General features: G+C 40.2%; 2 protein-coding genes and 1 long non-coding RNA gene across 4 annotated transcripts; all 3 read right to left on the bottom strand.

Moving 5' to 3' along the window:
• Nucleotides 1-21,827: 21,827 nt before the first annotated feature.
• On the bottom strand, nucleotides 21,828-22,433 carry LOC146329210 (uncharacterized). Its single transcript, XR_014769955.1, has 2 exons — nucleotides 22,401-22,433; nucleotides 21,828-22,283 (listed from the first exon to the last, which is right to left on the bottom strand). It is a non-coding gene; the product is annotated as an uncharacterized LOC146329210 (long non-coding RNA).
• A 1,166-nt stretch (nucleotides 22,434-23,599) lies between these two features.
• LOC146329209 (uncharacterized) lies at nucleotides 23,600-24,609 on the bottom strand. Its single transcript, XM_084716743.1, has one exon. It carries the CDS (start codon nucleotides 24,607-24,609, stop codon nucleotides 23,866-23,868), a length of 744 nt encoding a protein of 247 aa, XP_084572869.1. The 3' UTR covers nucleotides 23,600-23,865.
• Nucleotides 24,610-36,156: 11,547 nt separating this feature from the next.
• On the bottom strand, nucleotides 36,157-68,667 carry LOC146329208 (HHIP-like protein 1). Of its 2 annotated transcripts, none has more exons than XM_084718138.1 (14): nucleotides 67,883-68,667; nucleotides 55,376-55,640; nucleotides 53,449-53,728; nucleotides 53,225-53,350; nucleotides 51,650-51,793; nucleotides 45,743-45,855; nucleotides 44,807-44,947; nucleotides 44,270-44,344; nucleotides 43,663-43,789; nucleotides 43,262-43,407; nucleotides 42,023-42,104; nucleotides 40,380-40,462; nucleotides 39,562-40,113; nucleotides 36,157-37,141 (listed from the first exon to the last, which is right to left on the bottom strand). In XM_084718138.1, the coding sequence occupies exons 1-14, from the start codon at nucleotides 68,159-68,161 to the stop codon at nucleotides 36,465-36,467; spliced, it is 3,090 nt and encodes a 1,029-aa protein (XP_084574264.1). In that variant the 5' UTR covers nucleotides 68,162-68,667; the 3' UTR covers nucleotides 36,157-36,464. The 2 variants fall into 2 exon arrangements, with proteins under 2 accessions (XP_084574264.1, XP_084574265.1); XM_084718139.1 differs by having other exon boundaries at nucleotides 39,721-40,113.
• Nucleotides 68,668-72,089: the final 3,422 nt, after the last annotated feature.

Here is a 72,089-nt window from a genome sequence, read left to right as displayed (position 1 = left end):
GGAGACACGAGTTGGCGCTGACGAAGACAACATTAATGAGTATTGCAGCCGCATGGAGAAAATGGAAAAACAACTGGCTGTCCTGAAAGAAAAAGCCGATGACCTCGAAAACCGTAGCAGAAGATCCAACGTGAGGATTATCAACATACCGGAAAAGACGGAAGGACGGGACGCGGCGGGGTTCCTGGAGCAGCTCATACCGAAACTCCTTGGCGGAGACAACTTTCCATCCCCCGTTGTGGTCGAAAGAGCTCACCGCGTTGGGAAAGTTTCAGACAGGCCACGACCCATCATTGCAAAGTTCCTTAACTTCAGCCATAAGGAAAAGGTCCTCCGTCTTGCACGGGAAAAGGGTGATATTTTTCTTGACAACAAGAGGATATCCTTTTACCCGGACTACAGCGCCGAGTTGCAGCGCAAAAGAGAAGATTTCAGCACAGTGAAAAAGAAACTCCGGGAGAAAAACATTGACTATGCCCTGTTTTACCCGGCTAAACTAAGGATCCGGCACCAAGGATCTGTTAGATTTTTCTCTTCGCCAGCCGACGTCCAACACAATACTATTCCACTAGATCCAAAAATTTGGATCCTTGGAGATTTGAATCAAATTAAACTATACAACTCTGTCAAGCGCTACATTTTATTCGCTAGTACTGCTGGGAAAAAAATGTATTTTAGTAAACTGGAAATCTAACTTCCCTCAATCACAAAGACACTGGATCAATGAATTAACATCATACTGTAATCCGGAGAAGATTCTCTATAATGTCAGAAAAAGGCCCACAACGTTTAGAAAGATATGGGGAGCCTTCATAGATGCTTTACCTCAGTTTTACTTGCAACTGGACTTAAAAAAGTTTTTTTTCTTTTCTTTGTGTGTGTATGTATGTGTGTGTATACATATATGTATGTATATGTATATATATATATATATATATATATGTGTGTGTGTGTATGGACATGTATGTATATATATGTGCGAGTGTGTGTGTGTGCGTATGTGTATACACAAACACAGTTTTCATATTTACATTATTAATATGGCAGTGTTTATAGATTAACACTAGTCTGAGAGCAGAGAATCATTAAATACAGGTTTTTTGGGGGGGGGGGTGGGGGGTTGTTTTGTTTTGTTTTTTTCATGTTGTTATTGTAAGGGAAGAAAAAGTGCACGGTACACTTCTTTTCTTGTAAATCCTTGTTTTTCCCCTTTGTCTTCTCTTCATTGTTGTTTGGTTCTTTCTTTCCTTTTTCTTTATTTTTCTTCTATTTGTATTGTTGAAAAATGTTAAATTGCAGTTGTATGCTACTTGAAGCCTCAACATTACTAATAAATAAACCATTTAAAAAAGAAAAAAAGAAAAAAAGAAATCCTAAATGTCATCATTAACTGAGACTGTAATGAGACCCCTAGTGAGGGACTTTATTATATTACAGCTAAACAGTCACTAAAATATGTTTCTGAAAACTTTTTAGTAGAGAAATCGTGATGCAGTAACAGAATATCGAGCCATTTCTCTACTTAGTTTGACAGTTTGACCCGAGTTTCAGGGGTCTCTGTTGGAAACATCAAGAACGGAAACCTAGATTTGTGTGCGTTGTGTGTCTGTTGTGCACACTGTACGGACTAATTATGTGATCTACTGCAACAATGCTTTTTGTAAGATCTGGGTAGATTGAGGGACAGAAAACACCTGGTTAGGGAAAGATCATAGTGTGGGTTAAAATTATCACTTGCAACATCATTCACAGGTTCTGGGTTTCCCTCTACAAATGAGAGCCAAAATCGCAGCCGCCTGGTTATGATCCTTAGTGTTTTACAACTAAACAGTCACTAGAATATGTTTCTGAAGACATTTTAAGTGAGAAATTGGCAATGTAGTCATATAATCTTGACCCATATTTGATCTGCACTTCCTAGTTTGACAGACTGATTAGAATTTTGTGAACAGTATTTGTTTTGTTCTGAGCCTCTAGGCTAAATGTTGTATACAGCACCTTTAATGTCTTCACCCTGAAAAAAGCAATGGATTTTTTTTCTTTTTTATTTCCTTTTTAGACGATAAAAGTTCATATTTAGAAAAATATTTAAGCATTTACATTATGAACATTAAATGTATCATATTAACAACAATGAATGATAAGAGGGTTTTAATCTCATAAAAAATGCAAATTTGAATTACATTAGGTTGGCTTGACCACCCTTACCATAAAATGACAAACAAAATGTTTGTAGAGCATGCTTTTAGAAGATTATTTAACCCTTATTAAACTTTTGTCGTTTCAAGTTACACAATTCTATTCAGTTGGCCCTCAGAAAATGCTTAAAGGGACAGCTCACCCCAGAATCAAAAATTCATGTTTTCCCCCCGGCCTGTAGTGCTATGTCTTCCCCTAGATACTTTTGGTATGAGTTGCAGAGTTTTAGAGATATCAGCCTTGGAGAGGTCTGCCTTCTCTTCAGCATAATGCAACTAACAGGAACCAGTGTCAGTTTCATGGAGAAAAGTAGTTCCAGTAGATTCTACTGCAGAAAGTAGTTCCTACATGAGACTGTTCACGAAAAGGTCTGTGGATCTTTGAGCACTGCAGGATTATTATATTATTATCTCCAAAACTCTAGAATCTAAAATATAGATGTATACAGGTCAGGGGAAAAAATGTCTTTTTGGTTTTTGGATGAACTGCCTCTGTAAAATGACCAGAATGACTGAACAGAAAGAAGAGAAGGTATATGGATGGTTGGATATGTATATATGTTATGTGAGATGACAACATCCGTCAAATACTGTATGTGCCTTGAGGGAGAGATCACATGGAACATTAATGAGCTTCAGTACATAACAAGACAGATAGAGGACAAGCAGAAAGACACACGGTTAAACACTGTACAAAAAAGACAGACAGGCCGAGTAAAAGGCAGCCAGACAAATGCAGACATACAGTGCAAATGTGATGAGTTAGGAGTAGACCTCGCCCCAGCTCAAGTTAGCATCCAAACCATCAGCTTTAAAATGCAGTTAATCTCTACATCCTCACGCTGTTGCACTCTGTCTTAGTTCATCTCATTAACAAGAGTGAATATACAGTATAAATACGACGCATACACTTGTGTGAACTGGAGTTCAGCCACTGCTTCAGTGTGAGCAGAGAAGATTCAGCACTGAATGTCCTCTAAGCTTTAACTTGAACTGACTGGCACTGACTCCAATGTTGTTAATGAGCAACTGAGACTGCATTAAGAATTTTGTCTTCATTCACATTGGATACTAATGATTCACAGATCATTAGTTTTACTCTAAAGTCACAAAATAGCCTGTAGTCTGTGTCTGTGTGCCCACAGACCAAAGCTCAGAAATGTGCCCTACAGTGCTATTTAATCCAGAATATTTTTATTATTGTGGATGGTTTAACATAGAATAAAAATCAGCCCCTTCAAAACATGGTCGATTGAATCTAAATTACATTGTTACGTCTGGATGTGAAAAGACTGAGTCACATCTGATCAACTCAGTGTTTTATCTACACGGCAATCATAGCCAGCGGGGCTGATAGTAGTTCTGATAACAGGAAATTTCATTTCGTTTCCCCTCAAGAGGATGTTTGGATAGCGATGAATTTCATTTTGTTTCCCCCACAGCCACCAGCACATCACCTGTGCCCGGCAGCTGTTAGCCACCACCAGGCCAGCGAAAAGAGAACGTTTGAATGAATGTTTTATTGCTCATTCTCTTCCCAACATGGCCTGTTAGTTACTGTAATCTCTCAATAAGCAGTATTTCAACACCTCTGTCTCTTGTGTCTCCATGCATGTTAAGTTAGGGTAAAGAAAAACATCATATCCATAACATGGCCTCAAAAATATATGAATAAATATCTATATATTTATCATTGCTAAAAGATGTGGCCTATATCTTTCCATAAGTATAAATGCCATCTACTATTCAATTTCCTCACTTCTTCACTGATCACCAGGCAAATGAATGAACAAAGTTCAAAACAAAGAAAATATGTACAGATTCTGTATATAGAAAATATTGTTTTTAGCAATTTGTTTAAAAGGAATGAATGTGAGGGCAATAGACAATGAATTAAAATATAATAGATTTGTGTTCATTTCTCGCTTTCTCTCCCAATTGTTTTAATAATTAGATTTGTCACTGGTTGCTTTTTAGAAATAAGACACTTTGTTTTGTATCTATTATTAAAACAGATGCTTTGTCACAATACAAAATCTCATACAGCTCGAGCTGCACTGTTATACCAGAAATGCAAGCAGCTTATTACTTATTATAATTGTTATGTCTGTTTATTATTAGGTGGTGCCCCTGTTGAACATAGTAAGAATGGCAGGAGAAGTATAAGGGGCAAGAAAGTTCACATTTGGAGTAGGTGGAATGAAACTAAACAAAGAGTTATTTAAAGTTTTGAGTTACCTCATTTCGTCTGCCGTGTCGCTTCCGTTCACTTCATGACAAAACGTAGTTGTTTTAACCCTGACCACAATCTTCTCGTGACCCAACCTACCCAAATATTTTTATTGCCTAAACCTAACCAAGTAGTTTCTGTGCGTAAACCTAACCAAACTGTGACCATGTGTATTGTTGTGTGAGTTCACATGATCTGTATAACGTAGTTAAGGTCCGGTAAGCCTGTCACTGCCGGTACTCTCCATCTCTAATATATGTCGTTTTGGGAGTAATTGACAGTTGACCTATTCTGATGTTTGGGTATGAGGATGTGTTGCCTATACACATGTAACACATGCCTTATTCTCAACAGTAATAAAACAATCGCACCCTCCCAATGTGGCGTTCTATTTAAACTGCAAAAATCTCCCATCTCTCCTTCTGTCTGTCAACACTGTGCCTGTTTTTTCAGGCCCAGCATTACCTCAGGGGACGTAAGGCATGTGCTCATCACTCACCAATATCTCTATTTAATCATAGGCCTAGATGCCAACTCTAACTATGTTCTGCTTAGGGCTGGCTATTGTAAAAAAAAAAAATATCCGATACCAGTACCAGTACACTCAAAATGATACCAATACAAATGCAGTCCTTCATGTGATACTTTTTTGGTGGCATCCTGGCACACTTAACTGCCAGCTTCATCAGATACACCACACTCAACTCCACAACACAGATTGTATGGGTTGTAGCTGCTGCATTTAATGGACTACTCATACACCGTTGTATTTTAGATCTGGGTAGTAAATGCAGGTATCATTTGGCTGGAGGAGTTTCAGTGCTACTTGGTACTGGCTCATTTCAGTCAATACCTTAAAGGTATTGAGTAACGACACCCAGCCCTAGTTCTACTGCTTTAATAAACATGAGTTGTCTGACTGAACAAATATTGACTGGACACTTATGAACAACAACAGTCATATTTTCTTTTTTTTTGATCCAAATTGTTGCCAGGGACAATTCAGTACTCTTTGGATATGGTTCGGGGGATACTGTTCCTTCCAAACTCTACACCCTCATCCTTCACTCATATATTGTTTGAGTTCTTGATAAATGGCTGCATTTATTTCACACTTTAAAAATTTGCTTTTCATTCACACACACTTATGCACCGATGGCAGCGAGCTACAACACAAGGTGCTGTCTGACCATCAGGAACAATCTGGGATTCGGTGTCTTATCCAAGGACTCTTGGACATGTGGACAGCGTCTGTGACTCTCTTCGTAACTTCTATCTGTTTTGGCCTGTTTGTCTTGATAACAACAGCCTCAGAGACCTTCTTCAACACTGGGCTTTTCTCCAAACTCAGCTGTTTCTCTGTCTGCAGAATTCCCTACAGGCTCATATCTTCCTAGTCTGCCATTCATTACAACATAATCTGTCTTGGGAGTGTACGGGGGGTTTAACATGCAAACCACGTAATCGCTGTATTCCAGGTTGGAGTCCAGCTGGAGACCTCTGTTGCGTCTCATCCCCCACCTCTGTCCCCTCGTTTTCCTGTCAGATTACTTTCTAATAAGAGCAAAAGAGGCCTCCAAATAAAGGTAATCTTTCTCACATCTCAATCTGTCTCATCCTTATTATCCATAATATTATTTATTCAGGCAAATAATCACCAGCTGCTGTAGAGACTCTTGACACATTTAAGTGAGCAAAAAGAGTGAACTGTAGATACTGTGAAGCTTAAACCTGGTTTCTCTGATTCTAATGGCATCTATATACTCTGACCTCCTTAACCCTAATCATGCTCCAAGGTGTTTCATTATTGGTAAGCAAGACAAAATACTTATAATGTCAAATACAATATAAATAAATTGAGTTGTGTGTGGCGCAGTGTACTGAGTCTATCAGGTAGTGATCAGGCAGAGGAGGAATAGCAGGTATAGATTGGAGTCATTGATCAGTGGTGATATTGACTCCACAGAAAGTCTCAATCAATGATCTTTACAGCTTTTGTGTTTGCTACAATCCAGACTCTGTTCAGTCTTTACAGAGATCGATAGTATACACACAAACACACACATAAAGAGGGCTTGTGTGGGCGCCAATTGAGTTGCAAAGACCAGCTGTTTGTTGCCAAAAGATATCTCTTCACACGGCCTGCAAAGTGATGTAAAAACGCACGCAGTTTACATGCATTCACAAATTTTCCTTCTCTCATGCAATCACACTGAGCTAATGCACAGCATGATGGTGTGGGAACCAGATCCGTATGACACTAGAACGTTCCACAGCCTCATTACGAGCTCGGCCGGCCAGCGCTGCTAGAATACGAGGCCGGCGGCCATGAAGCGACTGTCACTTCTCCTCATCTGTAGCCCTGCCTCCTCCACGTTGGTGCATGTGTGTTTTTATAATGTGTGTGTGTGTGTGTGTGTGTGTGTGTGCATGTGTGTGAGGGCGAACTGGAAAGGCACAGAGAGAATGAGTGTGCTTCATTGTAAGACAGAGCAACTCCATATATGTGCTGGATCGACAGCAAGAGGAGAGAGAAAGACCAAAGTGTGTCCTATAGATGCGTTCAATAAGATATTCAGCATAATAGAGATGATTACATATTACTTAGGTGTGAACTCAGTAAACTAGATCTGTGTTTGAAGCTGTGGGATGTTCTCAGCTGGAAAACTCTTGCAAGACAACAAGACAAACAAATGCATTGCCCTGCAGCATGTGATGCATCCACTGCTATGATATCAACTACATTTCTCTCACACAGACAAACACCAAGCACACTTTGACTCACAACAAATTCACAGCAAGTAAAAGCCGTCCTCCCCATCATCCAGAGGGATGAAAGGCGTCTATCGTTATTTAACCTTCAGACTTTATATCTTGTGGAATCATGAGTGTTTTCTAGGTCTTGGAGACAGACAGAGGTGGGCAAACCACTAATGTGCAAAGTCACAAGCAAGACTCAAGTCTTAACCTTCAAGTCTAAAGCAAGCCTCAAGATACTGTGGTGAGAACTGAACAAGTCATTGTTCAGGTCAAGCAAGTCCCAAGTCAAGTCATACGAAATCCTGATGATCCCCTTTCCATTTCCAAAGTAAAATCAGGTAATGATCTTCTAAAGAAACAATAAATGTTCTCCACTTTTTCAGTGACAAACACCATGAAGACCTGACAACAACCTCAAACACAGACGCTCCATCTGGCAGCTTTACTGGACATGTCCAGACATGTTTGAGCCACCAGAGCCAGAGGACGGTGACAGGATGTTTTCCTCTGTGTTGGGTTGTTGGAACTGAAGTGAGCTGAAGTGAACTGCTGGGCTGATTTGGTCTGAGAAAGTCGCTGAGGGGTATGTTCATAACTAACCATTAGGGAGGGGAGGAGTGGGGTGGCGGTCATTCATGTGCGTTCATGGGGCTTAAACAGTTTTCGAGGCAATCACCGAACCATGTTTCGGGTCTGCCCAAAAAATCCTCTCAATATCCTCTCTAATAAATGCAAATAAGTCCTTTTGAGTCTTCTGTCTCAGGTCTAAGTCAAGTCTCAAGGCACAAATACCTAGTCTAGTCTTATCAGTGTTTGTTAAGCAAGTCTCAAATTAACTGTGACTTGAGTCAAGCCACGTGACTCAAATTCTCCACCTCTATGCGCCAACAAGCCATAAGAGTTAGTTTATTAGTAGAGGTGTGGATGCTGGTCATTAAATCCTCAGATGTGATAGATGACCACAAAGAATGTTGTACCTGCATATGAGAGCAGCCATACCAAGAAATACATAGTCGATTACTGCATGCAGAACTGAAATATTTTACGTTAATATGTGCACAGACAGGGGAGCTGGAAATGGGTTGGTGGAAAATGTGTAGAACAGCTGTTTGATCGTTTCTATATTTTTGGTCGTGCTGGCAGGAGGTAATAAGGGACTCTTGGTATGTCACACACTTGGCACACTAGGTGTGAGGTCTCTTGTATATTGTTAAGGCAAAGATTAGGTCAACTGTGGTTGGTCAATAGTGACGAGATGACCCACCATGAGCCAATGAGAGCGTGCATCACGCACATAACACTCTGCGTGGCCCAGGATGTACGGCATGGTTTTAAGTGAGTCCTGAAGTAATACCAGCGATACAGAACATTATTGGTGATGGATTTGACTGTTCTTTCTCTACTATCTATTTGGGCAGTATTGTAGCATATTGGTGAACATATCTATTAAAGATATTAATAGCATCCAGCAAGGAAGCTGTAGCACAAAACTGGTTGCAGAACGAACTTCTAATAAAGCCTGACTGGTTTCAAAATTTGGAGAGAATGTGGAGAGTGACTTTTTTGCTAAATGTACAGGTTATGTTCTTGCATTTCTGGGAAAAACTGATTGTGTTTGTGACCTCACAAGACGATAATCTGTTGCTCTATGTTCTACTAGTTTTGTTGTAGTTTTATGTTTAAGTAAAAGAAACATCCTCAGACAATTTTTACTTTAAGCATCCTGTAGTCACACCTGCCTTTGTTTATGGGGTTGGTTAAGTTCACATTCAGGTGTCAAGCTGGATGTCATGTGACCCACTGGGCACTGTATCATGTGACCTACATTAAACTGTGAGAATGGAAACATAATGTGACCCAATGGACCTCCAGATCACGTGACCTGCATCAAATAACGTGAACTGTCTTAACACCCCTCAACCTTTGACCTTGGTCAACCTCCTGAGGGAATATGTTGCCCATTGGTGGATATCTAGTGAACACACACACACAAACACACACACATACACAGACGCACATGTAGAGACGTGTACTCACCACACATTGCACCAGGGGGGCAGCCAAAAGCTCCTGTCTTTCTTCTCTTTATCCGAGCATGTTGTCAGTTTTTTCTTCTCCTCCGTCCTGCTGCTTTCTTTCACCTCCCGTTCCCCCTCCTCCTCCTCCTCCTCCTCCGCCCCCTCCCTGTCCCCCCTCTCACCACTGCTGTTCAGGTCCAGCTCTGTCGCTGGTGGGGAGAATCCAGGCGACACACACACGCTCACACACTAACTCTCACACACACACACACACACACACATACAGCTCCGGGCGATGCTTTGAAAATACACTCAGACACAGCTGGGTTCAAAGCTCGACGCAAACGCACACACCTCTACACCCACACCCGCACGAGCATCCGCGCAAACACAGCCGCCGCCGAGCTCCTCGACAGTCCAACGCAGACACACACGCACATAAACACGCAGCTGGTCTATCCGCAGCTGAGTGGAGACCGTGGCGTTGTGTCTTGCTGCGTTTTTGTCAAGATGTTTTGAGGAAACTGCGGTTCAGAGTCTTTTCTTGATGGCATCAAGTTGGAGAATCACCCATCGTGGCTTTTTCAGCCAAAAAACAAAGTACACATCCTGCTTCGTGTTCATGCACATCAAAGCATCTCCACACTTATATCTCCTCAAGACATCACAGCAATCCTCCACTGGCCAAATCTCTGTAATGAGGCCATTTTCAGAAACAGTCCAGGACAAAAATAAAAATTTATGAATGCTTCAGTAGTGTTTGGCTTCTCTCATCTGGCAGCAATGTGCCCCAGAGCTCCTGTCAGAGCAGGTGTAGCATGTCAATCCAAAATAGAAATGTGTATTCATCAGCCAAGGAAGCTGTTCTACTCCTGATGTGGTCTCTCAAATGTTAATTCCCTCCTTCCTTTGCCGTTCCCACACAAGATAAAGGTCTTCGCTCCACTCTCCCCAAGAAACTGCACAGCTGGCCGAAAAAACCTCCAGGAAGCGGGCTAATTTGTGCGTCTTGTCTTAATTTGTAGCAACATCTCAAGTTAACCGCAACGGGCTGTCATCTGACGCACTTAACAGCTTGTCTGTTCCTGTGTAAAAAATCCCTCAGAATAAAAAATCAGCTGTGTTTCCTCCTTCTGTTTTTTCCCCTCCCTTGCTCTGCGGTGCAAGGAGCGAGCTCTTTCCAGAGTGGCCTGTCAGCATCAATATTTAACAGGAACTTCTTGCTGTGTTGCTGTCACAGTTAAAGTTTTCCATGTCGCTGTCGTTGCGCGTTGGTTGACACGTCCTCTGTGCCCTCGTGCTGTCCTTTTTAGCTCAGATGTTCATTTTTTGCTCTGACCTGGCCTGATTTCTTCTGTTTTGGGCTCTCTTTCAGCACCTCTCTTGACCTCCACCTTCTGTCTTTTCTACAGCCAACCTTCTTGCTTGTCCTCCCGTGTGCAAACCTCAGTCATGCTACCGCCCCGTGGCGAGACACAGTCACTCGGGACTTTCTCCCCTGTAGCTGCTCGGGCAGTTTTTCATTAAGCCTGCCCTTCCACCCTGCAGCAAACCTTCACTCAACCTTCCCTCAACCGCGTCTCAGTCATACCAAACCTTCCACTTTCTAAACCTCTTCTCGCCTTCCTCTCCCTCCAGCAAAGCTGATTCACTTGGCCTATTTCTCACTCACCGCCTGCCAATGTGGCTGTCCTCATCCTGTCCTTCCTCTTTGTCTGTCTAATGACTGCTCAATTCTGCTCAACTCCTCTCTATATCGCTCTTATTGTCCCTCTATCTCCCTCCACCTCTCCTCTTGCATGCAGAATACACAGTATTCGAGCTGCTGTGCTCTGACTCATGCTGCTCTCTCCTCCCTTTTCCTTCCAGAAGCTTGCAAATGTTCCTCTGTTTTTCTTTTTTTCCTCTCTAACCACACGTCAGAATCCGTTCAGCATTTCTCTTCCATGTCCAGGGCAACGAGATGACGCTCCTGCATCCAGATGGAGGGACAGCCTGTGGATAGACAGTCAAGCAGAGAGAGACAAAAAGGGGAAAAGACACACCTTCCCCCAAACAGAGACAACCTTTAAATTCTTGTCTGTGTGCAATAGTCTCTATTACAGGTGGTTTCTTCTGACAGGAGTCTGCTCACTTGCTGTGGTCAGTGATGCAAGTTTCCATCTTTTTTCCTCCTTTTTCTGCTGCTTCTTCAAGTACACAGTCTGGAAAAACAAAGAAAAGACAAAGAGAGGCTAAAGAATGAGTAAATGTTCCCTGAAAACACACAAGCACAGCAGAGAGAGGAGGAAGCCTCTCTGAGAAGGATATGATGTGGAGATGAATAAAAAAAAAGAGATGCCCTCAGGATCTGTAGAAGTGACAGCAGAGGAGATATGGAGAGGAGAGGGAGGAGGAGGATGGGGAGGTTGTGGAGTGTGTGGGTGGAATGGAGAGATGATTGTAAGATGGATATGGAGAGAAGTGAGAGGAGGAGCTCGGAGGAAAGGATGGATGGATGGAAGAAGAGAAAGATGGACATATGCATGGATTTATGGATGGATGGGTGAATGGTTTGACAGGTTGGCTGCTCTTCTGTGACATCCAGGAAATCTTTGGCACAGCTGTCATGGAAGAAACGGCCTCTTGGCCAAAACTATTCAAAATACACCAGTTATAAATATTCTGTATTAGCTCATGTTTGGTATTTTACCTGCATGGGAATCCTGCCGCCTCCTCTCTCTTAATTTCTACCTCTCTCATCGATTCTCTCCATCCCTCTGTCTGCTCTTGCAGCCAGTCTGTGCTATCACTAAAATGCAGCATCCCTCATCCCTCATCCCTCCTCCTCCTCCTCCTCCTCCTCTGTGTCTCTCCCACAGTGTTTCCCTCATTTTCCTCCCTCCCTCCCTCCGCTCCCCACTTCTCTCTATATTTGTCCTCCTCTGCCTGTCTCCCACTCTCTCCCTCCATCTTTACACCCCACCTCACCCTCTTGTCTCTGCACCCCCCCCCCTCCATATTCTATCACCACCACCACCCCCTCCACCCCCTCCACCACCACCAGCACCACCCCCAACTCTCTTTCGCTGTCCTTTCGCTCGCTTTTTCACCCTTACCTCACCGAGAGAAGCTTCGAGAGCACACGGCTAGTGGACGGGAAAGCTCTCAGGACACCATGTGAACACCATTCATAACCCTGCCACATGAATAATACACACACAATACATTCATATTTGCTGTTATGCATGCACATGTGGGAAAACATGCACACACACTGTCTCCCTATTTCTCCATCTGGCTGACAAAAACAACAACACACTCCTGCTGAAAAATGAGAGGCTTTTGGTATGTATGCATACCTGAGACAAACGCTCAGAAACGCAACACACTGAAGGCATTGATATTGAAAGAGTGTATTTCTGCAGTGTGAGACCACGGCTGCAAATCAATGAATGATTGAACAGAGAATATATGTAGTGCATGTTCATCTGGCTACAGCCATGCACAATCATACACACACACACACACACACACACACACACACACACACACACACGTATAGTGCACATGGCGGGTAAGGAACGCTCTCATTTGAAATGGAAATTCGGTTTGACAAACAGCGGACGAGTCATTGAACGAATAAATGAAACATCAGCTCCATTAGGTCTGTGTGAGAGCAGGGACAGAAAGAAACAGACTGTGTGTGTGTGTGTGTGTGTGTGTGTGTGTGTGTGTGTGTGTGTGTGTGTGTGTTTGTGTGTGTGTGTGTGTGTGTGCTTCAGTGTCTGTTGTATGTCTGGACTTGTCTGCTGCCACATATTGAACATTTGTGCATACATGTGTTAACTAGGACATGTATGTCTATCACATTGTACACTGTGCGTGTGTGTGTGTGTGTGTGTGTGTGTGTGTGTGTGTGTGTGTGTAGCTGGTTGGAGCTGTCCTTTTGGCCTCTAGCATCACCCAGTGCCACCATCTGTGCTTCCAGCCAGATGGGAAGGGTGTGTGTCTGCGCAAATGTGTGTATGCATGTGTATGATTGTGAGAATTTTTGGAAGGAGATATTTATTTGGGTGAAGTTATTCAAGATAAACACTGGTTACGCTAGACATTCACACGCTAGACAATGTTTCTGCAATTCTTACATTTGAATGTGTATTAAGATTTAAAGGAGCTATATGTAGTAATTGTACATGCAAAAGTGCTTTGTACTGCAGTACAAATAGTGAGTTAGAGCCATAGACTGTATAGGAAATAGGATGAAATCCATTTTAATATACCGTCTATGGTTGGAGTGACTTGTTTCCCTACACATACAACATCATAAACTAATAATAACAAGTGAAAAAGAGCCCTCCTTAAGTTGATCAGTTGTTGATAATTGTCAGTTGCCTGTCAATGCAAAGCTAAAAAGCCCACTGCTCTGAAAATATATAATCTGGACTTTGAGTTAAGCGGCTGCCTGACTCACTGCCTGCCAGACCCCAATAGCATATTGCTCAATTTATCTTTTACAAACATCTTTGCATTTTACACAATTATTAATGACTTCTCATGAGTCATAAAAAGACACTTACCAATTCTGTAAACATTTGGCAACAACTAGATTGAGTTATTGATTTTTATTTAGTGTCCTGCGCCATATGGTGCCTAACCCATATAGACTTACAAGACACTAAGCAGCAATAACTGCCAGGATGGCCACATGATAAATCAATAATAACTATTCCACAAATTCAAAAAAGAGAAAATATCAAAGCATTTAATTTCCATGACTTTATGTTACATTATATTATGTCAGACACAATGGTCTCTGTCCTTGTCCTTGATCTCTGATGACATATCATGGTCATTTTATGCTTTTTTTTTTTTTTTTTTTACAGTAAATATATTACATATCTCTCCTTTAACCAGGTCGAAGGGTAAACCTTAGAGTCTGGAATTAGTCATAATTTCCAAACAGCCCATATGTAATGTCAACTAAGAAAATATATAATATTAAAAATTTTCTAATTAATTTTTTCATTTTTATTTCACATTTTGGCTCCCATGTGCTATTAACCTGATAACCTCGCTGCTAATTAAGTCAAAATTTACAAGAGTCAGCAAAGGAGCATGCAGATGAATCGGGTCATGTCATTTAGGAGGCAGCTTTTAAAATCCACATACAATATAGGATTAATAGTGATGACCACTGGTTTAAAGCCATAGGTCATTTTCAAAGAGAAACGCACATTATTTATAGTAGCTGCAGTAGTGACATGAGTCACAATATAAAACAGCTCAATGGGCTTATCATGTCTTATGTATTGAGTGAACAGTTTTAACATGTGTACAGTTGTGCTGGGGACACTTGCGTCATGGGTTGCTGATCATTTGACTGTGATAAAGTTGGCAGTGGAGCCATAAACAGAAATTGGAGCATATCTCAGCAATGCTTTCTCCAATCATTCAAACATGCTCCGTGTTTGGACAAGTCCTCATTTTGCTTCACCCCTGGAATTGTTGCTTGCAGTACATATACATACATATATATATGTATGTATTTACACACCAACATCCTGTGAAGAGAGAAGAGTGAGAGAGGCAGCTGTTGATTCTGTGTAACATGTCAGTTGACTGTCAGAAAGATTAGTGTAAACAGATAAATAAACTGTCATGGCAATGCCCACTCAATCTCGCTCTCACGTCCCTTACAGTGAAACCTCCGTCTCTCTAGTCTCTGTTGCAACATTCATCCATTTAGGGGCTGAATGCCAAATGCATTTCAGTGCCAAAGACATCAAGTCAACATGACTGCACTTTTCATTTCGAAGTCTCCTCCAAATGCGACAGAGGAATACATCTTACATTACTAGCTATCTGTACTTTGCTCTCTCACTTGTTATCTGAGGCTGAAATTCTGCTTGACTGCTGATTCCACTCTGCTTTTTCTAATCCCGCCTTGTCATTATCCACTGTAGGCCTGACTGACTACCCAGGAGATTGCGTTTTAACTCCACCTGTCTTGTCTTTCTAAGAGTCTTCATTTGTATCCCGGACTTGCCTCAGTGCGTTACAGTGAGCATTAATTCAAGCAACCACTCACTAAAGAGCACCTGAATTTCTGGTCAACATATTCTTTAAACCTTGTAACAGCCTCTGGAAACTAGAAAACCTAATTCCAAAAACAGCTACTTTTGCTGTTTAGACTCTGGACTGTGGTAAAAATATTTTCGGTAATGAAAAGTAATTTAAAAACATACAATACTATCAAAATATTACAAAATTTCGAATGACAACAGTGAACCAAGTACAAGTGCAAGTGGCTACTTAAAGGGATGGTTCACCCCCGCATAAAAATATATTCCAGAGTTTTGGAGCAACCCAGTATCATGCCAAAGCATGTAATACACCTGGAGATATTAGCCATCAAGATGTCGGCCTTCTTTTCAGTTTAATGGGACCAAGTCACAAGTCCTATGTTGCTCAAAGCACCAAAAAGTACATTTGAAAAATTCAAAACCAGTGTTTTTTTTTTGTTTTTTTTTCTCAATAGTCATGACCCGGTTACTCAAGATAACACACAGACCTTGTTATGAGCAGTTTCATGAAGAAACTAGGAAATAGTTACAGTTGATTCTACTGCAGAAAGAAAGTAGTTCCTCCTTGACACTGCTTTCTCTCTCTGCCTGATGTTAGATGCTGGGCAGAATACAACTATTTATCATGTTTGATAAATGCCAAAAGGTGTTTATAATCTGCAGCGTCATATGCGCATGCACAAAATGAAACTCGCAACGCTTTCCATACTGCTCGTCTGGTATAATCCAAGTCTCCTAATGTCAGGACTTTAGGAGACTTGGATTATGCCAGATGAACAGTATGGAGGCATTAGATGTGTTTTTTTTCCCAGTTGTTTTTTATGTTTGAAAACTGGTCACCATTCAATTACATCGTTTAGGAGATTCTGCAAAGCTGTTTTCTTGTGAAACTCCAAGAGTGTTTTGTGGACTCACAAGATAATCCTGACCCTCAATTGGCATAAGGGTGGGTAGATAAAGTCTGAACTTTCATTTTTGAATGAACTATCCCTTTACGTTCATTATTCACTCTTCTTTATCTCTGTTTTTGGTCTGTACCAACTCCTGAGGGAAATATCAGGGTTTAGCTGCTAAACGCTTCATGTTTTCCAGCTAGTTGTCAACTGTGTGTATCTGCTGTTTGGGGCTTTTAGATCTTCTTCACTGAGAACAGCTGCCTGCTGTGGCTGAAAATGGCACTATTAGAGTGGTGTGAGTGAAACAAAACAGTAGAGTTGCGGACTGGCCAGCTAAAGAATGAGCTGAACTCCATAAAGCCGAGGGGAGCTTCAGAGTCAGGTGATGACTCTTTGCAGAAAGCAAAGCAGAAAGTGAGGGCATGGAGATTGTGGCACATCTGGCCGAGTTTGTATTTTATTAATGAATGCCTGCCATTTCATTAATCTTAAGGAGAAACTCAACACCACCAAATTAAGCTTGCCTTATTCTGTCTGTGTTGGCTTACTTGGGAAAAGTTTGGTGCACTAAAGCATACAGAGCAGAACAGAGGAAGAATCTCCACTTTAGGGCTGCAAGTAATAATTATTTCCATTGTTGATTAATTGGTCGATCATTAATCAATTTTGTCATGATCTTATCAGTTGAAAAATAGGGCCAAACATGTTTAGATCTGTTTCAAGTTGTTTCTGAAGCAATTATTTTCATGATCAATCAATTCGTTGACATTTTCTAATTAATTAATTGGGATGGCTGAAAACATTTTGTGTGTTAAGTAAAAGCTCATAAAATCATATTACCTCTGAGTGCAACCCGCTTTTGTTATTTTCTCACTCATTGAATTAGTTGCTTGGTCAATAAAATGGTGAAAACCCAAAGATATTTGCTTTACTGTCAGAGACAAATAAAGAAAAAAAAAACAGGAATTATTCACATTTAAGAAGCTGGAATCAGAGAATTTTGACTTTTTAAAAAATTACTCAGATTGATCAATAGATTATCAAAATAGTTGGTGATTTCTTCAATGACTGATAAATGATTGATTCATCAATTAAAAATTGCAGCTCTACTCTGCGTCACACAAACTTCTTCTCACTCTCAACAGTTCAATGCTACATATTTTGAAGGTGTTCTTCTTGTTAGCTTCACCACGAGTTAAGCAAGTGAAATTGTTAGAGAGGAGCATCAAGTCAAGGTTCTTTCATTTCACTGGTTTGGATTCAAACTGACGGCTGCTGGGTGAAAACATCATCGGTACAGTAAGTTGCTTATGAATTATTATTTGTGATGCCAGGGTTGAAAGGCTCAAAAGGGTGTTGTTTGTTTCTGCTTGTGTTGTAGCCTGCCGTGTCTGTTCTCGGTTAACGGAATAACAGCAGGCCACACACTGCCTGCACACATGTAGTTTGTTGTCATGTGTGGGTTGATTATGTGTTGTTTCATTGTGTAGGCTGATGTTATGGCCGTTTGGCTGTGTGGGAAGCCAACATCACTAAGTGTCTTATGTTTCTATTTTTTTATCTAACTGATTGAGCACATCATTAGTAAAATCTGTGGTTTTAAAACAGCCTGTCAGCAGTTGTGCTGCATAAATCCTGTCTGTGGTGCTGGAATAACACACATCTCTGTAATCCTCATTTGTCTCTGCTTCACCCTTCCGTCTCCGTGATCTTGGATCTGTCTCGCATCTCTATGCATCTCTGACCACAAATGGTCTGAGCTCTCACTTTACTGCAGTGATGAATTGGTGTACTTTAGTGCTCCGTTACATCATTGCTGGTACAACAGGTGCAACACCGAACCACATCTGCTGCTGGGTGTGATCTGGGGTGAAACAAGCTTGAAATGGTCAACCAGAGAGGGCAGTGGAAAAACGGACTGGTGTTAAGTTTACCACAGTCTAATCAGGTTTTTGGTGTCTAACTGACTTTAACCATATTGTAGTTGTCATATGCAGAGAAAGTGAAAAATTTACAACAGTAAAACAAGGTTGGTATTGAATATAATTGATCCTTCGCTAAGCCCCGCCCTCCTTAGTTACTGTTGCTACACCTGCCAAACTTTCCAGTCTTGTGCTGCAGGTATGCAGTTAATGATAACGGTGGCAGTTATTGTTGAAACACAAGGTCTATGATCATTTTAGAGATGTAAACAAAAACAGCTTCTTCTTTCTAGCTGACCAAAGCTAAAATAGTGAGTCACAAGCAGATTTCATAAGTGCAGCTGACTGATGTAAGCTAATGCTAACTCGACTTGAGTCAGCTGAGAAGTCTCCAGCTAATATTAGTGTTTATTAGTGTTTCTATCTGACCTGTTTTAAAAGAACCCTGTGAAAGTGCGAATGTAAAGTTACCTAATGATATAACATTAATGTTAAAAGACTGAGGCCAGAAACTAGCTTACATCTCAGCAAACATTGACCGGATGGTGAAATATAGCAGGTATATCTACATGATAGATGACAGAAATTCACTCATTAAAATGGGAAAAAGAAGTACAGGGACTCAGTTATTGCAGCAGACCTTGAGACGGGTCACCCTGCCAGATTAGCCAAACCACAATCGCGGAAGACAGCTGGAATAAGAGCTAAGCTAACCTAGAGTGAGATGCATCGTCGTCAACCTACTTTGATTCTGCGTCAGCCCACATCCTCCTCCTCAAACCCCCACAGAACAAATACAGATGCAGTGGTGTCTAACAAGTTTAGCTGGATGCAAAGTTACTGCAGCTAGTAAGCTAGCATTAGTTAGCCAGGCATGCTAACGTTCACAGTTCATGTTAGAGCAGATGAAGACAGAGTTTAATCTATTCCCCATATGTGTGCTCGTGTTTCACGTTTTTGAGAAAACATAAAAGACGCCACAATCCAGATTCATAAAACGCCAAGTATCGGTCTTCTCAGAGCCTCCTGCACACCTTCAGCATGAAGACAAATGGAAAGCTTGATAGCACAGTTGCTAACCTGTGATTGGACAGTTGCTGTTTGGAGGCGGGTTTTAGTGAAGGGTCAATTGGGGGTTTTGCCAAAATTTCAAGAGGCGGCGCTCTTGTCTATTTATCTTCACCTGGAGGGGATCATGTGATTGCTTACATGTGTGCATGGGTACATGCATGAACAACAGACATGAAGCTTGTCCATCGCTAATCTCAGGTACTACTAGATCGATCAGTTTAATTTTTTTGTGCACGTTCATGACTGTATGCTGGAGGACCTCTTTGTTTCACAATTTTTGAAAAACACTGATGCACACTGTAGCCTGTAGCCACAGGCATTATGTTTTCAGGTCATCCCACACTTGCAAACAAGATATCTCAGGAACAACTTGAGGTAATTTATTCAGATTTGGCACAAATAACCATTTGGACTCAAGGATGAATTGATTACATTTTAGTGGTCAAAGGCCAAAGGTCAAAGTCATTGTGACCTCACCTCCATCCCATTCTTGTGAACACGATATTTCAAGACCGCTTTGAGAGGATTTCTTCAAATTCTGTACAGATGTTCACTTGGAATCAAGGATGAACTGCTTAAATGCTGGTTGTCAAAAGTCACGGTGACCTTACGATGCAATAAATGTAACTGTAATCAGTTACAATTACTGACTAAAACTATGTAATTTAATTCTAAATATCCAGATATTCATTACGGTCTGCTTTGTGGAGTTCTGCTCCCCAGTTGCAATATTGTACAGATTTTGACATAAGACTTCATGCCAAAAATAGTTATGTAATGATAATTAAATTTTAAATGAAATTTCTGATTTTCATGTAACTAGAGGTGTTCTAAAGTAAGCAGTGGGTATCTACAAATGACATGACACAGGACGTTATTGTTTGTGCCCAGATTTTATGATATTAGCCATGTTTATTCAGGCAGAGATAACAAATTCCATGCACAAATGTATGAACTGTACATGTTGAATAATGTACAGAGGAATGAAGCAGAATTGATGCAGTGATTAATCCTACTGAATATTTTAGAGACTTGGCAACTCCAGTCTATTTTATGTGATGCGAATTTTATGTATTCCTTGGACAGAGAGACAGAGACAGACTGACAGACGGAGCAGAGAGACAGATAATGGGTAAAAATACTGACACATGCATATCCTGCAGCAGACAGACACACACACAGAGGCAGCTGAGCGGCAGGAACATACATCTTTTTCGCTCATTCCAAAGTTTGCTGCGTCATTACCCTGATTAGACTTTAGCTGCTCTCTTTTCCATCATCTTTCTTCCATTTTTCCCTTCTTTCTCTCTCCCTTTCCTCATTTCTCAAACCTGCTTTTGTGAAAAGTACTGAACAGGAGGAGAAGAGGGACGGAGAGAGTGATTAAGACGGAAATAAAGAGACTGTGTGAGAGGGAGAGCTAAATTAGGAACAAAAGACACGACACCGGGGGGAAGTATCTGCGTCTGCGTGTGTGTGCTCATGCATGCATACCATGTGTGTATGTGTGCATCTTTACAAAACCCTTGTGAAACCGCAGGCTACTTAATTCAGTTTTTGTGGTTCAATCCTCCTCCTCTGCCTCTTGCTTCTGTTCTGTTTTAGGATCTTTTGGGATGTAATGAACTTCTAGAAAGATCAGGAACGACATAAATGTCAGATTAGTTTTCTAAAAGGAAAGACTGAAATAGGGCTAGACACTATAGATAAATATTAATATTAAGAGATTTAATATTGTGTTAGATTTTCAACATTAATATATCCAGATATAAGTAAGTCTTTCCCTGGTTTTAAAGGCTGCATTACAGTAAATAAGGTCATTTTCTGAACTTACCAGACTGTTCTAGGTGTTGCCTTTACCCACTTAGTCATGATATCCACATTACTGATGACTATTTATCAAAAATCATATTGTGTTAATATATTGTGAAAGCACCAGTAATCATAACTACAATATTGTCATGATATCAAGGTATTTTGCGTCAGGTTCTGGTGGTAGCAGCGGCTTTGGGAGAAGCCACCTGGCTGGCCGCTGTGTGGCAGGCTGGAGGAGAGCAGCTGGCCGCTGTGTGGCAGGCTGTGAGGCAGGCTGTGAGGCAGGCTTCTGCAGACAACAAATTGAACAAACGGCTGTCAGACAGGTTATTTCCAAATATAACAATAACGTCACTGTGCAGAATATCATGCAACTGACCTTTGGCAGTGCCGTCCTTCTTTTCTCTGCCAGCCAGTCCTCCACCGAGCGTCCCTCAGCCCGGGAGCAAAAATGTTCTCCTCTGAAGCGGCTGTGGCTGTATTGTTTTGTTTTCGGCTGACCACAGCGCTTGCAGACAAAGTGCTCAAACTGCCTCCCGCTTGCTGCCACTTGCAGGGCACCTTCTTTCTGGGCCCGTCGCTGCTGCTCCTCCCTCATCTTCCTCTGCCAGGCTGTGGAGCGGCGAACAGCGGAGGTGGCGGCGGCAGCAGAGATGCTGGAGGGGATGGTGGCGGTGGCAGCAGCGACAGAGGTATCGGTGGAGGTGGTGGCAGAGGGGACGGTGGAGGAGGAAGCTGCAGTGGTGAGGAGCTGGTGGAGGTCAGGTGCCAGGGGCCCACGGTAGGTGACAGCCTGACCAGAGGCATCCTCGGGGAGGTCGAACACTAGAGGACGGTCAGGCTACACCGGCTCCTGCCGCAGAACCTGGAATGGCTGGACGGGATCTGCGGTGGTCCGCTCGGCCGAGGCCCCTGGCACGGCCACGGCTATGGTGTTAGTCATCATGGCCTTGCTCCTCTTGGTGTGCCTGATGGAAATAAATTCACTCATCATCGGTCCACTATAATATTCTTACAGTCACCGCATGACACACTGAAAGATAAAACAAAGGGTCTCACCACTGCAAGAGGGTTCGGTGGTTCACCTCACACAGCTGGACGGGGGCGGCTGCCAGGAGGTTGTTGCTGTTGTAGACATTGTCTCTTATGAGACTGTAGTCCCTCCTGATGGCGCCCCAGCGGTTGATCCGGACCCCCGCGATGGTACGGCCCTCGGAGTGCATTCGGCACAGCTCCAGAAAGATAGCCTCGACTACCCTGCTGGCATCTGGAGACTGTGCCATCCCTGCGCCTTTCCCCAGGAACAAACTGCAGCGAGGGGGTGGGGGAGAAGACAAATCTTGTGTTACAGACTGTAGTCACACACACACACACACACACACACACACACAGCATTTCACCTTCAATTACACACACTACACTCACCGCGTCGCAGTGTCCGCACCGGGCGTGTGCAAGTTTTTTTCAGCAGACGGTCCTGGTGGCGTGGGGGGAAGGAGATAGCCGCCTTGTCCCGGTCTGACAGGTTCTGCCAGAGCGTGGCTATCTCCCTCACTTGCTGCTGCGTCACAAATGCCTGGTGACGCAGCTTTACGAGGGCGTGGGCCAGATGGACGGCGTGCTGGTATCCTCCGTGCCTGTCTGGTCCTCGTACATCCTGCCACAGACAGAGTTCAGAGTTTTAGAAACACAGCCGCTCATTACAGAGACGATTTTACAGGAACGGTAGACATTGAGTGCACTTACGTCTTCCTCCTCCATCTCCATGGGCTCGGCCGGGTCCGACTGGGATGACGAGGCGGCAGCGGCGGCGGCGGCGGTGGCGGCGGCGGCGGCGGGAGCAGCAGTGGCGGCGGGCTGTATTGGCTGGAGGAGCTGGCTCAGGTGGTTGGCGAACCTGATGTCCGCCAGCTCCTCGTGAAAGCCCTCGTCCTCCTCCTCCTGCTGCTGCTCTTCCTCCCACTCGTCTTCTGCCTCGTCCATCCCATCCCGAGCGTTGGGATCCCGGCCGAGATCTTGCGGCAGCACAGCGCCCATCTGGGAGTACAGGTACTCTATCCCGATGAGTTCCCCTGCACCAAGCGGACAAAAACAGACGCTGTGATGATTTTGTGAAACCCTTTGTCGCCGCCTGCCTGTAGAACCAGCTCTCTCTCTCCCGATGGCTCACCTGTGTACTCGGCGGGCCGGGTGTAAGTTTCAACCAGCGTCAATCCCAGGAGCTCTTTGGTGAGCTGGTTGAAGCTGTGCTGCAGCTGGGCACTGTAGCAATGCAGCGTCGACCTGTCGGCGTCCTGCGCTGCCGACCTGGCCCGGTTTTCATTCCACTTCACCAAGCCCTCCAACAGGTACACCTGAAAATGGAGGGCGTTTGCAGACATGCCTGTTACAGGAAAGAGAGGGAGGGAGAGAGACAGAGTTACACACACACACACACTAAACTGAACACACTGGTGCACCGTGATTCACACACTTGACGCTCACCTGGGATGAAGCGGCACAGGTGGAGGTGGAATGACTACAGAAAAGTGGACCCCCTGGCGCAGCGGAAGACGGGGAGCTTGACCCCTGCCCTGGTCACCTCCCCCGTCTTGGTGTACAGGACCACTACTGGCTACTATGACTTGTGAGAGACATGTAAAATTGGGCAACATACAGGCAGGAGGCTGCGACGCTCCCTGCTGAGCTGGGGGTGCAGCCGATGGCCGCGCCGCAGCGACCTCTGCGTCCCGGCCCAGCATGTACGCCAGCAGCATGTGCATCTGGGACCCAGACGAGACCTTCTGCTTCCTCAGCCACTGCACGTAACTAGGACATGACCACAAGAGGACAAAACAAAGTGTTTGCTCACGTCATCATGCTTACTCACCTACACCTTCGCTTGTGTTACTTACGTCCGACTCTCGGCGCTGGTGGACTCGTACAGGGACCGGTAAGTCTCCTTTTTGTGCTGACCGAACCCCACCGGCGTGTCATCCATGCCCCTCACCGAGACGGAGCCCTTGCACACCCTAGCCCGCCGGATGGCTGCCACCACCTCCAGGAACAGCTGGGCGTAGGAGGCGAGGGCATCCTTGTTTCCAGCGAGGGGCGATTGGGAGGTATCCCCGCCCTCCCTCTCCTTCAGGTGGGATGCCAGGATGGCTGCGGCGTACCCGACGTCATTGCTGAGCAGCCACCTGAAGGTTTGACCGCGGTAATGGCCAAACTGGAGCTCACTCTCACTGAGCACCAGCCGCCAGCAACCGGGATCTCCTCTCGCCTGGATGATGCGGGCCTTTAGTTTTACCTGTGCACCAGAGGCAGCAGCCACCAGGGTGGCTCCAGGGGGTCCAGCAGCCACAACCAGGGGGGGTCCAGGGAGTCCAGGCGGGAGGGGTCCAGGCGGGGTCACAGCCGGTGGGGCGTCCCTGTACACTATGAAATACAGACTCCAGCAGCAACCGGGATCTCCTCCCGCCTGGATGATGTGGGCCTTCGCCTCCTTGCTCACCCTCTCTGGCTTCTTAACCAGACACGCCGCAGCCAACCCCTGCCCGCGATAGGCCAGGGCCAGTCTTGACGCGTCCAGTGAAGACTGGAGGGTGAGTTCAGAGGACGAAGGTTGTCGCCGGAACATTGAACGATAATCCATTCTGGAAAGAGTCACAAGAAGTAGAAATTAATACAAATAAATAAAATGTCATATACCTCTACCTCACTGTCATGTGGCTTTAAATGCCACCATGTGAAACAATGTTGCCCAACCCTGGTCCTCAGGGTCCACTGTGCTGCATTTTTTAAATGTTTCCCTGTTCCAACACACCTGATTGAACTGATCAGCTCGTCATGAAACTTCTGCAGAGGCCTTACAACAGCCTGATCATTTGAATCAGGTGTGTTGGAGCAGAGAAACATCTAAAAACATGCAGCACAGGGGTCCCTGAGGACCAGGGCTGGACAACACTGATGTAAAAAAATGACCATAACACACACACACACACACCTTGACATTTTTCTGTGTAACATATGTTACCATTAAATGAGTTTTAACGTGATTTAATCATGAAATGGTCCTTTAAATAGATTCAGACAAAGAAAACTCGAAAACAATGACAAAGTAACATCAATATCACAGTACAGGATGCCATACTGTACAAACATGAATGAACTATTACTAGTACATGAGACACAAGAAGAAGCAGAAGCAGAAGGGCTCGACACATTAGTTCGTGAACGATATTTGCCGGATTTTTGCCGCCGGTGCGGACGTTAACGGTACAGGAGTCTGTGGTAAGTGTCCTGGAGTCTGACAGTACGGACTAAATTTAAGCTCAAAATGTGGCGTGACCTACGCCGAATTGTTCGAAATTTACTCACAGTTATCACACTTGGTGTATTTGAACCCTCAATGATATTTTTTCATACTATTTTTAAACATCTTTGCCGAAATTGGCCATTTTTTTCCCCGGGGTTTCGACTGGAGCACCTTGCTAGCTAACACTCGCAAAAACACACTTTCAAAAGGACGGCTGAACAATAAGCAAGCAATAAGCAATAAATGACTCAAGTTTTAAGCGCTGAATGCAGCCTTGTAACAATTTAAGTTAATATAAAGTTACTTACGTTTCGCTCACGTTCATCCCTCAATTTCAACTGCGAAGTTGACAAGACGGAGTCCAAGTGCAGAATGACGGCCTTTTGACAGCCAGCCAATCGTGGAGCCATGGTTTTGAGTAAGACGAGCAATTCAAGCGTTGTGAAAACCTGGAGGCTTCTGATTGGCTGTGGCTAAAATAGGACAAGCAAATCAGGTGCGACGGCGGGTTTTACCAATGCATTTGGATGGGAAAGTTGGGCGGGCACAAAAGTAGGACGAAAGTAGGACACAAACAGAGAATATCACGACTCAGGAGGCGCAAGCCTGACAGAAGTGACTGAGAAAAGCTGGAAATAATTAGCTATTATTTTGCAGTTGTTCATCATGAAGACACATGAGTCATTAGTCAGCTAAAATATGAAAATAAAAGATTTACAAGTGAAAAAGAATAAGGAACAAAATAATAAAATAGAATGATAAAGAAATAAAGGAGAATAAAATAAATTAATAAAAAAAAGATAAAGAAATTAAAATATTAGCTTTATTTAAATTATTTATGAAGAAATATAACATTTTGTTTCTTATTAATTATATACATTTTGTTATTCAGTTTTCTTGTCATTTCTTCATAATGCTTCTGAAAAGTTGGTGATACTGGCATGTGGGATGCAAAGGCCTTTTTAAGCAGTGTCCAGATTTCAAAGCGATCTGTCCGATGATCAAATTCAGGCAGATTTCTTCAATTAATTGAATTAATTGTTAATTTTCATATTGATTTTAGGTTGCCAACTTCATATCTGGCCAATAAAAACGAGCCTTTTGGCTAATCCTGGCATATTTACAGTACTGTTTATTGATGTGCATAATTAACCCCACGCCCCTGTCACCTGTCCATCCTGACAGCCAATCACTTACCGGTTTTCGAGTAGGCGGCCCACTTTACTTCCTGTAAAGTCAGAGGTAAGACTCACGTCATGGTTTCTGAACGCCGGCAGGTGAAAAGACGCCGAGTCAGTTCTCCAAAAGTGCAAATATCTCCAGAACCATCCAATCAGTGAACTCCTTCCACGACACAGTGAGTCTGCGAAAGCCAGGTCTTCTTTTCCCCTTTTTGCCATTGACTTTCTTCTTTCACAAACTTTTGGGGTTTGATTTTCTGTTTGACAGTGAACTGAACTGAGCCACTGTGCATCTTGTACAACCTTTTTTTTAATGTGGGAACGCTATGGTTAAATAAATATGGTAGGTTTAAGGACAGAAAACGCTCAATTATGGTTGTGGAAAAAACATGGTTTGGGTTAAAATTGATCACTCTCGCGAGATCTTTTGAGGGTTACCAGGGGTGTTGTGTGTTAAAACCTGTATGTATGTCCTTTGTGTGGTTTGATTCTGATTAGGCCCTTTTGTCCTGTGAACTCAAAGACAATGTTTTCGGTTTTACTCAGTGTGGGTAAAATAACTATACCAAACAACTGAATCCTGGTCAGATATCTTTAATTAACTTTGTTGGATGGTGATTTAAACTCTTTGGAGTAAAAACTAAACTGAACCACTAAAACTTTCCCACAGATCCTAATTTGATTTGTTTCAGTGAAGAGGGTTTACTCTGGCTAAATTTTGAGATACTGATAAACTGAGTTTTGTTGTTTATTGCTGAAGCCCTGAAAAATGTTTTTCTGTTGAACTCTTGAGTTTAAGAGAATATTTATTTTGGACTTTGCTGAAAATGACTTTCTCTCTGGTTAAATGTATTTTTTCATTGTCTCATCAATACACTGATTTATACTGAACTGACTTGTGCTGCATTGTCACCCTGATTATTTGCTGTGATTATTTGTGTGCTGTTGGTCTGTTTTTTTGTTTGTTTGTTTTTTGTTGTTTTTTATGAAAAGTGTGTTCATGACAGAATTTATTCAAGCATCCATGTGGGGGAATGACCTTTAAAATCTCAAACAGTAAACTGTCAGATGAACTCTGGCTGGCACCCTAAAAATAATGAACTATTTTGCTGACAGTCAGTGCTTCATAGTGAAAATGGTGAGCAGGGGTGGAAGTAATAAAAGACAGCCGTGATCCGTTATCTAAATATCTTTTCATAGACTAGGCCTCATTCAACAGAGTTTTTCCTCACAGTGTGAAATGTAGTTACCCACATCCATTTTTTCAGACATGTTTTCTTATATTTGTTTAGTCTACTGACCTACACTTTCAATCCTTTCAGTTGATCTGTGCTGCAGACTGTCATCGATCATTTGGGACAATCAGGTAAAATGTAATGCCTCCATTACTTGTCACAAATGTTAACCACTTTTGAGGGATCACTGCAAAAAATGTGTTTATGTATATCTGGTGATCAAAGAATATCAGCTGATATATTTCATGTAAATATAGAAGACAGATGAAATAATGATGTGGAATAAATAAAAGGCTCTTATTTGTCATGAACCTGTGTGTGTATACATGTTTGTATCATATTCATCATGTTGTACACCATTCTGTTGTGTATTACTACAGTGTGAGTGTATATACTGCAGCTTTAGTCACTATCATTTAATTTTTACGCTGTTCTGCACTATTGCCTTGAATTTATATACAGTATATTGTTTGACTTTTGAATTTTACTTTGAATACTTGTAAAACTTAACTTCCCTTAAATAATTTTATTTTCTATTGTTAACCACCGTTTTATTTCATATTTGGTTCTAACTCTCTGTGGTACTGGTCCTGATGCTGCTGAACATTTGCCCTTTGTGCCGTAGGGGTCAATAAAAAGTTTCTCTTTAATATACACTAACTTAGTTCTTGGTTGTTCATGTTATAGCTAATCAGAGTGAATTATTAAAGGGATAGTTCACCCACAAATGAAAATTCAGTCATTATCTACTCACCCTCATGCCGATTGAAGGTCAGGTTTATTTTATTTTATTTCATTTTTGTCCCCAAAACACTGCTGGAGTTTGACAGGACAACAGTGTTGCATAATCTGCCAAACACTTGACTGGTGACCAGTTTTCAAATGTCAAAAAAACAACAGAATAAAAACTTAAAAAGTCTCCATACTGCTCCTCTGGTGTAATCCAAGTCTCATAAAACCCTGACATGTCAAGTTGACCAAAAAACTCATTTACAGCATGTTTTTTTTTTAGGTTGAATCTTGAGTGTAAATCCTTAGCTCAGAGCCTTGTGCACATGCTCACTGTCTGAACAGTGTGTGTGTGTGTGTGTGTGTGTGTGTGTGTGTGTGTGTGTGTGTGTGTGTGTGTGTGTGTTGTGACTGTGTGCAAACTGCATCTCAGGACTTAAGCAGACTTGGATTATGCCAGACAATCAGTATGGAGGCATTTTATGTTTGAAAACTGGTCACCATTCAGTTTGCCCTCATTTAGTATTCAAGATTTAATGAATATGCAAATAGTCCCCGCCCTCTCCACACACCCCACCCCTCCACCTCTATCCCTACGTAGCTGCACCTGGCTTCTCTGTTTAGCTGTATAATTACAGTAACTAGCTACATCTGGCTTCTCTTGTGAGCTGGGCATCATCGCTCATGATTTGTACAGTGAAACACCTTGTGATTAAGGTTAATACAGAGCAATGCATCATGGTCTATCAGATCATCAAATCTCTGTAGTGTCACTGTCCTGTGAGAACCATGTATCTCTAAAAAGTCAGAGAACAGCCTTTTTTCAGCTTTGTGGATGTAAAAAGTATAGTATGTTCCTCTGGGATGTAGTGTAGAAGCATAAACTTGGATAAAATGGAAATTGAGTTCAGTAAAAAAAAAAAAATAAGTACAGTACTTGATGTAAATGTGCTTAGTTAAAGTCCACCACTGATTACAACTCTGAACTAACACAAGATGGAAATGAGTGAACTGACAGTGACTGATGATTAATTAAATATGAAATTTAGGGCAGCAGACCCAAAGCTCAGTGTTATATTTATTCATTGAATGGAACAAAATATTCTGTTCAGTAAATATTTTGTTTTTTTGTTTTGTACCTGATTGTGTTCTGTATAGATCTACTTATTTTTTTACCAACAGATGGAGCAAACTGTTTGAAAGGAGGAGGAACTGTAGTGGAAGCACAGGGTTGTGAATGTGTGGCAAATGGTTTAGGTGGCTCTCCAGTCAGTTCGGAGGGCTCCTTAGCAGAATTTTGCATTGAGCCCCTTGGAGGTCTGGACCAGCTCTGCTGGGGAGTTTGTGGCTGGGGCGAGGATATTTTTGCCATGTCTGCATGGGTTCTGTCTGTGTTCCTCCAACAGAACAAAGACATGCAGGATAGTTGGTGAAAATGTCCATAGGAGTGAATGAGCATTTGTGTCGGTCCTGTGATGAACTGGTGACCTGTCCAGGGCCCATACTCAGCCTCTCCCCCACAGTAAGGATAAGCAGTTACATATAATGAATGAATGATTTGTGTCTTTGCCAATTTTTGTAAAATATTAAATATACATAACATTAAATGGAGAAAACGATTATAATTTCCCTTTTTCCATATAAGCTCCACCCCCATCCTTGTTATTCTTTAGTTGTTTTCCTGTAGATCAATAGGACACCCTGTCTACCCTACCCCAGCTCAGAGATATTCATCGTCTTAATCAGACACAGATCCATTAGATATAATTAATGTCACATTTAACAGTCTGCTGGCAAAGATTATCGTCATTACCATCACTTACTGCTCCTTCGCTCCCTCTGCTGTCTTTTTCATATATCAGTGTCTGTCGCTTTATTTGTCTTCTTTAATATACATATCGGTTCCGACAGAAACACGCCAACTCAAGCTGATGAGCAAGCTGTAATGAGAGCACACATACATGCAGATATTTGCAGTATAAAACTAAGAGGTATGAGATATGTATGTATGACAGAAGGACCATCAGAACAAAAACATGTAAAAATGCATGTGCACATGTTCATCACTACATACTTCATGTATATACACAGATGCATGTGTGTTCTTCTCAGCATAAATATGGGTCAAAATGATGCCACTAGACTGTAAATGCAGCTATAATAAACTGCACAGGGTTATGGCTCCCCCTTGTGTTGTTGTTTGGGACTACAGGATGTTCTGTAATGACGTGTTTTTGCAGCATGTTGTGTGTGATCAGTATTTTTTGTGAGTGTGTCAGTGCTATATTTGCATGCTATGGCCTGACCCTGATATGTGATTGACCAAATATTGCATAGATTAGGACTTAACATCATTACCATGCATACTACTCTCTCTACATCCCTGTTCAAATGAATGATGTTGCAAAGAAAAAGCCCTTTGAGGAAGGTCTGATCCTCTGCTCGGATGAAGCTGCTCAGGTGCGAGTGCATGTATGGATGCAACCCTCTGTACATCTAGAACTCCTTCCCCAGGCTCTTGCTGTCGTTGCAACGTGTTCTGTCACCTTGCTTGGTTGAATGATAAAAATGCTGTGTCTGAAATGAGGTCTCCCCCGAGGCTTTAGTTAACACAGTATAGAACACTGTGAACAGCTGTGGCCAGCTCGCCTAAAGCGCACTTTGATTGTAAGAATTTGGCTCATTATGTTTAGAGTAACTAAAACATGCAAATGGTACAATCGATCAAAGTCCTGTAGCTTGAGCTCATTGATTGAAAGCTGGTAATTAAGAAAAGGCAGGGGAAAAAAATCAATTTCAACTCCTGTCTGCTGTAGAAAGTCTCTGATACATGTTAAACATGATTTAATATTCATGTATTTTGCCTTACCTAACTTTTCAGTTTTTCCCAAATGTTGAGACATATTTTCTGAATCTTAGGCTCATTTTCTCAAAACACAAAACCACAAACACAAAATGTAAAACTCTGCAAATCTCTATCACAAGAAACACTGCATCAAAATGACACGCACACAGAGCATCATATGAAAAGATCTCTCTAAACAGCGTGCTCAACACAAAACACTATGAACATCTAATCTGTAGATGTATGCCTTTGCCAATTTCAGTGATACACTGTAATTTGTATCTACTCAAACATAAACACACAGGAGTCCAGTACAGAACCACATCATTTCCATTTTTATCCCAAGAGGCAGTGCTTTGGAACACTTGTGTTTTGTATGTAACACTGCACATACCCAACAGGAGGAAAAAAAACATTACTATAAGATAGAATAAACACAACAGTGAATTGTAAAAATGAAAAAGCTGAGCTGACTCAAAATTTCAAGGCAACGGGCTGCAATAAATTTTTGAGTTTTGAGCCCAAATCAAATTAAGTTTTGAAAAAGTTTTATCAACTACTGATCATTTGTTGAGATAATTTGCTTTTCTTATGTAAATAAACTGAAAGCTTTGAAATTTAGAAATTCAAAAAATTGTGTTTAAAAAATAACTAAATTCACTGAAGTGAAAGTAAATTTAATAAATGTTTTAATATTTTCAATTAAAACTGTTTTCAGGCACAAAAAAAGAAATTAGGTTCACAGCTCACTGTGACCAATTTTTATTTATTTATTTATTTATTTATTTATTTATTTATTTATTTATTTATTTTTAGTTTCTGAAAACTCAAGAGATTCACATTTATCTAAAGAAGAAAACTAAATACTATAGGTCTGTAAAACTTTTAAAGTTTCTTTTAAAACTTACAAGTTTGAGTTGAGCTCAGAAGTTAATCTGTTGCAGTGTATTCCTTTGTATTTTTGTTGTTGTTGTTGTTGTTTTTTACAGTGTGGTGAAGGTTGATGTCTTCCACCATGGTTTTCCCATCTCTCAGTTCTGATGAAAATCCAACGCTTTGGTGCCATATGTGTGATGCAGTAACCATGATTGGTTACAGTAAGCTAAATTACATTAATTTATTCATTTTTTTTTCTAATATGAAACAATATTACTGTAACATTGGCCAACAATCACTGAGTATCATAGGCCTCCTGACGTCATGTCCGACTGGGCTGAAATCTCTGGCCAGTCTCTCTCATTCTCAATCCATGGTTGAGCACATGGTCAACCAGTATTTCATCTGAGACAACTGTCCTTTCTCATCCTTGTCCTCCCCTTCCTCCTCATACTCTCACTCCTTGACCTCGACGTTCTTACGTCACTCTTGACCTTCATTTTCCTCCAAAACAGGGACTCCTGTGTGCCATTTTTATAATTTTAATGGTATGTCTAATGTAGAGAAGTGTGATTTTAGAATAAAAAAAACAAAAAACAAAAAAACTGAAATTGTGCTGGCAATTTTGTAACCTTGGCTTAGGGATTTAGTACATGAATTTCAGGTTTCAGTGATTAGGTTTCAAGTTCCAATTTAGTGTGTAAACTGATAAAACTACAATATAAGATGCATTTCAGTGCTTCACTGACTTTTTAGACATTCTGTATAGTGATGACACCTACTGCCACTCAGCTGACTCGTTCTTTTCTACAGCTGACATTTTGTAGTTCATTTTCTCCTCAGTTTAACTGTTTGACTTTACTCACATTACATCCACATTGCGCATACAAAAGATAACAGACAAATAAGGACGTGCAGGCTTTCTTTTATTAAGTCATACATTGGTTTCTGATTACAGCACACACTGAATTAATTGTAACGGAAACAGTAAACGTACCACTTTAGTTTTACTTTATTTAATTTTTCCACAAGTTGTTCTAATTTCTATTTCTCTTGGGTTATCAGTGTGCCGCTGCCACTGGAGGGATCTCTTGTCAAGTCTGAGCAAAAGATGGTACCTAAAGCAAAGTTGTTAAATACAGGAAGTGGTGCATGCAGATGCGTTTACTGGCTACATTTTCTTTCTTTCTGACTCAAATTTTATTATTTATTTGCAAAAATGTAGTGTAATATTTTGCAGAAAAGGCAGTGTAAGAAAATTGAGTAAAATTAGTGTTCATATATTATATTTTTATTATGTGTAGTTGTAATTTTCACATCTATAACGCTGGAACAGACTTCCAAGGGCAATAATTACACACAAAAGCAACACAGAAAGGAGAAAAAAGTAAGTGAATTTACAGAAATGGAAGGACAGAAAATTTCTCTCCAGGAATTAGCCGAAAACTCCACAGTGATTGTTTTTAATATATAATATAATTTTATAGAAATCATTACTGAAATTGCGTGCTGCCTTCCACCTCACTGAACTGTGGTTCTTTTACTGCAACAGTAGAACCCATCAGCACAAGTCTGTTTTCCTTCTGTAGTTGAAAGCATCATACATGAGGAGGAGCAGGACAGCTCGACCTTCTCACCCCCCAAAACAAATTCTGTTTCACATCACAAGATGTTGTTAAATACTTTAAGTGCCTACAAGGTATCTTCTCCAAAAACAAAGTGAGTTACACAGACAGAATACTTGCATTGAGGCAAAGTCTTTCTTCTGTCCATCTGGTCACATAATGTTTGTGCGAGTGCGTCTATGTTGAGAGCTACAGAATCTGGTGAACACATGGTGACTGAGGACCGACAATCTGACCATGCTGATGAGTAATATACTGATGCTATTTCATCATACTTTTCTCTGTTTGATCACAACAAGGTGAGAAAAAGTGGGATGTTTAAAACTCCCAGAGGGTGTCCTACCATCTGTTGTACACAGTTTTTGGACATCTGTGGGAACCAGGGACCACTGCTGCTGGACAAAATCAGCATAAATCAATGTCAGCCGTAATGCTTCAGCATATTAGGACACACAGCAGAGGATAACAAGAAATATCAAGAAAGTCATTTTGCAGTAAAACTTTATTCATATCACAGGCACTCTGTGCCTTTGAATCTTTTTTATATAAAACTGGAAACATTTTTTTACATTCATCGCACAGAATGTCCAGCATTTCCTTGTTAAAACTCTTCTTTCATCTTAAAACTACATTCAAGAAGGTATCAAAATGCAAATTATATAAAAAAAAAGAACTGCTGTAGAAAATAGATCTGCTGAAATTAAACAATACAAAAATACAAACATCTTGAAACACAATTGACCATTTGATATTCTGTGTGTTTGTCTCGCAGATGTTTGGTAACTATGTAAACACAACACACAGCCAGGATACCGCTCAAGTTCCTCCAAGACCCACTCAGTCGACAATGACCATTTTAGAGAAAATCAAAATCATTTGTATTAATGATAAACGTGTGTTGAAGTTTGAGCAGTTAACCCCACAAACACAATCGGCTGCACTCTTCTAACAATGATCCTTCATCAACTGTTGCCATCTTTATCAAAAACAAGATGACACTAAAGTTTTGTTGAAGTGTGCAGTCAAACCAGGATGTAGCTCGGCAAAATTCAGTTGGGTGTCTTTTAAAACAAGCGGTGCATGAAGCTTGGTCATATCATGACTATTTGGACCCACTAGGGCTGGGTATCATTTATAAAAAACTACAATACCAATACCAATACTCAAAGTGATACAGATAACCAAGCAAGTACTTTGTTTGATAGATTTTTTTCAAAGGTCTTTCTTTATGGATAAGGATCCTGGCAGTGATTGGCTACGAGCAAAACCATTTAAGTGGTAATTTTTTTTCTAGATGTCATGACAAAAATGATCAGCTGGAGGTATTGTTTGCCTGGAGAAGTTTTGACTACTTGGTTATCTTAGTTGATACCTTAAAGGTATTGAGTACTGATACCCAGCCCCAGTAACCACACAGTAAGTTACCACAGTATATTCACAGGAACGCATTTGTAGCTTCCACTGCTGTGTTACGACTGATCGCAAATCATCTATTGTTGAACAGTTTACACTTTATGCACACAAGGGTTATATAACGGAGTACTGATTCAATTCAGTTAGAAATACTGCTGTAATAAATGTTGATACGATCAGGCCCTTTCTTACACAGTGGTGAAAACCAGGTGAGATTACCATGGGTAGAGATAGTCAAGTATATATAACTGAAATTTGGAATAATGGTTTATGTGTTGATCTTCTCAACACGTCTTTATTTGACAGGACAGTTGAAGTGAGGACAGGAAAGGGGGAGGGAGAGGGGGGATGACATGCAGCAAAGGGCCTCAGGTGGGAGTCAAATCCACGGCCGCTTCAGAGAGCTCAGAGCCTCAGTACATGGGGCTAATGCTCTACCAACGCAGCTGCCAGGCCACTGCTCTTGGTTAAATTTTACAATACAGTGGACTAAGTGAGTTAAGGAGAAATTCATCTTCTCTGCTCTGTGTAAGGAAAAAAGAAAAACAACAACAACAAAAAAAAAAACACATTCTTAGTCAAGAACCCTTCACTTCAAACTATGACACTCTAGTACAAAATAAAGGCATGAAAACTGCTTGATCAGGTTTAGAAAAAGATGGTTTGGGATGAAATAGGTAATTTAATTGAGCAGATTCACGTACCACATTTTGTCAACTAAAAGGACACCCTAGAGGGCACTTTTTAATAGTTTTTTAAGAAGATGGGGCACCAGGGAGACTGATCGTCCCTCTTGCGCTGGCCTTGAGTCCATCATAGTTTTAAGCATTGGGGCACTGAGAAAGCTGCTGTTTTTGATGCATTGGTAAGAACAGGTTGAAAAACTCCACAAAAGATTTCATGGCCGGAGATATACTTGCTATTTAACCAAACGTTTGCCTTGCGTTAATTTCTGAGGACATGCACAGCCATCAATGCAGGACACGCGAGGCAGCCGTGATCCATATGGACACAGTTAAAAACAAGTATATCCCTGGCCTAAGGTGAAGTACATGGACAGTTTTTGCATTTAGCAGTGGATGGGGAATGAAAAATGAAACATTAAAATGTAAAATTGAAAAGCATGAAAAAATACAATTCATGGAGATTTTTAACAAGCTGACATCACTGACATTCATGCTTAAAAATTTGCAGTCTGTAATAACCGTTCATACTTTCTTTAAAAACTCTCATCTCTCCACTGCCTCCTCCTTTCCTTTATATTTTCCTTCACATTCCCCCCTCTGTGCTAACGGCAGATCACGCCGACATCCTCCCCATGTGAGCAGTTGTGTTTCCCCACCCTGGACCTCTTGCACTCCAGCAGCGACCTCTCCCAACCCTCACACTCCACGTCGTCCAACAGGATCCTGACGCCCTTGTCCGCCTCACCCAGCACAGCCCTCTTCATCACGGCCAACGCCGTTGTGAAGCCGAGCTGTCGGCACACCACGGTACCCGCTTTGGCGGTGAAAAGGTCATCGCACACTGTCCCCCACTCGCCACGTATGAAGATCTCCACCCTGCCTCGATCTGATAAACCATCCGCGCTCACCAGTCGCACCGAGCCGACCCGCAGCCTCCGTCCTCTCTTGAGCCCTCTTCCTCTCCCTCGAGGCCTCTTAAATATTTGGTTACCCTCCCCAGCGACTTCCAGCTTCTCTCCAAGCCACAGCTTCTCGTCCTGTGATTTAAGCAGGGTTGTGTTGATCGGTGGGGGCTTGTAACTTGATGCCGTGGATTTCTGGCTCCAGTATGGTGGCCGTGGTGTTGTAGATGGAGAAGTATGTGTTGTGGGTAAAGGCTGGGACGTGGTATAATCGGGGTACTGAAGGGGTCCCCCGTGTCTCCTGGTTGGAGGTGTGGTGATGATTGGGGTTTGAGCGATCCTAGAGAAGACTGCAGTCATGACGGTTGTGCGATAACCTGAGGGAGAGACAGAATCACCCTCTTTATTTGAATATCTGTAGGATAACAGTGTTCTAAAGATTCATTTTTTCTTTAAAATAATGGTTTGACATTTTGGGAAATACGCTTAATCACTTTCTTGCAGGTTGATACCATTCTTACATCTGTTTGGTCAATGTGAAGCTGGTTAGCTTAGCCTAGCATAACTAGAAACAGGAAAAAGGCTAGCCAGGCTCTGTCTAAAGATAAGAAAATTCACCCACCTCTGTTAAGATGTTATTTGGCCCAGTTTTAAAACATTAAATGCCTAATAAGTAAATTCTGCTGCTAGAAGTCTCTTTAATATTTAAAATAATACCAAAAAATGTAGTCTGATAACGTTCGATCTTAAATGTATCTGACATGACTCAGGCAGAATTCGTGTCCATGGACGAGGTAATGTTAAAGTTTAAATTCAGGTTACCTTTAGTCATGTTAGCTGGCTTCCTTCCTCACTCTCTGATGTATCCAACGTATGTCGTCTTTTCACAGAAGTTACAGCAACTAGCTAGCTACGGCTAGCAGGAAATACACAGTTACCTTGAATAAATTATTTATTTCTTTGTGTTGAACATGGTTGTAAACATGGAATAATGCGAGTACACAACTTAACAAACAATGTAACATATGTTTAGCTTTTTATACGTTTTACTGCAGAAATGTTACATATTATGGCTTTAAAACCGAACTCTAAAGGCAACCAAGAAATAGGTTAACATAGCCTACAAATATTTGTTTTTGTGGTTTGGTTTTTGCACAAAGTAATCAAACAAGATATAATGTGTTACTGGGTGACGTTACGAGGTGCCAGTAGACAAAGTTTTGTAATCTTTGGACAGAGTCTGACTTCCTGTTTTCTCCTTCAGGTCTGTATCCTAAGTTAAGCTAACTAGCTTCTGATGTGAGAGCGGTGTCGATTTTCTCATGTAAATCTGTACAAGAAAGCAAATAAACATATTTAGTGTCAAACATACATAGACACACAAAATTGGTAATTCGGGAACTGAATATAATTTTACAAAGCTCAGATTTGACTAACGCCATTTCAATCACTTCAGTTATCCTTGAAGACAGGAAAAATAAATACACACAAAGATGAATGTCCAAACTGAGGCTGATGCAGAACCATTTATTCAAAATAAATAATGCCAAAGTACCTGATTTAAATTAAAGTAGTGCAAATACCCAATACATAAATAAGCACCATTTATCCTGCCATAAGACTTGAACCAGCCAAAGAATAAAATGCTAGCAGGGATTAAAGTTGGGGAATGAATGCCACATGAGCTAATTCCTCAGCACCTGAGGCTGAAAGAGACTGAAACAAGCTAGTGCAAAAGGTTAATCCTCAAGATCTACGTCTGCACAGGCAAACTTTTACTTTTACCTTTTAATTTAAGCAGAACATGAGCAAAAGTTGAGACACTGGAACACTAATTTATATTACGTTTCTAACAACATGATTGCATGTTTTTTTCAACTATTCTAGTGCAGAGATGTTGCAACAGACTGATAAGAAGCATTATTACAAGAACAAAATGGTGTCAGTTAATTATCTGTTTGGCTGCATATTGTGTTAAAGATTCTCACAAGTGGTAAATAATCTGTAAGTAATCATATGTAACTTTTTAACCATACCCCATAAAAATTGTATTGATTGATGATTTCATGATAATTTAAGCAATAAAACTTATCAGAAAAAATACTGTGCAGCAAAAAGGATCATATAAAATAAATATATTATCACCTCATCTATCAGTTTGCTATAACTTATTTATGTTCTCACTTTTTAATCATCTTTTTCTTTTTTTCATAATGCAAGAATGATATGAGCCAAGTAGCTCATCTGTAAAGCCTCAATATAAGATTTTTGGTAGTTTGCATTATTCATGTTCTTGTCTGTGCAGTAAAACTGTTATGGAATTTTAAATAACTAACTAAAGAACTATAATAGACAGAAATGAGCTATAACAATTCCATTTTATAGCCCACGGCATTTTAAGACTGACTAAAAAAGCTGCATTTAAAAGAGTAAAAACAAAAATATCCAAATCAATGTTTACAGTAAACCAACTTAGACTTAGCTGCCAAACTATTTAAATAATTTCATATTTTATATGGTTTCATTTCTGTATGATCATTTATAATTAGACTGTAGCCTGGACATTACATTTATAGCCCCGTTGACCCATGGGACAACTCTGTGCTAATGTAATTTAAAGTTTTCTAATTTAAAAGTGGTGTGATTTAATCAGAGAGGAAAGTTCTATTAATCATCTCAGGAAAGTGTATTGCTCAGAGTCTCTCACTTGAAAATACGCATGGAGTTGGAAAAAATTAATTTGGCTATCAGCAAGTTAGAATGTAAAGCAAAAATAAAGCACAGAAGAAGAAACTACCAGGTTTGTTGCTGGTGGCTTCTCCTCTCGTGCGCACTGGTCCACTGGTGGGTTTAACTTTAGTCCTAACAGCTGGCCTAGTGGTTGTGTGAACAGTGGTCGTAGTGGTTGGGTAACCAGTAGAGCTGACTTGGTAACCAGGTGCACCAGTAGGCCTACCAGTGGGTGTGGTTGGGGCGGGGGTTGTCGCCATCTGGACAGTAGTTGGTGCGGTTGTTGGTTTAATTGTTGTAGCTGAGGTTGTTTTTATTGTAGTTGTTGCTTTTAGAGTTGGTGTTGTCGGTGGCGGTGTTTTTCTCATTGATGTTTTTCTTGTTGTCTGTAACGTTGTTGCTCTTGTTGTTGGCGGAAGTGTTTTTCTCGTTGTTGTTTTTCTCGTTGCTGTCGTTGGTGGCGGTACTGTCGCTTTTCGTATTGTTTTTCGTGTTGGCATCGGTGGTTTTATTATTATTATGGGTTTTCTCTTCTGTGGTGTTTTTGTTGTGGTTGTCGGTTTCCTTGTGGTTGTTGTAGGTACAGCTGTGGTGGTTGGTTTCTTGTTGATAACAAACTCTGCAAACACGAAAAAGAAGAAAATTTGACATTTGTGCCACAGATTAAAACTATACTCAGACACCCATACATATGTGCATATTATTAAGCTACTGTTATACATTGACAAGAAAATGAGAATGCATGACAACAGACATGATCATTTTGTCAACATTCAACAGATAAAGCCCTGATGAGGTTTTGATGGAGTGCAATGTTAAATTAAAAACAGAATAACTAAATATGAAACAGAAGGGAAGAAACTTCCTTTCTGGGATTTCCCGTACCTTCCTTGGGGTGGAAGTGAATCAGTTTTCCCTTTACTTTAACTGGTAAGGGCTTGATGCTGCATTTTCCTGGTGGCGCTCGCCTGTTTGGTCAGGATAGAAAAAAAAATTAGCTCACACATGCAACTTATTACTGGCCTCTTGAGTCCTGTTTGCATTTACTGTGGGAGTTCTAAGCCTTTTGTAACTCCGGGCCCACTTATGATTGTTTAAAAAAAAATCCCAAATAAATGACAAAAGAACAGAGAATTGAAAAAAAGGGGAAAAAACAATGCTTTTGGTTCAGCATCATCATGAACCCAAATTTTTTTACTAAGGCTCATATTTCCTCAACACACGCTTTGGAGCGATCACGTTCTTTTCAAAAACAGATGCATTTTGTGTCACTGCATTTGAGGGAACATTAGCTAGCTAACTGTACCGAAACACATTCGTCCCTACCTGATGACATGTTTCATGATTGGCGTGGTGGTGGTGTCAGTAGTGGTGGTGGTGTAAGTAGTGAAATTATGCATTTTAATTTGACATTTTGTTTTGTTCCCGCAGCCCACTAGATGGCGCTTGAGAATGGCTGGATTTTTGTATTCCAGTGGTTCCTAAACTTTTGCTGGCATGCGCCCCCTTCAGAACCTGAAAAAAGGTGGATATCAGTGAAATACAGGTCAGCCTGACAGCATCAGTATATGATTTGAATATGATTTATGTCCCCTACATAAATCATATCATTCAACTTTGTTTCACTCTATATATTTTCCCCCTGCAGTGGCTCAGTTTGAAAACCACCAGTATATTCTAAAATTAGCTATTCTTGTTTAACTAAAGCTAGACTCTTAAATCGATGTGTCAGCTGTGTCAGCTGATGTTAGGTCTATCACTGATACATTTTTTTTTATCTCTATATAGTATATCAATAAGGAACAGGACAGATAGGGACAGAAATGCCGAAGACATGTCTGTGGTAATGTAGAAACCACTGACAAAAGAGAGCACTGATTCCTTTTTCAAAATTAAAATGTCCTCCTTAGTACAAATCCTTCTCACAGCTTTATAATAACCAAACTTAAGGGAGATTAGTATCATAATAGTTATCAGCTCAACTCTCAATAATAATATTGTTACTGGCCTCAGAAAGTTTGAGGCAGACTGACTTAACCTTGGATAAAACACAGAGCAACTTTTTAGAGCAACCGAACTTAGACTTAACTTACATGACCGACTTAATCACGATAAGGATTCAGCTGTAAATCATGATGTGAAACACCCTTTTTATAGCCTCAAAAAAGTAATTAAAACCAAATTTATGAGGAAAAATGAATAGATAAACATCAGCATGATATGAACTAATTTAAATGACAGAAACCATCTTTTCATCCTAGTTTAGCTCATGTCCCATGTGCTGACATGGACTGGGTGGGATGTGTGACCTGTACTGCAGCCAGCCATCAGGGGGCAATTAAGATGTTTGTTTTTTTTGGAGAGTGACCGTGTTGACCATCTTTGTATTTGTGGTGATTAGGGCCATCATAGATATTTCACCTGGCAGCCTAATCATAGTTCTTAAAAACAGGTCACTTTAGAAGCAAAATTGAACATAAAACCCAAACTTTCAGTTGCAGAAGTGGTGTGTTGTAATCATGAACTACCTGGACGGGTCCACTATCTTATAGATGACTCCTGCTCTGGCTGTGGCACTCGGGGCTCCTGTGGCTAAGAAATACAGCTCACCTGGAGCATAAGGACAGAGGAAAAATGAGAAAAAGTGAGGCAGGCAGACAAAGAGAGACTCATTTTCAGCACAGAAAGAACAAGTTTGGCAAGAAAGAACAAGAGGGATGGTGAACAGCAGGGAGAGAGGAAGGATGAGGGAGGGGGCAGATATTTACAGTGAGAAAGGGCAGGAGAAAGCAAAACGGGGGAGACGAGGAGCGAAGAAAGACTATCTCTCCTCTGTAAAAACTGTTTGTACTGAAAAAGGAATTTGGACTTTGCTTGAACTTAATATCCTCAGAGGCACTTTGGGATGGAGGGAAGAGGTTATTTAAGAGCAGCAGCGTGTGTGTAACACTCTCCTGAGTAAATCTGCAGTCTCTTTAATTCAAATCACATTTAAAGTCAAACTAAACCCTCTACAGGGACCTTTTAACTCCTCAGAAATTGAGGCAGTTGAGTAGTAATTTAGTATTTGAAATATTAATGATTCCACAAGTAAGAAAAAAGAAACTTTTAACTATTTCACAACTTTACTACTTCGAGTCCTCATATAAACTAAAATGAACTAGCTCACACCTCTATGACCTCATTATTTTTTACATTTAATTATGTAATATTTGTGTAGGTTACTTTGTGTGACTCTTTCTTTGTATGTCGTATGTCTTTATCCACATTTTCTCTAAAAGAACATACCTTAAATTCTCAAATAGTGCAAATATATGATGATCTTACAGAATATCATGCATTGATTTTGTCAATACGGACAAAATCAAATATCAAAATATTTTGGGCCACATATCTCAATATTGATATTGCAACAATATTGTAGGGACGATTATTGGTGCTTTCACAACAGTCTTCTAAGTTCAGAAAATTACATCACTTTACCGTGATGCAGCCTATAAAACCAGGAAAAGATTCTGGATATCATGATATGAGAGTAGATATTGTCTTAGATTCTGGATATCATTATCGATATTATTATATCGATATATATTGCCTAGCCCCAGTGGTAATGCACGAGAAGAAACACACACACACACACACACACACATGCACACACACACATACACACACACACACACACACACACACACACACACATACACACACACACACACACACACACACACACACACACACACACACACACACACACACAGAGTAGTTACCTGCTTCATCTTCAGCAAAAGAGATGATGTATTTGTAGTAACTGTTAATGAGTTTGGGGAATCTGCAGGTCTGGTCTCTCCCCATGCAGATCTCGTTGTACTGCCATTCACCTGTATTAACATCCTCCTTCAGAGACATCAGACGCCTGAACAGACGCAAAAAGCATGTGAGCAAAAATATACACATATATCCCTATAAATCCCTAAAAGTGTTTCTTCGGCTACACTTACTGTTATATTTGCAGTGACTTTACTAAACATCTGAAAAGAAGGTTTGGTTTAAAACCCACAATCAAAGGGCAAAGACAGAATGACTGTAATGTTTTAATTAGGCTGCACATTGTGATGTTTCAACTGGATCGTGGGTCATATTTAGATTTTATAATAAAATAAACTCATACCCGCTCATGAAATCCCCAAAGATGTAGAGTCCGTTGAGGTTGGGCATCTGACAACCTCTGTAGATGTATCCTCCTGTCACCGATTTACCCAACTTGTGGGGGTAGGCAAAGATAGGCAAGATGTCATCTAAAAAAAGAGAACACATCAGTTAGTTTTATCATTATAACAAGTTGACAATATTATAGCGACATACGGTACACAAAAGATGAAGAATGATAGACTTGCAGCATATTTAGAGGCAGGTGTAAAATCACTTGAGCCCACAAACGCAATAAATGAATCAAGAGGCCTTTAATGGTACTCTGACACTACTGAGAAGTTATTTATTTTTTACAATATGTGCAGTCTATCATAAAGAGTGAAAGTCAAAAAAGTGCAGTTCACATCTTTAATCATGCTACTTTGTAGGGCGGGAAAAAAAAAATTGCAGGGTGCCTGTACTGAAGTATTATGATTCAATATGAAAAATTTGTAAAAAAAAAAAAAAACAAAAAAAAACAAAAAAAAAACTAAGTAATTAAAAAACACAAAACAAAGAAAGAGTCACAATAATTCTTTCCACCCCTACTACTCTGCATAAATGTATGTATTCATTTATGGACTTACCTAGTGAGGAGTTTTGACAGAGTTTGCGATCGTAGCAGCTGAAGCCTTCTTTTGCCCTCCATCCATAGTTTCCTCCTTTAAACATGGATGTAAACAGTTAGTGCAACTTGTCATGGAAACCGCTATTGTACCATTCTTTCTAAATGAAATCTCCATACTGGAGTAAATATACTGTGGAAAAAACATTTCTATTGTTTGTATAGAAAGAATAATGTGGATTTTGCACCACCAGATATAATTGGATGTTTATTTCATGCCCTTTTTGTATATAACCAGATCCCATGCACCTTAATTGTTAGGGAGAGGACTGAGGTTAAACTACAGTATAAAGTCTGACTCAGTCTGTGTGGTCTTTGAGAGAGAGAGAGAGAGAGAGAGAGAGAGAGAGAGAGAGAACAGTTTGACTGTATATGACAATGTGATGAGTAGACAATGAATCTCACGCAAGAGTGAACAATTTCTTTTGGAGTGACTGAATCATGAAAGCTGTCAGTGTGATAACTAATGTAGAGATCTTCAGGCTCTCTTCAAAACTACCTTTAACAATGAGGTCCACCTCTTCATATTTATTCTGTCCCACGTCACCGCAAAACATCCTGCCTCTGCCTCGGCCTGTGACGGGGTCACCGCGGTCGATGGAGCAACGCCACATGTTGCGGACTCCATAGGCATAAATCTCTGCAAAGAAAGAGCAACAGACATTTGCACGTCAACACAAATTACGTGCATCCCTTGTGAGCCTGTGCAAAGAAACCAAAGGCATATATTTCTGGAATCAACAGTGATTGTGCGTCTGTAATAGCTTCAAGACATGTGCAAAAAATGTCAGTATTTAGGAAGATGTTCACTTTCGTTTGCTGAGTCATGTTTTCCCCAGTAATAGGAGAAAGTCTCACTGCAGTTTCACGCTCTGAGAAACTAAAACAAAGTCTAGATTCATATTTATAATAATGCCCAGTGGCAGACTCGGGCTGTCTGAGGGACAGGGGCAAAAAAAATGAAAAGGGCACCATCTGTATGTGGTGGGGCACCTGTGTGGTCAAATCATTATGCATTTAAGATGAAGAAGTTCTAATTCCTAGTTTGGATTAATTGTTCCATTGTTTATTTTATTACAACACAGACACACACATCACATTTTCTGGAAGGCCATCTAAGAGGGCACTTTACCACATTTTGTCCACTAAAAGGGCACCTTAGAGGGCACTTTACTACATGTTGTCCACTTGAAGGACACACCAGAGGGCATTTTGTCATGATTGTTCCCCTACAAGGACATTTAACAGGGAACTTTTCCACATTTTGTACACTAAGAGGGCACCCAAAAGGCCACTTTTTTTTTAATTGTTTTTTAGAACATGGGGCACCTTTGAGTCCACCAGTGATAGTGCAATTCATCTTATCAATTTATCAGAAAGGTCACTTGAGATCATTTTATTATTCCACACATATAGAATATTGCCAGGGATTTACCGGGTCGTGCTTCCTTCTCCCCCAAGAACGGGTTGTCTGAGGGAATACTGTACGGGGCGCCATCATCATTGTTCTCGATATCAACACGCAGCACCTTGCCGAGGAGCACTGACCTGTGGAACATAGACAGAGGATGAGAGTGAGAAAGGGGAACGCTGTCCCATCATCCTCTTTTTCTACTTATTGCATCTCCCTTTGCATTAAACTTCATTTTCCATCAATCTTTTATTTCTCCCTTCTTTTTCCTTTCTTCTGCTACTCTGTTCTTCAACCTTGCACAGCTTTAACACATGCCTTAAATCTTTTACAAATTTCCTGCAATCGAACATCCTGTCTTTGCCTTCTCACCACTCTACCTTCACCTTTCTTTTAATCTATCAATCTGAGCTAAATCTCTTTAAGTTTGTCCATGTAACTACACTGATAGTATACTTTTTTTTTACTGTATTCAATCGAACATGGGTCTAAAAAGTTTTTCCAAATCATTGCATTGTTTTTATTCACATTTTAAACAAAGTCTCAACTTGGAATTGTGGTTTGTACATCAGCACATCAACACATTATTACACAAATATGAAACAGATGAAAGTACAAAATAACCAATAACAGTGTGTGTCTCTTGGACCGTGCAGAATGTGGTTATTTTGGGTCCATATGTTTTTTCTCTGTAGCCAAGTTCGCACGTTCCTCTTGTTAGTTGTTGATTTTGACCCATAATGCCGCAGTTGTGCCCTTAACTAAACTCTGCTCATGTGACTCTACATCAAAATAAAACCTTACATAAAGAACTTTATACCAAACATTATTTAAAGGTGGTATATTTCATAAAATGTTAACCTTTTAACATCCTACTCACTACATTTTAATCAATTCCAATGACTGCATGAACTCAAATTTTCTGAAACTACTACTCCTCACTATCCTTTTCTCCATCTTTTTCCAGTCTTAAGCGCTCCTCTCATTCAGTTTGCACCCTTCTCCTTCCTCTTCCCTGGTTGTTGCTTCGTTAGACCCCTTTTCCACCTTCCACTCGCCACCTTTCTCTCTCTCTGTCTCTCCCGGTACATACCAGTGTGTGGCAGCCCGCAATGTGTAGTGTCAATATTAGACTTGGCAGGGTGCATCCTCCCTCATTCCCAGAACAGCTAATGCAGCCTGTCAACAAAACCACTCGGAAACAGCAAAAGAGCTAAACTCTTAACTGTCTGGAGGGAAGGTGTCAACATCGCAGATAAACCTCACTAAATGTTTCGTAAACTGTTTCGTTAACCTGCTACTGACACAGTACCATTAATATTTAAGGTAAGTTTTAGCCTTCCTATGAAAAGATAAAAGATAAGAAGGCTATTTTGGTCCATAACTGATGTCCAAGTATTTGTCGGCTTCAATTAATTCTTGCAGTATTATGCAATGTACTGTATACTCTGCAAATGAGAAGTAATATTTACACTTCCTACCTTTTTGTCCTTTGGCTGTATTTTACATTTATGTCACTGGGGGTTGATCAAACGAGTATGAAGAATGACAGTTGTAGTTCATAGCTCAATCACATTCATGACAGTGAAAAAAACATATTACATCATCCACATATATGTGCAGCACTCAAACATCGTAGTTTCATGTAAACATACAAGCATAAACACACATTGCCTAAAGATACAGTTAGCCTATCTATTGGATTAATCAAATTAATTATAATGTTAAAGGTCATGTGGTTTTAGAGGTCAGAAATGTTTGCCAACACTATAAAAAGCAAATGATGCCCTGCAGTCCTTTTACAGTAAGAAAAGCTCATGTTTGCGCTGCTCTTGGCATAAACACATCATGCCACCTCTCCTTGACTTTTAACCTCTTTAACTGATGGCATGGGTGCAGAATCCCCCACGTCATTAGTTGATGACGTGATATCACTGACATCACTGTTTTTCAGAGGCTGTAATCGGCTCAGTTTTAGATTTATGGGTAGGAAAGTTGATTCAGGAAGACAGAAGCCAACTTGTGTAACCAACTGGCTCGGCATGGTGCACAGACTCATGAAAAATCTTATTATATTATTAAAAAATATTAAAATACAATACCTATCCCAACAGCAGCTTACTCACTCTGCTGCCCTCTGGCAAGAGATACAGGAGTAACTACTGCTGTACTACCAAACTTCAGAATGGCTTCTTACGTGAGGCTGTGTGTGCTTAATTTAGTGATCCGTTCTGTTTTAGTGAAATAGAGGTCAACATGATAGCATCAGCAAACTCTTGTTTGTTTATTTTTCCAACATAAATCATATTCATTTTACTTTGTTCATTCTCTGTTTCTCCCCTGGTCCACCCCAAGTTTGAGAACCACTGGCTATATTCATCCTTTACACTCCACCGTGAATAAAAGTTTATTTTTATTACTTATTATTTATTCAAGGATTGAAAAGGGGGGAGAAGATGTGGAGGGCCCCATGTCTGTGTTTGCCTTACGGCTTGATTCCACCAGGCACGACTGCGTTCAGTTACAGCTGCGCCACATCTGCTGAAGTTGATTGATGCCATTCTGCACAATCGCTTGTGATTCCACCGGCTGAAGTAGCTCTCCACTCCACGTCACATACGCACACAGTCACAGAATCCTGCCCATTTTCAAAATAAAAGACCCAGTGCAAACTTGTGCTCATAAAAACAGACAATAAAGAAACTACTTAAACTACATAGCCCTACTGACCCATGGTAAAAGCGCAAAAAGCAAGAGAAAAAAATGACCAAATCAATAAAATCTGAGCAGACAAAACTCTCTGCTGTTCAAGCGCTTCTGAAGCATTGCTGGGGGTATTTGCAGCTGCGCACGATCAAAACCGTGGTCTGTGACAGATCAAAACCAGTGCCCACTGGAATGAACATGTTAGGCACAATCATTAAATGCGCCCCTGCAACACCTTGAGACGCAGCAGAGCATGGGAATGGCCATCATGTTTTTCAGTCTTACAGTACAGTTCTAAGCCCTTATTCACTCTGAACTCTCAAACAGTTGCCTAATCAAAACACAATGTTTTATACAGATTTATGACTAGAAACCTTGACACAGAGTGCTGAGCCACATCTCAAATTAATTTTCAGATTCCCAGCTTTCAGATTATGTCTACCGTGACCTCTAGGGGTGGTTTTCCCAATCCGATTCGATTACGATTATTGAGGTCCCAATTCGATTACCAACCGATTTTCAATTATTAACAATTCTCGATTAGCGATTATTGATTTTCCATTTGACAACGGTAACCCAAAATACACCACAAAGTTACTGCACCATTTAAAAAAACAATCAGTTTCTGAATTACTTAACTCTTTTACTGAGTAGGGGTGCAACGGATCAAAAAACTCACGACTTGGATCGTATCACAGTTTTGAGTCACGGATCGGATCATTTTTCGGATCAGCAAAAAAGGAACAAGTGGTGGGATTAGAGTTAAATTATTTAAAAAAAGCACTTGTCTTTGATCTTTGTCTGTCTGTAATTATCACCATAGTTATGTAATGTAATAATAATGATAATAGTAATGATAATGGTAATAATATTAAAAATTTCAAACTTATACAGTGCTGTACTATGTATATACTACACATATATTAGATCATTATACACTGTACAGTATAATACTCAACTACGCTCTGTAGTCTGGTTCAATGTCCCGCCTACAGCAGCACATCTGATTGGTTAGAAGTCATGATCAATCAGCAGACACACTGTGTGACAGACGGGGTGAGACAGAGCTGCAGCGGTGAGCAGAGAGGAGCTGTGTAGAAGTTAAGACAGCTGATATCACCAAAGTTTTAATGAACATCACAGTTTTATGATCTGTTTCTATGGTGACAGCATAGTTAGCATAGTGAAAAAAGTTATGGTCTGGATTTCACTCAAGGCGATGTGACGGCATTTAAATCAGAGCTGCGCTGCACACAGCAGCATCTGTCCTGTCTGTTCACTGCAGCTCTGCATGGAGATTTCAGGTATTATAACTTATACAAAAGTAACAGTGACAGTAAAACTATGATGCTCACATGTGGTCCGCGGATCACACGTGTGCCAAACCGTAGAGGCTGATCTGTACGGGACATGGATCAACTGCGATCCGTTGCTCGTTGTTGGTTGTTCCTCGTCCATTTTACACACCTGCTCTTACGGCTCACTCGCTCTGGCCGCTGCACGCACTTGCGAACTGGAACTGGGCGCGCTCACGTGACGTTCAACTTCCTTTGACCATGGGATAACATTTTTACAAAATAAAATAATGCAAAAAATAATCGATTTTTGAAAATTTAATAATCGATTCATACTCGTCCATAACATAATCGCAATTAATTAATAATCGATTTTTTTCACCACCTCTTGTGACCTCATATCTCCCCCTAAAGATCCCCTGACAAAATGGGTCTGGAGTTCTGTTACAACTCTCATCAAACATTGATCTGGTATATTCTTTGATTTTAATTGCGAAAGGGCTTCTGAGTCAGAACAGATCCTCTCTGCCTGTTAAATCCAGCCATAAATTGCAGACTTATACCTGTCATTCAACAACACATCTATGCATGCTGCCCTAACAATGAACACATAATATGATGTGATGTTCTGTATTTGCTCTGACATTTCTTCACCATTGCTTAAAATATGGAGTCTATTAATGGAAAGTCCTGTCTCTCCAAGTCACTGGACATTTCATTCACATTTCTCCTGAAATAATCTTTGGTGGCGTGCTCACATTCAGCCCTGTTAATGCAGTTAAAAAGTGTTCAACCCTCCTCAAATCCTCCTCAAGAAATCTTCATCTCAATTCAAATAGTACTTTACAGGGCCTGGCATGTATCAAGGAGACATGTGTACGGTAATGTGTACACAAATGACTAATGTGTACACTTAAAGTGATAAATTATATGAGCAGGTTCCCAGCCCAGGAAGATTCTCAGTTTCTGTTGAATTTTCATAAGTGGAAAATAACCACTCGTCAAAGAGCTACCATTTATAAATGCCACTGAGCAACTTCAGACAGTTTTGAAGTTTATATTCTCCATAATTTTGAGCCTTTTCATTAGACTTAATTTAATTGGAATTTACTGTAATTATGAGGGAACTCATTTTTGGCAGACTTAATGCTTATGTAGCCAACATATCACCGTCAAGGTGTCTGGTAAATGGGCACATTTATCATTAAAATTTTAACAACCACCTCGAGCAATCCAAAGGATGTGTTTATCTCATTTTGCCATATTATTTTAAATTACATCAGGTTGAAGCCTTTAACAATTATGAGACAAACTTTTCCCAGAATCACGTCATAGATGTGCTGCTTATTTTCAGGTTGGCTGCTGCAGCGTGAAAACATCCTCACAACAACAGTGTGCTGTTTGAGCAATTTAATGTGAGGTGTTGGTTTATAGTGAAGTCAGCATAATCTTGCTCCTTCCTGAACCACATAAGTTTAAAACTGATGCCGCAGACTGAGAATAATAATACTAGTACTATGTTCAGTATTACTTTTTACCATCAATATTATTTTTCAATATAATGTGCAATATTATATACTGTACATGTATCAATATTATCTGCAATTTCTACGATCATTTTCTGGTGCAATATAACTTAATTACCTGCCAATATCACTGCCAATGCTACTTTCAATTTAATTGGCAATTACACCTTTTTCTATTTAACTTACTTTTATACTTAACTTCTTCTATTGTTATTGTTTTTCTATTAGGCACTGTTTTTTGCATTTACTTATTTTGCACTTTATACTTTATATTCCACTTATATTTGATGCTCTGTTGTTGTTCTTCTTCTTCCTCCTCTGTAATTTTGGAGCAACCTGGCACAAGAGTTTGCTTTGGGATTAATTAAGTTCTATTCTATCCTATCTATTTAATTTTTACTTACTTGTTCTGTGAGTTGCCAAACTTTCCAAATGGATCCCCAGCTCGGCCACCGTCACCAATGAAGATGTACAAATACCCGTCGTGGCCAAATAGGAGCTGTCCTCCATTGTGATTGGATGCTGGCTCGACCACCTCCAGGATGGTTCTGAACGCAGACACACAGGTGGACAAATATACACACATCAAACATTTGTGAGTATATATGGAAGTTGAAAATGAATAATACACTCATAGTCTGTTATAAGCTCAGATATAATAAATTCATGGTCTGTCACAATATGAAAAACTGTGATTGGTAAAGATAAACTGGCCTACACAGATGTGCAACATCTTGATCAATTTCAACCATAAAATTATTCAAAACAGTTAAAAAATGTTACATGTTTAAAGGGGTGATTAAAATGCTAAAATTGTGTTTATTTTACGGTTTATCATTTATTCTTTGCTTCTTAATTGAAGCTATAATGGTGTTAGCCCATGATCCAGAGAGTGATCTGGATTTGGGGAAATCACAGTATTTCCCTCAGAGTAAAGTTCTTGCTGAAGAAACATCACCGTATCACTTTCACATTTATTATTTCTCCTAAATTTGCAGGGATGTTCTGGATTTTTAACAGAGTTAATGTGTCTGTAGTAATTTACCGGCATGTCAAGAGTGTTTGAGCTATTGTTATTTTGACATTTTGATTAGAGTTGAGTTTTGTTGAGAGTAGTAAAGTGTTTGTGTGTAAGTGAGCCCCCTCTCCCTAATAAAACCTTGAACCTTTGCAGAGTCCAGCCGCCAAATCACACGTTCACATTTTGGAATATATTTTGCTTTGTTATCTGTAACATGTTTTAGTCACTTTGGTGCGTTTTTGTGGCTTTTGTGAGTTTACTGAGTTTAAGCTGCTCTTTGTTTAACAGTAACATGAGAGGAAGTAAAAGTAGTCTCGCACAGCCAGAACTCTGTCCACAGTGCTCAGCGCCGGATTAAGGTCTGGCTCAACACATGCATATTCTGCTATGGAGGAAAAAAAACGCCCAGGCTTGTTTGCATTTCTTAAAACCAATCACAAACGTCTTGGGCAGAACTAAGCCCAGCGACAGTGCTGCTGCAAAACAGTGTAGAGAGGGAACTTGTTTAGGAGGAACATTTGCTCATCGGGAGACGAAGTCTGGCATTAAAATGACTTCATCACCCCAAATGAAAAGGTAACAGGTGCTAGCTTGTTTTCATTCATACCATTAGTGTCCTGGGTGCTAATCTGGCATTTTCAGGGTGTAGGTCACATCTCAGAGGTTGTTGTTTCCAAAGATGGCAGATGTTGCAATGCTAACTGAAATCAAGCGGCCAGTGGCAGGCTTATAACTGCAGCGCCGACCCAGTGAGCCAGACTAATGTGAAAGTAGTCCTATATTGTGTAAATTGTTGTATTTTTGTGAAAAGCCTTGCTGAAACTACTCATACTCTCATATATGACACAATACAGAAAATAAGCACAACAAAACTCCCACAACTACCAATACCAGAAGTCACATATAATGTCTCTTTGTTTCCAGTTTTGTTTGTCAAACTCTGGACTTTTATCCTCACCTCTCAGAGGAGTGGTCTAGTTGATTGTCATCATGTGCTGACAGCGTGAACTCGCTGATTCGTATCCTCTCCTCCTTCTTCACAGACACAGAGTAGTACACGTAGGCTTTTCTGACCGTGGTGAACCTGCGCACAGACAAGAAGCAGAGATCATAGGCACAGTGACCTTTTCCACAAAGAATGATGCCAAACATTAGTGTTAATACAACACAACCCCTATGAACCTTGGGTGCAGGGCTATGCAAAGGAATCCCCTCTCGTCTCCAGCCCACGGTGATGTGAGCACAGCACGGGTGAGGTTGAGGAAAGGACGGTCGATCCTGGAGCCGTTGGCCAGATATACCCAGACGTAACCCAGCTGCTCGGCCACAAAGAACCGATGAGTTCCATCGTCTGCGTGGATCATGGCCACAGGGTTGCGGAGCCCATTGGCAACCTCCTCCAAACACAACTCTAGACATCCTTTGGGATCCTCACGTACAAAGCCGAGGTTAGCATTTAGCTCTGGGGACAGAAAAGAGGATAGAAGAAGTGAGAAACCAGGTCAGAAACAACAACTTCCAAACTTGCAGACTTTATCTTAACCATGTAGTAACCACGGTAATTAGGGTTAGGACCTGATTTTGGACAAAAACAGCCATAATGAGCAGTTCCTACATCAGTGTTCCTATTCTTACTTTAAGATAGGAAATGTGTGGCACACCAGCACTTCCCCAAAACCCTTCTAACTTTAGGATAACTGTTAAGCTGTCCTCCTGCAGTGGCTAATTTACTAACTAGGTAACAGTAGCTAACAGTAGTGTTCAGTAACAGTAGCTGATGGTAGTGTTAGCTAACAGTAGCTAATGTAATGTTAGCTAACTTGTTTAATCTGTACAGCTGCTACAGCCAGCAGAGACTGTGTTGCTATCTTAGCCCACTTTCTTTCCTGTATATGCCAAGTTAGCATTGTTAGAAATTCCACAACAACATCTTTGTGTTTCTCTACCGATGTTACCAACACCTCTACCTCATCTATCTTGAAGTTAGGTTAAGCAGCCATTGTGAGTTTTTTTCCCTCTAATTTTTGTTTGATTCAATGTATGTTTCAGTGACAAAAAAGATCAAGTAAGATAAGATAGAAAACTTCTAAAATTAGTTAGGATTCACTTATGTAATACCAGATTTGGAAAAAAATCCTAAAATATATCCTAGCCTAATCCTATCTTAACTTAAACACATAACATGTAAAATGTAAACATGTAAATTCTGCCGCTAGGGGTCCCTTACATTAAGACGATAACAAAAGACACAGTTTGATGATGTTGTGACGTGTTGTGGTATTGTTGTTGTCTTCACTTTCACACAACTGTCATAGCTGATGAAAATCTATCTTACATGATTAAGGTAGAAATTATGTTCACGGATGAGGTAACACTAAAGCTTTATTCTTGTTACATTTCTGACCAATCCTGTTTTTTTTTCATAAGTAATAGCTCCTAGCAACTTGCAGTGGTTAGCAGGAAACACACCATTTCCTTGAATAAATTATATTTTTAAATGAAGTAAGCATGCAACTCAGCAAAATTTTTATAACACATCTTGTGTTTTTATACATTTAAATGTAAAAAATGTTACATATTATAGTTTTAAGATTTGATTAATTAAAATAATAGATCAAATAGTATAACTTATTTTGTCCTGTCTTAAATGTAGCATTAAAACTTTCAAAAACATCAACTTTTATCACATTTAAACACCTTAGACTTCCAATTCCTAAAATGCTTTCATGAGATATCACCATCACCATCAAACCATCCAGACAATCAAATCTCCAGGAATTTTCTAACTATGCTTCTGTTTTAGACATAATCTCTTTGCTGCAACCATCAGGGTAAATTCTTCTGATGTCTTAAAAATCATGTTTTTACCACACAGCCAATTGTATGTGTAGGCTAGAGAGGAGTGGTAATGTCTTCTCATAAATCATAATTAGACTTTCTTGTTAGCACAAGTTCAGTTTTTGGCTGATGGAAGTTTAGTTTATGTCTTGCTTTGTCAACTTGTTTGTTCATGTTGGTTGTTTATATAAGTATGAACATAGAAGATTATGTTCCAGGTTTTTACCTCTCAGTCACATCAGACATGTTTGAGTGTCCATTGAAGCCATACCTGCATTTGTAACTACATTAGGATAGCAGTACTGTTTGTCCTTCAGCTCCAGAAAGTCACAGAACCTTCTGCGATCTTCTTCTATGCTTGCAGTCAGGTTTGCAAACTGCTGCGGGCTCCCCATGTCCTCCAGGAGGAGACTGAGTGTGTACCGACACTGGCGCCAGTAGTCGTAGCAGTAATCGCCGCACAGGCCGGGCAGCATCCGCATAGGCGTGTTGGCATCTTCAGCGTCATACAGGTGGGCGGCGTACGGAGAACATTCCTGCAAAGGAGAAGATGATGATCTAACAACTGAAAATTAAAAAATTCCCATAAAAACGCATCAGGCTTTTTTTTTACTATCCCTAACAGTCATAAGCCGGGAGGGGATTATGCGATCATCTCTGTGAATGAGTGCATACATGATCACTGAGCCTACAGTTTGTCCACAGCTAATCACAAATACTACTGGTCCGACCAGCTTAATGTTTTTGGTGCACATTTATGACTGTATGCTGAAGGAACTTGTTGTTTTTTCCAGCAACAGCAGTGGCCAGAAGCATTATGTTTTCAGGTCATCCCATTCTTGTGAACGAGAAAAGGAATGCTCAGAGGGAATTTCTTCAAACCTGGTACAAGTGTCCACCTGGACTCAAGGATAAACTGATTAGATTTTGGTGGTCAGAGATCAAAGTCACTGTGACCTCCATTAACACATTCTTGGCCATAACACAAAAATATATAATGAGGTTATGACATTTTATATCCAAAAGGTCAAAGGTCAACTTGTAATGTAAAAATAGTCTCTAAGTGAAGACAGAATGTTTCTCACGGAAAATTATTCACTGGTATCACACGTGTGTATATAATTACTTTTGCCGAAATATAGACTTCATGCCTTTTATCAAATTTATTATTAAATTCCTTCAAAATTACAGGTCACTATATACAAGTTTCATATTAAATTTCTTCAAAGTCTTCACTACAGACATTATATGAGTCTGGACAGACATGACTGTAAACTACAATTTGACTGGTTGGTGGAGACGTACTGTGAGGCAGTAATTCTATTTTTTGTCTGCTCTGTTTTATATGACCATTATACCAATATAATTATACAAGCATTTATGCACTGACTTCTCACTCTTCTTAACCGGCCACTAGGGGCCATAAGTGATGAACAACTGCTTTATTTTGAAATCTTGTTTCAGCTAGAGACAGCTTATGTCAGGGTCATGTTAATGTTGGCAGAACTTTGCAAATCTCTGCTGGTTGCATCTGGCAGTTGTGGTGGCATTGCAGCAGGTGCTTCACCATCTATCACCTGATGGGGATCTGCACTCCACACAGTGACCTCTGTATCATTGTATGTTGATGGATATTTCTGGTTCCATCCATAAAGATCTCCATCAGTGTTTATTCTCATTGACCCTCTTTTAAGGCGATGTGTTTATCTCAGTGGTACCGTTAAGGACATGCATGGATCACAATAAACATAGGATTTGTGTACTTATTGTACCACAGCTGCTCACCGCCTCACTATGACTGGTCAGGCCTGGTCAGGGTTATATACAGGCTGTCTGAGTGCAGCCTGGTATAAATGGATCCCAGGAAGGTCCAGTCAGTTATTAAGTCACAACCACACCGTCCACACCCAGAATGGTGAGCTGCAAGCACAGGGAGACACGACACCCAAACCATGATGTGGTCGACTGGTGCTCTTTTACTCGGTGCCAGATCAGCCTAACCGATCATCACCAGGAAACAGAGCCCAAAGCACAAAGTTCATGTATTTACTCATAAAGTGTCAGGCAAAAAACAAATATGATCCCAGACGGGCAGACATGTCACATGCCCGACCACATTTTTGATATCTGGAATTTTAGTTATTCAGTCGTTGGTGAGTACCAGCTAAAGTTAGCCATCCCTCAATTAGGTTGTTTAGCCTTCTGGCTCGCTAGCTAGTCTTGACATGTGATCCGATGGTCAATGCAGTCTAGCAGAGAGGACCCAGGAAGTGAACTTGAAGAGTTAAGTATTCCTTTTGGAGCCTTGCTGAAAGGAGGGGAAAAATGTGACATTCTTTTTTTTTTTTTTTTTTTTTCTGGGGAAGGACCCCATGCCCCTCTGAAAATTTTGACTTGCATATCACCCCTGATTCCAGCATTGTGTTTAGATGCAGTTTGTGTAGTGTTTTGTGTATGCCAAATGAAAGCAATAACAACAGGAAAAAATAGGCAGATTATAGAGTGACATGCATTTCCTTTGTAGTGGATAATTGTTCAGATGAGGGCACTTTTCCAAAGAAACATTTTTAGCATAAAGGCAAAGAGATAACTGGAGGCAAAGTCTAAATAATTGAGCACACTTCAGAGGAACTTAGACTAAATTTTATTAAGAATCCACTTAGGAGTTATGGGCCTTGTTGGAGAGATAAATGTATGATAAATGTTCTGTTATATTGTGTTACTCTCATGCTTAACCTCTTGACAAATGGAGATTACTGAAGTTGTTCTAAACAACATCATAAGTGGTGGATTTAGTCTCAAAAGCACTTTGAAAATGTCACAATGGATAAAATGAGTTATATTTACAGTATATTTTACCACCGCCCCCTGTCATAACAACAAAATGACTCTCAGTTATATCATCTAATTGCAACTACATGTTAATAACCTGTTATAACAAAGATGTAATTTCAAGTGAGAAATCTGGTCAAAGAAAATATTTGCTGCTGTTAAACTTGCACAAACATGCAGTGTGCAAACTGAGACCCACAAGGGTCTTTTTGGAAGTTTGGAACAACAAGGGAGGAAATAGGGTTGGCAGTTTTGATTGATTTTTGAGTTTTCTTTCTTTCTTTTTCTTCAAACCTAAAATAAAATCAAAAATACTCAGAGGGGGATTCGTCGAGACAAAATCCGCTCCGGTGTGCATCTGTTGCTGGGGTCTATTTGAGACTTTGTGCACCTACAGAGTCGAACTCTGTTTAACACCGCATGTGTGTCTGTGCTTGTACCTGCATCAACTGCTTATAAATAATTTTCACTTTTATTTCTTTGTGCATGTCAAGCTCAAAAATCCCCATTAACTATGACACATTATTAATAATGAATATAATACAGAGACAGAAAAGAAAGAAAGTTATGTGTCTGAGTCTTAGTCTGAATTTGCAAGAGTTGTGTAAGTCTGTGTTGGTTTAGTGATTAATTCATTTGTTTTTGTGCCTCCAAGTGTGTTATGCACGCTTGTGTGTTTGCATGTGCATTTATTTCAAGTTTTTGACATTATTCAGTTATTTCATTAGCCCATTGTTAACTTTTAAGGCTTCTGTGTTATATTTCCTCAGCTGAGGGGATCCCCTGTGGTTCAGTTGGTGGAGCGTGTGCCCCTCATGTACTGAAGTTGTCGGTCCTCTGCAGCAGAATGGGCTCAGTTCAAGCCTGCAGCACTTTGGTGCATGAAATGCCCCCTCTCTCTACCCCCTTTCCTGTCTGCTCTTCAGCTGTCCTATATAATAAAGGCAAAAAAGCCCAGTATATATACATAAGTAGACTTCCTCAGCCGTGCAGATGAAATTCCAATTCGGAAAATATGCCGGTGCACAGACACTGATATCCTGACTTTCCTGAATCCACAGTAATACCATACTGCACTGAAAACTACTTTGACTGGTTGCACACAAATGAATTAAGTTTTTTAACTTCAAGTTAAATCAAGTCTCTAATTCTGATGAACACAATTGCTTTAAGTCAGTTGTATTTGATTATCTAATTGCTTTCCAATCAGCTGTTTGCATTAAAGCAACTTAAATTTTAGGCAGGTCAACTTAAAAGTTTCCAATATTCCAACTTAATTAGTTGCTTTGCCTAAAAGTAAAATACTGCTCCTTAACGTCTGCTGATTTTACAGTAATCTTAATTTATTTTAATTTGTTAAATACACAACATAATTAATAGATCTGCTAACCGACTCAGGTGCAGCATATATCTAATAATCTAATAAATATAATTTTGCCTTGTGTTATTGTGGCTCAATTTCAGGGGGATCATCTCTAAAAGACATGGATGTCCTAATATCAAACACACCAGAATCCTCACTGACCGGCTTTTAATGATATAAGAATAGCAGGTTAAAGGAACAGGATGTAATTTCAAGTTGTCATAATCCATAAAAGTAAACTGCCATCACTGATGGAGGAAGACGAATGAGTCTCACTAATGAAATACACTTTTTACAGCGTGAATGTAAAAGGCACTAAATATTTTCCATGTGACAAATACTGTATGACAAATAAAATTCCATAGTTGAGTGTTTATGTCTGTGGTCGCACTGTGGAGCCCCAAAATCAGCAGTTCTCAAGGTTTTGATAACGGAGTGCCTATTGAAAGAGCCAGCATATGATTGAGGGCAGCACAGGAAAACTCATGAATTTGTCGTACTATTTGTGATTGCTCTCATAACGGCATTTAACATTAAATTCCTCGAGCGCAGAGTTCACTTGTTTGCAGATAAGGCCGATCACTTTATCCGACCCCAGAGGTCAAATGTGGTAAAAGTTTATCCATTTTTACTTAAAACTCCTTTTCTCTCCAATCACACAGCATTTTTCTGTCATGGCTTTTCTATCTCACTTCCACATTAAACTGCCAAGTCGTCCACCAAAATCGCTAACTTTAGCTAACATGACTAGCATTGATGACAGAACTTAATTGCAGGGTAACATTAGCTCCCATGTTAGCAGTAGCTTTCTACAAGTGGTCAAGAGAGAGACAAGAGTTTAGATATCGTTACATCATGATATGACATAAATGTTTTCTTTTCTTGGTTTTAAAGGATACATTACAGCAAAGTGATGTAATTTTCTGAACTTACCAGACTGTTCTGTCATATTAATTGAGTATTTATTAAAAATATCAACATCATGTTAATATTTTGTGAAAGAACCATCAGTCATCCTTACCAGAACTGCAACAATTATTAAATTAATCTTCAACTATTTTAATAGTCAAAAAATCATTTTGATCCTTTGATTTCAGCTTCTTAAATGTGAATATAATACAGTGACAGAAATATCTTTGGTTTGTGGACAAAACAAGACATTTGAGGACAACAACTTGGGCTTTGGGAAAAAGTGATCAGCATGTTTCACCATTTTTGGACATTTAATGGACCAAACAACTATCGATTACTCACTGAAAATTAACATTAGTTGCATTTAATCCCTAAAGTATCGGGGTGATTGATCCAAAATACTGTATGATACAGTATTGGATTTTGTATTGGATTTGTCCTCATCGTCCAGCCCTGAAAATCTGCAGTATGTTATTTGGAGAAATGTGTCTATCAAGATATATTGTATGCTGTGGTATAACCTAAAAATATTGAGATATTATTTATAAGCCATATCGCCCAGCCCTAGATGATGGATGATGAAAATATTATCCATGCATTTCATGTCATATTCTGGGGGGGTTCACAGCATGTTTCTGAGGGCTGCCGCCGGCCCTAAAAAAAACCAAAGTCAAAAAAATTATGAATAAATCATTACTGAACAAGAGAGAAAGAGATGCTAACTGTAACATCTTTGTTAAGTGACATGAAAGTACATTTCTGGGCAGAGACCAGAGCCTCCCTGGGAAACAGCTTTTACGGAGCCAAACAAAAGCTGTGTTCAGCCTGAACTTCTGGTTCTGTTGATGGAAGCAGTTCCTGCAGAAAACAGGGATGTGGAGCAGATGGCGCCTTTGTTAACTACATTTATATTGAATCTAAAGCCAAAGTCATTCAGATGTTTCACATAAAGGTGTCTGTCAGTGTTTTTGTTTTTCAGGAAAATGATTATAAAGGTAAAAAGGTACAGCTTGGTGTACTTTAAGTCATTCATTGTCTTGCCATCATTAAAGTTCTCTTGTTTGACCCACTGAAGTTGAAAAAGCAGCCTTCGTTATGAGACAGTCTTATTTTGGCTCCTACTATCATAGGGTAGGATAAATGCATGTAACTACTAACAGCTGTTCCCTAACAATGCAGCCACTTCAAACTGCTATAATTTGGTGTTTACGCTGTTTACGCTGTACAGTTTAGAACAGACTGAAATTCAAACTTTTGCAGGAAAATAAAAGCCTTTTCTTTCAGACTCCCCATACTGCACTGTAAGGTCCACATGGTGGTGTTTTATTATATTTAAGAGAAAGAAGAGTCATGGCAAACAGATGGCTGGTGAATGTGTGAACCTGAACCTGGACTGGACCCCCACAGAGAGAGGAGGGAGGGAGCTCAAAAAAAGGAGAAAAAAAATTAAATAAAGAGAAAAATGGACAGAGAACGAAGTAGTGATGCATAAACTTTCCTATAAAACTCAAATACTGAATGTGTTTATTAAACCCCAGAACTTACGGTTGTATGATTGTGGTCAGAGAAAAAGAAGATGAAAATAGTGTTGAGTTCTGTTGAGGTATGGTGCATTCATGTGCTGTTTGGAAACTTGAACATCTGCAACTTTCTCTTACACCAGCTGACTTTTTAAACTTGGAGACACTGCTAGACTGCTGAAAAGTGCTTATTAAAAATGCAGTGGGAGGACAATTAATTCAGTGTTCTGTTATTGTAAGTGATAAGTGCTCACTAAATGGCTTTGATGTAGCCTTGGGTGGGTTTTATTGATTTTTCTTTATTGTAATTATTGAATCTTCTGACAAAGGCAGAGAGAGTCTGAACAACAGTGGTGGAATGTACATTTACTTAAGCTCTGTAGCTCTGTACAAATTTGAGGTGCCTGTACTTCACTTGAGTATTTCCATTTTATGCAACTTGATTCTTCTACTCCACTACATCTCTTACATTTATCTGACAGCTTAAGTCACACTTTACTTTTAAATTGACATTTCCCATACCTTTCAAGTCCAGTGAAAGCCACGCATCTCCAAATTTGGTGATTTTAATGAAAGTGAATGCTTGTGATAAACTGAAGGATGATGGGGTGAAAACATTCTCCTGCTTCTAAAGCTAAATAAACCATTTAAAAACCCTCTTGGATTAGCGGGAGAATGCATTGTGACAAAGCTGAAAACAGAGCTGTTTTTAAGAGGTCATGAAAAGATGACTTTTTAGAGTGCAACTAACAGGCTCTTGCTTTTTTTTCCCCTCATTAGCAAAATAATATACATATTTTAAATGCTTTATAATAGGTGTACTTCAGACATAAATCTTTAATTTGCAGAATTTCTTCCATGGTCTCTAAATTATTTGGTGACAAATATAAAATCTCCTGTGATTCACTTACTTAAACCCCATCTCACTCTTGTCTCAGCTACAGTGGATGCGAAACTCAGGCAAAATGCAAATGACTGTATCTTCAGCCAGTGTCTAGTTTGTCCATTCTGGGCTACTGTAGAAACACGGACCTGATAAGGCCTTACAAGGACCTGCGTCCCCTGTACATATAAACAACTCATACTAAGGTAATGAAAACAAAACTTTTTTTTTTTAGTGGCCGGTTGCACCAACAGGACTTACACCTGGTTTTAAGCTACATCAGTCCAACCCAACAATAGTTACGACAGTTGCACCATCTAGACTTAAACCCCCTTCTTGCTAAGAACAGGTGTAAATCTTGTGCCCAGTCAAAAGCAGACGTAAAGTCAAAATCTAGCCTGATATACACAGATATATACAGCCTCTAATCACAGATACCTTCTATTTTGTGCCATGAATGCTCAAAGCGATGAGTTATTCAACAGAACTGTGTGGCAGATTGTCACAGTAAGTATATTATGACAAAGTTTAAGTTTCTCAACTCTCAAAATTACACAATATTTAAGGAAGTCTTTTTCTTTGATCCTCTGTAACCTTGCAGCAAATGAGAAATTATTAACTACAAATCAGCAACACAGCAGAATGTTAATGATGTATCCTAGCAACACGCGCTGCCAGGCAACACCCGTAGTCTTGTGGGCATTCACGTTGCTAAGACCAGGCGTAGTTAAGACTACGCTTGAGTGTGGGTGGTGCAACTGACATAAAGTCCATTCTAAAAACTGGTCTTAACTAAGACTTAGTAGTTAGGACCAGGCTTAGTAAAGACCAGGTGGTGCGACCCACTCAAGATCACTATACGCCAATGAAAACCTATTCATGAATATTATATTCAATTCCTGCCATATTCTACAAAAAAGTCCCCTAAATCATACATACTGGAGTTAAGTACTGTTTCGTTGTGTCATTTCGTTGCACTGTGTAATGTGTTGCACTTGTGTAATGACAAATAAAGCATCTCATCTCTCATCTCATCTTTCACATTCAGGATTTTTACTTGTAGTGGAGTATTTTCTCAGTGTGGTGTTGCTACTTTTGCTAAAGGATCTGAATACTTCTCACATGCACATATCTTCTACATGTTGTGTTTGTCTTCATGGAGTTTATTGATTCATCCATGCCTCATTATAACCTTATATATCTTAACTGCTTTTCCTCCTCCTCTTTGTGCCCCAGTCTCTCTTGCAGGAACTTGATATACCCTGACCTGTACCCCCGGCCAGCGGAGGAAATGGTTGTTTGTTTGGTCAGTTAAGCTACGGGATGATAACAATCTCCCTCCTGTCTCCCTCACACGCGCGCACACACACACACTTACTCATTTTCCTTTCTATCTCTCTCTCTCTCTCTCTCTCTTCATCTGTCTGTCTCTGTCTTCACTGTCTCATTGATATCAGTGCCAGGAAGCTCCTGCAGTGCAGCTGGAACAGAGGGCCTCAGTGTGCTGGGTTTACCCAGCATAAGTACCCTGGCAGTGGGGTAACCTGACCACCTCAGGCATCTTTTACCCAAAACCATTGACCTGGGAGCTGACAACCACAGAGTGGATCCAAAGAAGATTTGAAAAAATCCAAACCAGTGTTCATAACTCAGTGAAAGAACAGCAACACAGTCCACTTTATTTGACTAACCCTGAAAACTGAAGTCACAAAAATGGAAAAAAGTTTGAAACCAAAATAGTTTTGTTTACTTAAGATGACTTTTAGGATAAACACACTCATGTAAAGGACAAATCTGTAATATATTTACCATAATAAATCATAAAATGACCACGATATGAGATATGGGGTTAAGGAAACACCCTAAACTGAAACACTTAGGAAATACAACAATTTTGTTAATTAAAATGTTATTCTTGTCTTGCATTCCTGCAATGTTCCTGCAGCCTGCCTGAGCCTCCTCAAGTCTGGGAAAGAGCAACTCGCTTCAACTGTAGACCGTATGCTAAACTGGGATTCAATCTGTTTAATATACGGCTCTGATTTTTGAGTGTAGTATTCATTTTTGGATGCATAATTTCCACATATTGCTCCATTAAAGGCAAACTATGCAAGACTTTCCCAAAAAACAATCATCACCCAAGACTCACTGGAAGTGTGTGGCGACGTCTGCATCTGCAGAGACCCCACCCTCCGCTCGTACCTTCTTATTTTCTCATTATTTTTCTGCGCCTGCAACCAACCCAAAACTTCTGTATTTAACATCCTGGGAATGAGATTTAACAGTCAGCTATTATTCTGGTGTGTTTATGACAACAACCGACATATCCTGGTTATTCTCCCCTTAAGAAATGAATACAAATAAGTTTCATTAAATCAGTTTCTCTAACAGAGCCTGTTAGGGTACTCAAAGACACTTTATACAGAAAAGATCAGATGACAAAACAACATACATAAACTATCTAAAAATGAGTCTGCATGTGATGTTAAAGAAAAGAAACTTGTCTCTTGTACATATTGTTCTGAACTCTGGCTATATCTCACCCCAAACAGACCAGCTGTTTGGTGGTACGTGCGCTGCAGCGTTGTTATTACACTCGAGACATGGCCCGCGCTGCTTGGAAAGAACCGCAGTGGGCTGTAATTACCACAATGATAGAAACCTATATTTTAGAAGTCAGATGATTTGTCACCGTCTTAACATAGTGTATGATGTAATTAACTGCCAAAAAGACTGCTTTTTCCCACTATTTTGGCGTTGGCATCAAAGGTGAAAGTGTTATGCATTTGACAGCCTGCAGCACGTTTGTTTTGGCTTCTGCAGAGAGATTTCATCTGGAATATATGGGCCAAGCTGAATTTTGTGCTGCACCTATCATTCATTTTGGGCTCACAATCTGCACGTAGTCAGTGCCTGAGCCACAGAGTCAGAACCTAATTATGCAAAAAGTGTGTGGGACTGGATTTATGGCTCATTCTGCCAGTGGAGGGGAGATGGGAGTTGAGTGCTGGTATCTAAGATTAGCAGGCCCAGAAAAGAAACTAAAACGTGGTGATACTGAAATAGAAAAGCTCATTTAATGAAATAACATTCCCAAACATTACATAACAAAGTCCGTAATCGCACTCTGAGGAAATTGCATTTGTGATTCTACTTTGATAAAATGCCTGCAGTAGCATTCTACTTTAGAAAGTTTTTTATCAGGTTCATGCAGGTTCATGTGATGTGTCACAGTTCTGTAGAAAAGATCTTTATTTATTGTTTTACATCTTATTTTCACAGAGCATGTTTTGCTCCATCCTCCACATGGCTTCATGCCCCACCAGGCGTTTCAGAAGCAGAGAGTTTTGCACACCTGAGTTTGGTGACTTGTTCAGATTTTGTTGATTCATTTCTCCTTGATTTTTCTGCTTCTACCATGGGTAATAGCCTGCGTAGTCGAACACTTTCTCTTTTTGTCTGTTTTTATGATCACAAGAAGTCAGGAAGGGAGCTCGGTTTTCCAGGCACATCCCACTGGGAGGAGACCTCAGGTAGATCCAGAACCCACTAGAGGGATTACATATCTCATCTGGCCTGGGAGCACCTTTGGATCCACCAGAAGGAGCTGGAAAGTGTTGTTGGGGAGAGGGGTGTCTGGAAAACCTGCTGCCACCACGACCCAACCCGGGATAAGCAGAAGAAAATGGATGGATGGATAACAAGGGAGACCAAATCGAATGAAATGAAAAATGCTACACAAAATATTGTTCATGAATAAATGTTTAATCAGTTAATTTCTTTAACCAATTCATGATTAATCATTACCGATCCTGCGCAGCTTCACACAGTGTCCATCAAAAATCCTCGTTTTCTTGGAGAGCCGGTTGAAATCACAAGCATTTGGTAATGATCAGATTCGAAGGCAGGTCGCGGCCAGAACGTGACACTACCGTACCCAGTGGAATTAAACCAGTTATTATGTTTGCTTTGTTGTTTGTTGAAACTGTTGTTGTTTTTTCAGCAAATTCTGTGCGGATTCATTGCACAATTTTGTGTCATTCACTCATTATTTATCTGCTGTCTTTGAGATTTCTGTACAATTTAGGTTCATTGGTTAGTACAGACACGTCCTCCAAATCTTCTGACTAAGTAATCAACCTTCAAAGTGTATTTTGTGGGATAACCAAAAAGAAAAAAGTATTTTCTCATACAGTCATTGTGCGTCAGTGTCTGTCTGTCTAACTCATGCCTTATGTGAGAGAAGATACTAAACAAAGTTTTCTGGGAGTCTGGAAGGAATGAAGCATAGTTTACTCATAGTGGATTACATAAGTCACGTACGCCAAGTCATTGTTTGACATTTTCAAGTCAATAATTTTGTGTGCTGAGAAATTTTATTTTGGCACATGTGCCACTATGTCAAAAATTCACTTTGAATGTTTTGGCTCAAAGGACTTAATTGTGGTCACTTTGTGTTTTTTTATTTTTTATTCCAAACCAGAGATTGGAGAAAGAGAAAGTTTCCTTTATTGCACACCATTATTTTGGCTTGTTTACTTTCACGAAGCCCAATTACATGCTAACCCATCAGGAACACATGAGCACTAGTTAAGGCTGCGGTTTGGCTCTCCAGGCATGAGTAGGCACTGTCTAACAGATGTCAACATCCCCGTGTAGCCATTAAACCACATGTTTTGTTGGTCACTGCACTTTGTTGAGCTCAGGTTCACGCTGACAAACCACACCACAGTTTCCTTTTGGAGTAAGAGTATTCTTTCAGATGGACTTGGCATGGTTATTTGGTGTCCACTGGAATATAAATGGCATCATTATTACCTGACCTGAGGAATAAACGTTCTTGTATTTACACAGACTGCTCAAAATATACACTCTGTTCTCGTCTTGAAGACGTCTTGGTGTAATACACAAGACACTAAACCCAAGTTTCCGAGGGACTGGACTGCAAACATCCGCAGTGAGACAAATTTATACCTTGGATGAGAAACATATTTACATTCACAAAATATGGGGGCTGCACAGTCGCTATAACACATATATTCATATAGATTCCACAGTCAGAATGAACATATGTGTCTAATATTTCTTTACTTTTGACAGGTGTGTTTCCAGTGCAGTGGTTTGCTTTCAGCAATTTTGCTTCAGAAAATCTTGTAGTCACGTAATCGATGCAATTAATATTTAACATCCATTTGCCCAGGAAGAAGAGGGCTTGATCACATGATCAAACAAATAATAATCATTAGAGTAATGAAACATGTCTCTTACCTGGCAGAGGATGCTGCGTATGTACTTGCCGCAGGTTACGTAACCTGAGTGGTCAAAGTTCTCCATGATGGAGTAAAACCGTGCTGATATCGCCTCATCTTTTTCCAGATCACAGCATCCAAACTTGGTGTACTCCTTACAGAAGACCAATGGCTGCCGGGGCTCAAACGGAGGCTTGTAGTCCAAACACTGGGGGTGACAGCACCCCCTCCAGGCCTGGAGGAACAACAGCAGGATGAGGAGAGAGCCATGCTGCAAATTACAGGTCTGTGGGGTCATTGTGTGGAAGAGGCTTCCCTTCAGTTCAGGATAGTTTGCTTTCTGACGCGGTAATGCAGTAAATCAAAGCAGCTTGTGTGTGATATTTCACTATAATGTGCACATGTTACGTCTCCACCAGCATCTGTCAAACACCAGTGTGAGACTTAAGGTTAGCTTCTCTTGTAAAGGCTGGGAGGATTGGATGTCCTCATTTGATGTCCTGGTCTCTGGAGTTTCAGGCAACCACGTGTGTGTGTGTATCAAACACACTGACCCAGCATCACACCTGCCTGCAAGTTGGCCAGAGACCTACAAAGCTTACAGAATCGCTCTGTGTGTAAATACGGTAAAATAAGGTCAGATCCGATGAATTCTTTTGATGCTGAGGTGATGTCCAGGTGGTGTGTGGAGCTGCCAAGTCCTGTGGATGTGGAGAGATACAGTCCTTGTCACTCAGTTTATAGAGTAGCTGCAAAAAACACCTGTGGATCCCAACACAAATTCTTGACAGGGAGAAAGTTTTCAAATCTCAGTGTCTGTCACGGGACAATTTCTCAAAATTAAGTTCTATTTCTAGATGCAAAGCCTCAGAAAAGTAGTCCCATTGCTAAGAAGTAATCCGCCTCTTAGAAAAAAGGGGCAAAATTAAATTTTTGAGTTACACCTTCAGCTGAAGTTTCTGCAAAATATTTACTTCCAGCTCGGAGTCACTTGGAGAGTCGCGCTGTTTGTTCTGGACATGTGCTCATTTGCTGCAGCGGACGTGAGCCATACATACAGACAGCAGGAAAGAGTGGGAGAGAGAGGCTCTTTCATTCAGACACAGAGCCACGCTGCAGCCTCGGCTTAGATCCCTCCCTCTCCTCGCGTCTTCCCTCCTCCTGCTCTCTCCTCCTCTCTTCTTTTCATTTGCTCTTTCACTCTCCTACAAAGACACATGCATTCCTTCCCATAGCATGCGGTCCATATTGCCCCAAAGTTGCAACTTTCCACCTCTCTCTCCTCCCTCCAGGCTCTCCCCCTCTTCAGCATTCCCAGACCTCCTCTGCTGTCTCTACCGTTTCCAGACAGACTCACTCACACTGGTGTGTGTGTGTGTGTGTGTGTGTGTGTGTGTGTATGCCTTTTGGTGTGTGTGTGTGTGTCTGTGTATGTGTGTATGTGTGTGTGGTCAGATGAATCAGGAACGTGTGCTGGAAGCGGAGGCCAATGGATTCTCCAGGCACAAATCCAAAGCTTATGTTAAAGAGCAGAACCAGCCAACATTTGTATTTTATTACATCCCTCCAAGTTTTTGCAGCTGCATATTGCCATTTTCTCATTAACATATTAAAGTGGGCTATTTTTTTTGTTTTACATGTATATATGTCAACAATGGGTCGACTTCTGGTGAAAGGGGTTGGTCTTACTGATGAACCCACAGAGATTTATCAGCCAACTCTGTAGTTCCCCTTAGGTCATTGTTTTGGTTTGGCTCACAACTTAACTGTCTTGGATCTTTTTTATTGCCCTTCTTATGTGTTTTTTGGCCCCAGCAGGCAGCTGTTTTCAGCGAAAAAGGGTCTAAAAACTACCTGCTCAGCAGCAAATGGTAGACAAACACAGTTAGTGACTAATTGTTAAACACAGTGGAGCGTTTAGCTGCTAAAGAACCATGATATTCCCCCTGTGTGATGGTAGAGACCAAAACGGAGATAAAAAGAGAGTGAATACTGAACTTATATTTTACTGGTTCAGATGAATGTTAATGTGTCAATATTAGGCAACAAAGGTAATCAAATGGCCGCTTGGTTCACCAGTTCATTTGATGTTATTGTTGATTGAAGTTGTGTTTTATTCTAAAAAAAAAAAAAAACTGTTGGAAATTGTACAAAATGCAGTTTCTGCCCCAGATTTTTTTTTTCATGCGTGGTGGCACATACCAAAAGAAAGCCTAAAGAGACATGGTGTGTTAGATGGCATATTGCCTCAGTCAGCTTCAGTCTAATGGTGCACAGGTGGTTTGCAGTTTATATTTGCATTCAAAATTTTGTTTGCTCTTCATATTTAAGACTTAAATCAAATCCAAATTTGTGTAACTTAAACTGTAACGATGAAAATGACATTACAAGACTAAAAAGACTTAACAAGACAAAAAACAATGTAACAGACTGAACAAGATGAAAAACAGCATAAAAAATGTAAAAAAACAAAAAAGACGTAACAAGACAGAAATGTAACAAGACAAAAAAAACAACATAAAAGACAAAACGGGAAAAATAAACATAAGGCGAAAAAGAAGTAACAAGACTAAAAAAAATGTAAAAGATGTAATAAGAGAAAAAAAGATGTAACAATATGAAAAAGAAGTTACAAGACTAAAAACAAGTCAACAAGACGGAAAAGGTGTGACAAGACGAAAAACAACGTAAAAGATGTAACAAGACAAAAAAACGTAACAGGACGAAAAAGGACACATAGGACATAACAAGACACAAATATTGATGGAAAAGACAAAACAACACTAAAAAAAATACATAAAAGACATAAAATATAAAACAGAGGGCTACTTTTTACTTTTATACTTTTCAGAGCCTGTAGTTTTCAATTTCACTTGATTAAAGAAATTGAATTTGTAATTCTTCTTTTACCAGAGTTTTTTTTTTAGAGTTTTGAACATGTAAAATCTGTCTTTCTACTCAAATAACTAACCTCTTAAAAACAGATATTCAACTGAACAATTCTTTTTTTTAAGATGTTGGTGAAATGTCACGGTTTATTTAGCGTATTGCAGACCAAAGGACGAACAGTGTGTGTATGTGAATGTTGTTTCTGAAGTGTGTGTGTGTGCATGCGTGCGTGTGTGCGTGCGCATGTGTAGACATACCGCTACCATCTGTGTCTCATTATTGCCCGGCCACCTTTCAGATCAGAGTGTGACTCCCATCTGGCAAAGTGTCTGTCAGACACTTTATCACTCTGGACTCTCAGATACAAACACGATCTACAGCCAGACGTTCCTCAGATTAAATAGATCGATGGCCACTTCATCTTGTTATGCAACTTCATGATTCATCACAGGTCTAATAGATTAACATGACAAAGTCTTGATAAATCGATGCTTTTTAATAGAAAATACAAATAAAGCAATAAAGTGCTGCACCACCAATTTCTTATTTATTAAATGGCTTTATTAAATAATCAAATAAGATTATTTTCAAAAACAAATCCAAATCCATTTTCTTGATTTTCTTCTGTCATTCAGTATTGCAGCTGGCTTCCTGCTCACAGTGAAGGTGATTGAGTTGGTTATTTTCTTCTTCAGTGAGGTTTTACAGCAAATGGAGATTGCATTTAAAATAGGAAAACATGGTTTATTGTACTTGCATTGCTTTAGGAATTAGGCGTGACTGATATTTTTAAAATTAACATTTCAAAAAAATCTCATGTCCCCTCTGCAGTAGTCCAAAGTAAGTCTTGGTGTAGTACCCCTATTTAAGGAACACTAACATATGGTATCTCAGGACGTTATCGTCCTGGATCAGAATATTAGTGTATCAATACTTAAGAACAAGCTTTGTTATGACCAAGGCAGCTGAGCATTTGTTGTTTTTCTGACCATTTTTCACTCTCCAAAATCCAAAACCTGATTCAGAGCGTTGTATGGCTGTTTAAATTGTAAAATGAAAGTCTACAAAGTTTTGGAGCCGTGAGCACATCAGATCTGCTAAGACATGATCAGACTTGTGCCACGTAACTAAAAAAGCATTTTCAGCAGATGTGTGTTTATACTCAGCTTGTAAAATGTTCTAATCTTTAAAATGACTAGAATGACTGAGTCTGTGAGTCATTCTTTACTGGAAAAGATAAACACACACACACACACACACACACACACACACACACACACTGTGCTATCAAGGCACACTGACTCTCAGACTGTGTGTCTCTATCTTTGTTTTACTCT

Source organism: Lutjanus erythropterus, chromosome 4, assembly GCF_056507025.1.
Source record: "Lutjanus erythropterus isolate fLutEry1 chromosome 4, fLutEry1.hap2, whole genome shotgun sequence".
In the NCBI taxonomy this organism is placed as follows: Eukaryota; Metazoa; Chordata; class Actinopteri; order Lutjaniformes; family Lutjanidae; genus Lutjanus; species Lutjanus erythropterus.
Note: the sequence above shows the minus strand (reverse complement) of the source record. Positions and strands in the feature narration are given on the sequence as shown.

What these genes read in the sequence shown, in the direction of transcription:
- LOC146329209 (XM_084716743.1), bottom strand. Translation starts at nt 24,609, where the DNA reads ATGGATTATCGTTCAATGTTCCGGCGACAACCTTCGTCCTCTGAACTC.
- LOC146329208 (XM_084718138.1), bottom strand. Translation starts at nt 68,161, where the DNA reads ATGACCCCACAGACCTGTAATTTGCAGCATGGCTCTCTCCTCATCCTG. An exon ending in CTAGACCACTCCTCTGAGAG is followed by an intron (nt 51,794 to 53,224) that starts GTGAGGATAAAA and finishes GTCTGCGTTCAG; the next exon opens with AACCATCCTGGAGGTGGTCG. An exon ending in TCACTTCCACCCCAAGGAAG is followed by an intron (nt 40,114 to 40,379) that starts GTACGGGAAATC and finishes TCGTGTTTGCAG; the next exon opens with AGTTTGTTATCAACAAGAAA.